The sequence below is a fragment of the Oncorhynchus keta genome, chromosome 29 (genome assembly GCF_023373465.1).
Source record: "Oncorhynchus keta strain PuntledgeMale-10-30-2019 chromosome 29, Oket_V2, whole genome shotgun sequence".
NCBI classification, from domain to species: Eukaryota; Metazoa; Chordata; class Actinopteri; order Salmoniformes; family Salmonidae; genus Oncorhynchus; species Oncorhynchus keta.
In genome coordinates, this window is record NC_068449.1 from 10564883 (window position 1) to 10636971 (window position 72089).

The 72089-nt window shown below is 41.1% G+C and overlaps 1 long non-coding RNA gene and 1 pseudogene across 1 annotated transcript; both read left to right on the top strand.

The window, feature by feature from the left end:
• The first annotated feature begins 22437 nt into the window (after positions 1 to 22437).
• Positions 22438 to 25291, top strand: LOC118373253 (transcription factor Sox-11-like; annotated as a pseudogene).
• Positions 25292 to 25767: 476 nt separating this feature from the next.
• Positions 25768 to 44863, top strand: LOC127913585 (uncharacterized). Its single transcript, XR_008086079.1, has 3 exons — positions 25768 to 25906; positions 26703 to 26831; positions 44817 to 44863. It is a non-coding gene; the product is annotated as an uncharacterized LOC127913585 (long non-coding RNA).
• The last annotated feature ends 27226 nt before the right edge of the window (positions 44864 to 72089 follow it).

Genomic DNA, 72089 nt, shown 5'->3' on the forward strand with positions numbered 1-72089 from the left:
ACAGCTGGCCAGGGTGGAGCTGAGAGGGGGCACACAGGGAGTTGAAGGACATGGATCACTGCCAACGCATTTCATACATAGCACATATCTTACAAGTGCAGCTGAGAACTAGAGATAGGGGGCCCTCGCCCCACCACCACTGCCCACCCATCCATCTACCTGCCTAGGGCTCCCTGTCTCCTCTCTCCTCCTCTCCCCTCTTCTCTTCAGCTTTCTCCTCTCTCCTCCTATATCCTCCTCTCTCCTCCTCTCCCCTCCTCTCCTTTCCTACTCTATCCCCCTTTCTCTGCTCTTCTCCTCTCCCTTCCTCTCTCCTCTGCTCTCCCCCTTTCTCCTCTCTCCTCCTCTCCCCTCCTCTCTCCTCCTCTCCACTCATCTCTTCTCCTCTCCACACCTCTCCTACATCTCTCCTCCTTTTTCCTCATCTCATCCCATTCTCCCCTCCAGCAGGAGTGATCACTTATGGTAAAATGACAGGACAAGGCACAGTGTAGGGATGTCAAAGTAATGAGGGATCACCAGGCTTTTACAATTGTTGAGGGGAAGACATACAGCACCTTCAGGAAGGATTGCACACTGTGTTGTGTTACAGATGGAATTTAAAATGGATTACATTTAGATTTTCTGTCACTGAATATCATAATGTCAAAGTGGAATTGTGTTTTTAGAAATGTTTAAAAATGAATAAAAAATGAAAAGCTGAAATTTCTTGTCATTAAGTATTCGACCCCTTTGTTATGGCAAGCATAAATTTAGGAGTAAAAATGTGCTTAACAAGTCACATAATAAGTTGCATGGACTAACTCTGTGTGAAATAATAGTGTTTAATGTGATTTTTTTAAATGACTACCCCATTTCTGTACCCCACTCATACAATTATCTGTCAGGTCCCTCAGTCGAGCAGTGAATTTCAATTACAGATTCAACAACAAATACCAGTTTTCCAATGCCTCGCAAAGAAGGGCACCTATTGGTAGGTGGGTAAAACAAATTAATTAAGCAGACATTTTAGTATCCCTTTGAGCATGGTGAAGTTATTAATTACACTTTGGATAGTGTATCAATACACCGAGTCACTACAAAGATAGAGGCGTCCTTCCTAACTCAGTTGACGGAGAGGAAGGAAACCACTCAGGGACTTCACCATAAAGCCAGTGGTAACTTTAAAACAGTTACAGAGTTTAATGGTTGTGATAGGAGAAAACGGAGGATGGATCAACAACATTGTAGTTACTCCACAATACTAACCCAAATGACAGTGGAAAGAAGAAAGCCTGTACAGAATAAAAATATTTCAAAACGTGCATTAAGATTACACCAAATTGTTAATCTAGCTCTATGTTGTTTGGCTGTAATGCTACATCTCACAGCTGTAATCATTGCCAAAGGTGATTATAACATGTATTTACTCAAGGAGTTGAATACTTATCCAATCAAAATATATGTTTTATTTTCCATTAATATATATTTTTAAATCCAAATACAGAGTATGTTGTGTAGATTGTTGACAACAAAATTACAATTAAATCCATTTTAATCCCATTTTGTAAAACAACAACATTTTGAAAAAGTCAAGGGGTGTGAAAACTTTCTGAAGGCACTGTATTTTCTTTGGGTGTCTAATTTAGTTCCTGTTCAGAAAGGTAGGAAAAGGACCCAGGAGAGGTCACAGGTCTCACTGTGGTTATAGTTAGTAACTTCCTCTCTGCGTTAGCGTTTACAAGAATACTTAGCTTCCCCTCACTTGTTTTCCTTTGTCGTTTATCTCTGTCTATATTGTAGTGCGTGTGACATGTTTTGGGAGTTAACAACAACTTTGGAATCGGGCGTCAGTCTTAACTCGCCCCTCATTCTACTCTCTGTCCAGTTGGTAAATCATACATCCTGTTTCTTCCCAGCCAAAGCGATGAACAGGAATGCATAAGCAGCGGCCAAAATTAATACAGCGCCATGTTAGCTTCATCGCCTTCTTTAATCTGAACAGGTCTCAATGTAAAAACGAATGTCAGTCCCTGTCAGGTATCACTAAGCCCTGAGGTGATAAGCAATCAGCGAGACTCCTCCTGCTTCCCTTTCATCCTCCTCAAAAGCCACTGTAAATAACACCAGGTTACCACGGATGGGCTGACTGACGACTGACTCATACACACTCTCCGTGCTGCGACTGGCCTCGCTTCCCTTATAGCTGTCGGAAACATCCCCTTTAAATCATTCTAGCGTGCCGCCAGAGAGCTACAGGAGTTACTGCTAAAAACACCCCTAGTCAGTTGCACAGTGATATCGATGATAGCCATGGATCCTGTAAGGGGAAACGGTGGCGGGTCGTGAGTGGTGAGTGTTGTGTGGTGGGTGGTGAACGGAGGGAGGTGATTGGTGGGTGGTGGTTGTTGGTTGGTGATTGGTGAGGGGCGGGTGATGGTTTAGTGGGTGGTGGTTGGTGAGTGGCGGGTGGTGGTTTAGTGGGTGGTGGTTGGTGAGTTGTAGTTGGTGATTGGTGGGTGGTGAGTGGTGGGTGGTGGGGGCTGGTTAGTGGAAGATGAGTTGTAGTTGGTGATTGGTGGGTGGTGGGTGGTAAATGGTGGGTGGTAAGTGGTCATTAGTGAGTGGTGGGTGGTAGTTGGTAGGTGGTGGTTGGTGTGTCGTGGGTGGGTAAGTGGGTGGTGAGTGGTAGGTTGTGGGTAGTGAGTGGTGGTTGGTGAGCAGTGGTTGGTGGGTGCTGGGCAGTGAGTTGTGGGTGGTAGGGAGAGTTCCAAACCTCTCTGACAATAACAGCTAGTTTTCAGTTTTCCCCTCCCCACTCAGATTACTCCAAGACAGTCCTAGCAAAATTCTTGCTTGAGAAGCATTTTTTTATATTTGAATTGAAAACAATCACAGTATGGTACTTAATTGTTAAAGATAAATGATTTGATATTGAGATAAAAACGGCTGTATTAGACCTTTAATACGGCTAATTAAATGTTTTAATGAAATGTTTTAATCAAGGATTGTGTCAGTATTGATCCCTATCTGTGGCTGGGGAGAGAGTTAGCCCTCTGCTGATTATTCCTGCTCCGCAAGAGCTGTCACTCTCCACTCTCTCAACGCAGTCATCCCATCAGCCCCTGCTGCTTCTGCCGCACGCCGCCGGGTGGGAGGACCAGTAAAAATAGTGAGCTGAAGTCATCCTTCGACTTAGTCACTTGCCAACTTCTATTGACACATCCATTCTTTGATTAAAGAATTACCTAAGTGCCATAAACAGCTCTGATTGAGACATTGGCTGTTGAATGCAGTGGTCATCTCCTTGGGTATGATTAGCTCAGTTTTTGCATGCCGGCAGACATGAACTGCTCTCTCTCCATCTGTCTGTTCTGATTTCTTGTTGATCTATATGCCTCCTCTAGATCTGACTTGACTTGGGGGAGGGGGAGGGTTGTGTGTGGTTGCAGACAGACACACACATACACACAAACACACACCCACACACATTCCTGTCACTGGGGTCACATACCCACCCCTTGCACCGAGCCTCCTCTGCCCTCCTGACCCCTTGACAGGTACATGGTGGAACTCAAGAGTGAAAGGAGAGACCGTGAGAGCAGGTCTACATCTCAGAGACGTGGCCTCTCCATACTGTAGGTACCTGTCTACTACTCCTGATTCCTTCTGGTTCCTGGGGACGTCTCCACCTCCAGCCTGCCTCTCCCGGGAAGCCATAACTCTCTTTTTTTTTAGGAAGTGAGGTGTGTCTGGAGAGCTCTCTGCATCTGTCTGGGATGGAAACAGGAGAACAAAAGGTCAAGCTTGGGACCCCTTCTATCATGCATAATGGATGACGGCTGGCATGTGATTGAATATTTACATTTGTCTGAAGGTGATGCAAATAGAGAAAAAAACTCAAGTTGAGACAGAGAGATCTGTGTTTGTCCGTCAAGAAAGGCTCCCTCACAAACAGTTAGGCATCGTGCCAATCCTTAGCATTCAAATAATCGTGATTAGTAGACTAAGTGAACAATTTGCATGGAAGCACTGATTTGATCAAGATCCCAAAATATGTCACAAGTGTGGTAGTTTATCATATTCATGGTTTAATCACAATATTGTTGAACATTCGTTTGAGGACAGATGCCCGACTAAGTATTCTTCTCTATGCATTGTCAATGGGCGCTGATGAAGATTTGATCTAAAGTGCATTATATTGGCTTGGAAACACAATGGCATTTCTAAAGGAAGCAGATAGATGTCGAGATGCTGTTTATAGATGTTTGTTTTATTGTCACATACTCCGGATAGCTGCAGTGAAATGTGTTGTTTTACAGGGTCAACCATAGTAGTATAGCGCCCTTGGAGAAAATTAGGGCTAAGTGCTTTGCTCAAGGGCACAGCTTTTCACCTTGTCGGCCCAGGTATTCGCATCAGTGACCTTTTCTGTTACTGGCCCAATTGTCTAACCGCTAGGCTAATTAATAGGTAGGAAAACCTTTTCACAGGAAAACCTGTGATGTCACCACATTGACATTAGATGCAGTATAATCTTTAATTATTTGTTATTCTCATCTTTTTTCTTTTTTCTTTTATTTTCTTAAAACTGCATTGTCGGTTAAGGGCTTGTAAGTAAGCATTTGACTTTAAGGTCTACACCTGTTATTGATTTTATTTTAATTTTAGCTAGCTAGTGTTAACATTGATAGCTATTTTTGACAAACTTTGCAAGCTAATGGCAACATTAAACTTGACCACATCGTAACATGGCAAAGTTGTTTCCTACTAATTATTTGCCTACTTTGTCAGTGTCATCTTATTTCCAAGCCACTATTGTTTAATTTAGACGAAACAGTCAGCCGCTGTTCAGAGTGACTGGACATCAGTCTACTTTTGGCCATCAATATGACTACGGTGTGTGTAGAATGTTGATAACAATTGCACGGTGGTGCAACTCATGAATACTATGACTACAAACACCAGGATGCTTTGTCCTTCACCATAGTAATACAACCTTTTCAGGCAGATCAACATGTTTTTCTTCTCACCCCTCCCAGATGGATCCTATATGAATCCTAGGCCTAAAGTATACCCCCTCTCCTCTCCAGTGTCTGTTGGAGCTTTGGAGAAGCCCTGAAACAACATGTCATATAGGAATATTAACAATCTGCTCTCACAAAGCAGCGTTTAAAGCTCTGGTGGGCGATCCCCGTGAACTCTCACAACACTTCCAGGTATATCATTAAAAGGTTGTTTCTCATTTCTATGAGAGTAAATTGCTGCGGGTGAATCCATTGTTAAATCACGGCCAGTGGCGTTGCCCCTGGAGATAGAGATGAATTAGAGTGGGTTGGACAGTCACTTGATAATTTTGACAATGGGGTTCAGGCGATCGTCCATCACTCAAGCAACATACATGAAAGTTTTGACAGGTAGAGGTCAAGGCAATGTGGCAGAAGCCAAAGGAGATGGATGCCTTTCATTTGGGTAATGAAGAGTTAACCGTCTTGGGAGTGTTAAGAGGAGCGGTAAATGGACGAGCCATCCCATATTAAAGGAAGTCTGATTTAAATCTTCTGTCTAAATGGGGAGCCATCGGAACACAATTCAGTGATTGACAACGAGGCTCTTCGACATAATTCCCAGCAGACAGTTCACTTAAGTTCCATCCCTTGTTAATCTCAAATATAATGAATTGCAAAACTAAGGTTAAACGTGCCAGCGTGAATTCATTATCGCTAATAGATTAGTCCGTAAGATGATTTACTGTAACTCTTTTTCATTAACGGTGAATGGGCGCTTTGATTTAACGGAGATCCTCCAGGCCTGTCCATTCCAACCATCAATCTCTCGGCTGTGGTCATAGTCCTCCTTTATGTGACCCATCTTCGCTTCATTACAGAGATGAAGAATGAATATATGTTGGAGCCGATGACCCTGCTGGAAAAATTACTATTCTGTTTTGAGTTCGCTGAACAAAAACCTCAGAAAATTATATTCATCCCGGCCTGTCATTCAAGTTCATCCTTGACCCCAGTCTTATTGTTCCGGGCTTAATGGTTAGCCGCAAGCCAAGATAACACTTAATGCCTTCTGTCAACCAGCAAAGAACCTCACTGTCTTTAAACACCAGGGGGATGATATCTGCATACCGTACTGATAGACATACTAACATTTAAATGAATGTACATACCTATACCTTCATACCTTGTTCATTACTGAAAGTATAAGCACCTTGGCGTTTTATTCTTTCAGTAAGAATTCCCCAAAATATAGCTCTGAGTGCTTCGCTGTATAACATTACTGGTACTTTATGGCTGAGGCTTGGAGAGGAATACTTAGAGGAATGTCATACATATGTCAGCCTATTAACCGTATACAGCCCCAAGCACTGTGGCTTATACCCAATTTGCTTGACTGAAAATTGCATATAGAAATTGCATTAACTTATCGCCATTTGCACTCTGTGTGTGTACCAGTGTGCATACAGTATGAATGTGTACGTTGTGCTTATATGTGAGCTTTGTAAGGCTGCCAGCGAAAGGAGACGGCTGCTGTCTCCATGTGATGTGATGATTGACAGTTTGGTCACATGGTCTAATGACAGGTTTTAAAGCTGGAGCTACTACTAATTGGGGTGATGTGTCCATCCCATCCCAAGACGTGACTAGCAGGATTATGCATGATTAAGGTATCGGCTGTCCAATGGCTTAAAGATCTCCCAGCATTTAGTCTCAAAGGCCCAGTGATAGACAGATATAGATCATTTAGATATCTTTAGATATGACAGTTACAAGCTGTTGAAAGCTTTAAATGTAACTACCTCTCTTGCTGTGAGGTGGTTTGTGGTTGAATCCCAAGCACAGTCTTGAAAGTTATAGATCTCCAGACTCTCAGTCGGTGAGGCTGTGTGTTGGGTCTAAGAGAAAATGTCATATTTATGCAATCACTTTGTTATATCAAACAGGTCAGGAACGACTCCTGGGGATATTTTTCATGTTCTTCTGCTCCAATCTGTTTGGATAAGCTTTGTTAAACAGGTGCCAATTATGTGTTCTTCCTCTTCAAGTTTAACAGAAGGTCTAAGTCAAAATGTAATTATTAATTTATTAGCATACAAGTGTTAAATGTCTATATTTCGCCACAGCGGTTTAATTAATCTTCAGGGGATAGGAATTCCTAAGTGTGGGGGTTTGTGTGGCTTGTTTGGGGCTAAGCATCATCAACTGTGATCCATTACACTACTTCACTGGAAAGAGTAATATGTTGAACCCTAGAAAATAATAAACTCAAAATGTGAATATTTATTGAACTCAGATGTTTATTGCTACTTTTCGTGAGGAAATCCCTGAGCACCAACAACGAGCCTCTCGGGACATTACACCATTAAACAGTGCTGTGGTCACATTGAACACATTTGCTAGGAAAACACATTCACATTTAAACATTTTCCGTTGTCATGAGTTGAAATTATCAAAAGCAGACAAAGCTGATCCCCTTTTTTCCCTTGTTAGAAAATATTGGTTCCACAAAACTCTCATGTGTTTTCATTTGTGAAGAGAGAGAGGGAGAAGGAAAGAGAGAGAGAGAGAGAGAGAGAGAGTGAGAGAGATATATATATATTCACTTTGTATGTTGTCTACCTCACTTGCTTTGGCAATGTTAACACATGTTTCCCATGCCAATAAAGCCCTTGAATTGAATTGAATTGAGAGTGAGAGTGAGAGGGAGGGGGGAGTGAGAGAGAGAGAGAGAGAGAGAGAGCTAGGTGAGAAGCTAAAGGAACAAGAAGCAGTATCTTGTTTAACTGAATTGTCATGTCTGCCTGACAGACACATATAATGAGATTAGCAAGCAGATATCAAAGAGAAAGTCTCTGGAATAAGAAAGGTGATAATCCACTCCCACTTTTTTGACAAATCCATCTCTTGGTTTTTCTCAGAAACGGTGCATCCCTTCTTCATTAGCTAACTTTGTAACATTTGTCTTGTAATCTCAAGCATTTTCATTGACACCAAAAGTTTTCTTGTTAAAGTTCCTGAAGTGGGAAGTGGCATTATAAAAGGGGGATTTCTGATTTCAGGTAGAACATTGAAAAGTTATTGCCTTCAAACAGGGATGATGTCACCAGCTAACAACAGCTAGCTAGCGTTTTAGGGTGTGTTATGCTACATTTCGGTGTTATCATAAAACTGTTCACTCGTGACCTACTGCAAATTCACCCTCCACACATCTTTCCCCCCCAGCCAATCTCATCCTCTCAATAAAATGACCAAGAATGAGGTCTTGCAACTGGAGGCATTTCTCTTGTCTGGAACACTCATTACCAAACTCTATAGATGTTTTGTGGTTGATAATTTTGAAATGCTCTCGCACAGAGATAGATTAGCCTTTTCCTTCCTTAGTTCTCTTCCAATGACCTTTACTGTTGTGATAGAGATAGCTGTCATAACATATGTGTGTGGATAGGTGTGTGGATGGATTTGCAAAAGTCTTGAGGCTGCCTGAAAAATCCTTCAGAGACATGAAGTAAAGGGCAGTGGATCCTCCTATGGATATATAAAGGTGAAAAATACCAGTCTATATGTGCATAAGTCATACCAAGTAGAAAGGAACTGACCCTATAACTATTTAAGTTTATTTTTTTAAGTGGTTGTGTTCTCTTTAAAAAAGTGACATATTGCGCATATACAGCGAGCTGCCCAGTGACACGAGCCTACCAGACGAGCTAAATCACATCTATGCTCACTTCGAGGCAAGCAACACTGAGGCATGCATGAGAGCATCAACTGTTCCAGACGACTTTGTCATCACACTCTCCATAGCCGACGTGAGTAAGACCTTTAAACAGGTCAACATTCACAAGGCTGCTGGGCCAGACGGATTACCAGGACGTGTGCTTCAGGCATGTGCTGACCAACTGGCAGGTGTCTTCACTGACATTTTCAACATGTCCATGATTGAGTCTGTAATACCAAAATGCTTCAATCAGACCACCATAGACCATGTGCCCAAGAGCACTAAGGTAACCTGCGTAAATGACTACAGACCCGTAGCACTCACGTCCATAGCTATGAAGTGCTTTGACAGGCTGGTAATGGCTCATATTAACACCATTATCCCAGAAAACCTAGACCCACTACAATTTGCATACTGCTCAAACAGATCCACAGAAGATGCAATCTCCATTGCACTGCCCTTCCCGACCTGGACAAAAGGAACACCTACGTGAGAATGCTATTCATTGACTATAGCTCAGCGTTGAAAACCATAGTGCCCTCAAAGCTCATCACTAAGCTAAGGATTCTGGGACTAAACACCTCCCTCTGCAACTGGATCCTGGACTTCCTGATGAATGGTGAGGGTAGTTAGCAACACATCTGCCACGCTGATCCTCAACACTGGAGCCCCTCATGGGTGCATGCTCAGTCCCCTCCTGTACTCCCTGTTCACCCACGACTGCATGACCAGGTACGACTCCAACACCATCATTAAGTTTGCTGACGACACAACAGTGGTAGGCCTGATAACTGACAACGACGAGACAGCCTATAGGGAGGAGGTCAGAGACCTGGCTGGGTGGTGCCAGAATAACATATCCCTCAACGTAATCAAGACAAAGGAGATCATTGTGGACTACAGGAAAAGGAGGACCGAGAGCGCCCCCCATTCTCATCAATGGGGCTGTAGTGGAGCAGGTTGAGAGCTTCCACATCACCAACAAACTAGAATGGTCCAAACACACCAAGACAGCTGTGAAGAGGGCACGACAAAACCTATTCCCCCTCAGGAAACTGAAAAGATTTGTCATGGGTCCTCAGATCCTCAAAAGGTTCTACAGCTGCAACATCAAGAGCATCCTGACTGGTTGCATCACTGCCTGGTACGGCAACTGCTCGGCCTCCGGCAGCAAGGCACTACAGAGGGTAGTGCGTACGGCCCAGTACATCACTGGGGCTAAGCTGCCTGCCATCCAGGACCTCTACGCCAGACGGTGTCAGAGGAAGGCCCTAAAAATTGTCAAAGACCCCAGCCACCCCAGTCATAGATTGTTCTCTCTACTACCGCATGGCAAGCAGCACCGGAGCGCTAAGTCTAGGACCAAAAGGCTTCACAACAGCTTTTACTCCCAAGCCATAAGATTCCTGAACAGGTAATCAAATGGCTATCTGAACTATTTACATTGTGTTCCATCACTTCCCCCCCTCCACCAACCCCTCTTTTATGCTGCTGATACTCTCTGTTTATCATCTATGCATAGTCACTTTAACTATACATTCACGTACATATTACCTCAATTAGCCCAGCTGACCGGTGCCACTCACATTGACTCTGTACCGGTACAACCTTTATATATCCTTACTACTGTTGTTTTCACTGTCAATTTACTGTTTCTTTTTCTTTTTTCTTTCTTTACTTATCTATTGTTTACCTAATATCTATTTTTTACTTAAAAATTGCACTGTTGGTTAGGGCTTCTAAGTAAGCATTTCACTGCGTGTTGTATTCGGTGCACGTGACAAATAAACTTTGATTTGATTTGTTCCGAAATTATTGACACCCTTGATAAAGATGAGTAAAAATGACTGTATAAAATTAATATTTCAAAATACTGAGCTTTATTTTATGCTAAAACAAATGGGGAAATTATATTAAGCACACATCAAAATCCACAAAGAAATAGTTAATTGGCCACAACAACAACATTTTGCAATGGCCATCTGTCTCCGGACTTAAAACCCATTGAAAACCTGTGTTTTGAATTGAAGACGGCAGTCAATAAGCGCAGATGAAAGATATCAAGGATCTAGAAGTTATCTGTATGGTGCAATGGTCTAAGATCCCTCCCAATGTATTTTCCAAATCATTAAACATTTGAGAAATTGAGGTATTGAAAAGTACTGAAAACAATAACTTTGACCTTTTTGAGGAAAAAAGTATTACATGTTAATTTAACAAACTCTCTTTCTCTGAGCAATTGTATGAGAAGAAAATAATATAATTTCAATATAATTTATGAAATTATTTATTTTACACTGTCATTTTTTCTCATCTTTATCAAAGGTGTCAATCATTTTGGACCCCACTATATCATGGTAAAAAGTGTAGATACTTATTTGACATCAGATGATATCCAGCATTTAAAGCAAATCCACACAGAGAGCCTTAACCAATAGAATTGCACATCCATCTACTATGAAAATATAGCTTTATGCACCCTATTATGTTTATGTTGTTATGTTTAGAATTGAATATCTTTACAGTGTAAAACCAATATAAACTTTTGACTGATATCCTGAAAATCCAGTTATTGGTTTCGCTACACTCACATTAAAATCTGCTAACCATGTGTATGTGAACAATACAATATGATTTGATTTGATTGAACAGGAACCTTTCAGTGACGTCAGGCATTTCAGTTGAGCTGTTGGTGGGTTGTATGTCTTGGCAGGGGCTGGAGGCATTGATTCTCTTATCCTCTCAGCACATTGATGAAACTCTTCTCTGGTGCTCCCCTGGGAATGTATCTTGTGCTGATAACTTTGAACAATCTTATCTGGTCACTGTTTAAACAAGACTGAAGTCTCAGATTGTCCTTTCAGGTGTTTGTCTCTCTTTTAAGTCCATTTTGTTGTTTTTTTTCCTCAAGGTTACAGCCTAAAGCTTTACTGAATTAGGTTCATGTTATTTCCCCTTACATTTTTGGTGTTTTAGGCCTGGATTCAATTGGAAGATCTGCGCTAATGTAAAGTTAATTTCCAATTGAGCAGATATATGCAGTGTTTACTGCGAATACCATTTCCACGAACACGGGAACATTGCCTTTACATTTCAATCGAGCTAAACATGGACCTTCAACGCTATGGATTGAATCTAGCTATTTGTTTTGTTGCAAATCTATATATAAAGATTTGAAGTTGAAGTCGGAAGTTAGCCAAATAAATACATTTAAGCTTCTAAAGCTGTTGAAAGGCACAGTCAACTTAGGGTACGTGAACTCCTGACCCACTGGAATTGTGATACAGAGAATTATAAGTGAAATAATCTGTCTGTAAACAATTGTTGGAAAAATGACTTGTGAAGTCAGAAGTTTACATATACCATACACCGCCAAATACATTCAAACTCAGTTTTTCACAACTCTTGACATTTAATCATAGTAACAAATTCCCTGTCTTAGGTCAGTTAGGATCACCACTTTACTTTAATAATGTGAAATGTCAGAATAACAGTAGAGAGAATTATTTATTTCAGCTTTTATTTCTTTCAATTAGTATTTGGTAGCATTGCCTTTAAATTGTTTAACTTGGGTCAAACATTTCGGGTAGCCTTCCACAAGCTTCTCACAATAAGTTGTGTGAATTTTGGCCCATTCCTCCTGACACAGCTGGTGTAACTGAGTCAGGTTTGTAGGCCTCCTTGCTCGCACACTTTTTTTCAGTTCTGCCCATAGATTTTCTATAGGATTGAGGTCAGGGCTTTGTGATGGCAACTCCAATACCTTGACTGTGTTGTCCTTAAGCCATTTCGCCACAACTTTGGAAGTATGCTTGGGGTCATTGTTCATTTTGAAGACCCATTTGAGACCAAGCTTACACTTCCTGACTGGTATCTTGAGATGTTGCTTCAATATATCCACATAATTTTGCTCCCTCATTATGCCATCTGTTTTGTGAAGTGCACCAGTCCCTCCTGCAGCAAAGCACCACCATAACATGGTGCTGCCACCCCCGTGATTCAAGGTTGGGATGGTGTTCTTCGACTTGCAAGCCTCCCCCTTTTTATTCCAAACATAACGATGGTCATTACGGCCAAACAGTTATATTTTTGTTTCATCAGACCAGAGGACATTCTCCAAAAAGTACGATCTTTGTTCTCATGTGCAGTTGCAAACCGTAGTCTGCCTTTTTTATGGCTGTTTGGAGGCAGTGGCTTCTTCCTTGCTGAGCAGCCTTACAGGTTATGTCGATATAGGACTAGTTTTATTGTGGATATAGATACTTTTGTACCTGTTTCCTCCAGCATATTCACGAGGTCCTTTGCTGTTGTTCTGGGATTGATTTGCACTTCTCACATGAAAGTATGTTCATCTCTAGGAGACAGAATGCATCTCCTTCCTAAGCGGTATGATGGCTGCGTGGTCCCATGGTGTTTATACTTGCATACTATTGTTTGTACAGATGAACGTGGTACCTTCAATGGATTGGAAATTGCTCCCAAGGATGAACCAGACTCGTGGAGGTCTACAATTCTTCTCTGAGGTCTTGGCTGATTTCTTTTGATTTTCTCAAGATGTCAAGCAAAGAGGCACTGAGTTCGAAGGTAGGCCATGAAATACATCCACAGGTACACTTCCAATTGACTTAAATGATGTCAATTAGCCTATCAGAAGCTTCTAAAGCCATGACATAATTTTCTGGAATTTTCCAAGCTGTTTAATGGCACGGACAACTTAGTGTATGTAAACTTCTGACCCACTGGAATTGTGATACAGTGAATTATAAGTGAAATAATCTGTCGGTAAACAATTGTTGTAAAAATGACTTGTGTCATGTACAAAGTAGATGTCCTAACCGACTTGCTAAAACTATAGTTTGTTAACAAGACATTTGTGGAGTGGTTGAAAAACAGGTTTTAATGATTCCAACCTAAGTGGATGTAAACTTCCTGACTTCAACTGTATTTCAACACCATCCATATTGGATTTATTTTTGCCCTATATTTTTCAACTCTGCTGTGATGTTTCACAAAAGTTCTGAACCTTTCTATTCTCATTGTTTCTACAGACTTTAAATTGAAAATAAACATTTTTGCTAAAAGTATTATTATATTATTGATTGAATGACAGGTAAATATTTAATTTCTTCAGCCATTCCTGGACCTGCGACCAAAGACAAGCTACATATTGACAGTACCAAAACAAATGATCCAGTGATTATGTCTCTTCGCAGCAAAATCTGCAGAGCTGGGCAGGTTGTATCCTCCATATAAATAACATTCTATTGATCACATGAATTTTGTATAATATTTCAAATTGCAAAATGTTAAGATTTGAATTGAGTGTTATTTTTTATATCAGTTCATAAACCATGTGCCATGGAATCGGTACGTCAAAAATCTTTTCCCAACTTTTTTGCAATCAATATGGCACGGCTGTCAATTTTTTTATCCTTAACTTATGGATCGGCCCCTTTAAAAAATAATTTGGCCTAAAATGACATACCCAAATCTAACTGTAGCTCAGGCCCCGAAGCAAGGATATGCATATTCTTGATTCAATTTCTTTGGAAATATGAAAGGAATATAGGAATATAGCAGAATATAATAATAATAATAATAATATAACACATTAGATCTGGTAAAAGATAATACAAAGAAAAATATATATATTTTTTTGTATCATCATCTTTGAAATGCCAGAGAAAGGTCATAATGTATTATTCCAACCCAGGCACTCTCCTCAAACAATATGGTATTATTTCACTGTAATAGCTACAGACAAGTTCCTTACTTTTCCCCCCTTCCATTTTTGCAGTAATGCTGCAATTAGTTGGCTGTAATTTTGTCTATAGCAGACATTTCCATATGTTTTTGTTAGCTGCATGTGTGGCATATCTCCAGCAGTCCTATTTATGATATAATTTGTGAAGACTATACCTTTTTGTTTTTTTCTTCTTCTAAAAAGCATGTTTTTTAAAATCAATTAGTATATTTAAGTTTAACCACAATATTTGTAGTATTATTTGTTCTGTCTCTTCTGGTGGATTAAATTGAAATTGCAACCAACTTTCTATGGCTTGCTTTAAAAATAGCGATATTTTGGAGATGATTTCCTTTTCAAATAACTGAAAGTGACAGGTTGTAATCTGAATAAAGGGAAAAGGCCATTCTTGAACAAAGGGTGAGACATTCTTACTAATTTGCTAGAGAACCAGTTTGGATTTATGTATAACTTTTGTATGACTGAAGCATTTAATGAGAGGTCTGCTTAAATATTTAATAATCCCCCCCCCCCCAAAAAAATTAATATTCATTAAATAAATAGGCCCGTTTAATTTTGTCTGGCTTTCCGTTCCAAATATAATTGAATATTCACTAAGTGTAGGCAAGACCATAAGCAAACAGGTAAACTGGGATATGACTAATGAGTTAATCAGGGTGTTTTTTCCACAAATAGACAGGTATTTACCTTTCCATGGTAGCAAGATAATATCTATTTTTGCAAACGTTCTAATAAAATGTTTTGGAATGAGATCATTTCTTTCTTTCTGGATATGTATACAGAGTACATCCCCACCCGACCATTTTATTGGTAAACTACACGGCAATGTAAAAACTGTATTGTTTTGTGATCCAACATGTAATATAGTACAGTAATCAGAATGTGGCTTTACTCAGAGGAAGTTTTGGAGGCTGTGGATGGATACTAATTGTGGATTATAAAGAAAATATGAATCATCAGTGTACAATGACACCTGGATTTCTAATCCCTTGAAATTATTGTTGGATATGATTTGAATAGCTAAAATTTCGCAACCATAATAAATAGATATGTCTATAGTGGACGACCTTGTTTTACTCCTCTTGACAGTTTAAAACATTCTGAGAAGTAGCCATTATTTACTATTTTACACCTAGGGTTACAATACATGATTTTAACCCATTTTATAGGAGATTCTCCAAAACTGAAATGTTCCAGGCATTTGTATATAAACCCCAGTCGTACTTTATCAAAAGCCTTTTCAATGTCAGCTATGAATAGCAGGCCTGGTGTCCCTGATTTTCCACAGTGTCTATTGTTTCCAGTACTTGCCTTATATTATCTTGAATGTATCGTCCATGTAAAAAACCTGTCTGATTAGAATGAATAATGTCCGACAATACCTTTTTAATTATATGTGCCATACATTTTTCTAGAATTTTTGCATCACAACACTGAAGTGTAAGGGGCCTCCAATCTTTATATTTCCCACATGTATCCTTTTTCAGTAATAATGAAATCAGACCTTGTTAATTGTCTGATAATCTACAATTTCCTTAGGAGTGGTTAAAACATGCTGATAACGATCCTCCTCGTATATCAACAAAAGTTTGGTATACCTCCTTAACCCTGTATTTTTCCCGAACTGAAAGGCCTTAATTGTGTCAAGAAGTTCCTCCTCTGTAATTTCACCTTCACATGAGTCTTTGTGTACGGCTGTTAATTTTACCATTTTAATAGAAAACAAATCCATACAATTGGCTTCGGTTAGAGGAGATGGAGGAGACACTAAATGAGGAGAGGAGGAAACTAAAACAAATCCTTAGGGTACTTTGCTTCCACTTTCAAAACATAATTTGGTGAATCATTGGTGACTCCGTCATTTGTAAGTTTCATAAAACACTTTTGTGTAGCATTTATTTCTATGTTAAAGATAAAAAAAAAAAAAGATTTGTCGTATTTTTCTCCATATTCCATCCAGTTTGCTTTATTTAAAACACAAATATTGCACTTGATCTTTCTTGAATAAGTTCCTAGGTCAGGATTTTTAAGCCTCCATATATCCTATTGTTCCAATATGTCCATGACATTCATGATTTCCTTAAGAGCATGAGGGTAATAGTTTGTAGTGTGATTTCCTTTATGGTCCATTGAGGTATTTAAAACAGTATTATAATCTCCCACCATAATAATAGAGTATTGTAATGCTTGTAGGGTTGATAATGTATTATATAGATTTTCAAAGAAGCATGGATCATCATTATTTGGTCCGTAAAGGTTAATGAGCTATATCTGTTCATGGTCCAATAACATAATTTAAACTCATCCATCTTGAATCTAGCTATTAGTTTGTCCATCCTTATTCTAATCCCATGTCATTATTTTGTTTCAATTTTATTTTTCGTTATTGTTAATGACACCAGCTTTAGATGTGCCTCTCTTCTTATGATTATGCATGGCAAGTTAAGTTAAGTCAATCATTAATGTGTGGGGATGTACCTCAAACGCATGATTGTTGCAATCAGTAAAATGTCTCATTAAAGAATTGAATAAATAAGTAAATTGTTTTATAACTGATTACAAGCGACATATCTCATGTTTTTGTGCTGAGTTGAGGGTTTGATCCAATTCCCGTGCGGTAGTTTGTATGTTTCATGCTTTTCATTTTATTGTTTGTTTGGTTTCTACAACAACTCTTATAGCACCAAGCAATAACAACACTATAAAAACTGCATTCAGAACTGTACTTTCTGTTTTTAAGTACAGTGGTCATTGTGGGCTCATATAAAGCATAATCAAATGGTTCACGTACAATGTCAGTACATGGGTGAAATGAAAGACATTGTGGGTGGAACAGAGTGTGTATGCTTGGCCTCAGCTGCAGGCAGCCAAATACCCCATTGCATCGTGGGGGCCAACAGTAGTCATGTGACCTCAATACTTTGTCATTGCTTGTGTGCAAAGCTGAATCAACAGATATAGAGGAACAAGAAATTGAACAATGTCAAACAATGTATGATCCATGACACTTCAAGAACGAGCAGCATCTGCATATAATAACAAAAAAAGTGTGATAAAAACCCAATGTTTGACGTACACCATATAAATAATAATATCCCAACAGAAGAAACATAAATGCATATTGCTACCAAAATCTGAAGTCTAATTTGGGGTTATCTCGAACCGCTAATGACTGGGGGTAGAGGGCCTAACATAGTGTTGCCTGAGCTTACCCTGAAGGCTGTGGATTCTGTGGGGCTGCTTTGAACTGTCACAATTGAGCTTGTGGTGCAAAGATCATAACCCAGTAAAACATCAGAGTACAGGATGTCTGAGAGTCACTAACCACATTGGAGCCCCCCTCTTCTCCTCTCCTCTCCACACTGGCTGGCCTGAATTGAACACAATCTTATCTAACTGAGGAGGACATGCCTGGGCTGGTCAGGCTCATGGCTTGGCTAAAAACAATCCTGCACTTCTTATAAATCATGATTTGCAGCCACCAGGTTAGAATATAATAAACACATTTCAAATCACACTCTCTCAGTATTGGTCAATTAAATCTTACACAACAATCATCTTATAAGCAATTAAAACAAGTTTTTCTAACTGAAAATCAACTAAAACACACGTAAAAAAAAATATATATATATATGTGGTAACATAGTTGTTTTGTGCATACTCTCCACACAAGTGAAAGTTATCCTAAACTTTTCATAGTCTATTCAATGCACAAGTGAAACATTACCTAAACTTTCCTTACTAATCCAAGAGAGAGAGAGAGAACGAGAGAGAGAGAATGAGAGAGAGAGAAAGAGAGAAAGAGAAAGAGAGAGAGAGAATGAGAGAGAGAGAAAGAGAGAAAGAGAGGAGTGTGACCTGCAGTCATATAATCCGTCAACATTTGTCCCAGTCTGTAGACTAAACACGCTATCATTACACACAGCCTTACACAGAGCTTAGGGGCCCTGGAGGGATTCTCAAGACATGTTTATTAGCCCAGGACACAGTGTACACAAGTCGTCGGCTGTACATTACAGTAAACACCATTTTTTAATGCGGATTTATAATTAGGGAACTCAGCAGGCACAGCTTAGGGGGAAGACAACAGGTGACGTGACAATGTACTTAGGACATGACTGCTCTCCGATGATCTTACCACCTCCCACTTCCCTCTGTGGATTCCCTTCCCCTGGCTAGAGCTGAAGGCTGTACAGGAACAGGAACCTCGGTATGTTTTCTTTGTGAATTCCAACAGTGTCTCACTGTACGAGTGGTGATGCAGGCCTACTACTCTAGCGCAATTCCCTCAAGGGTATGGGTGTGTTTAATCTTTGTGATTTTACATTTGACAGTGTAGGTTGCCTCTGGGACATTATATATTAAGAAATATATGGGTGACTCCTGAGTGGCTGGCCTCTGAGCTGAGAGAGTGTTTTGCAAGGACAAGTGAAAACAGGATGCAAGCCAAGCTTGGCCCTTGATTGTGCTTGTGTGCTCTGTGCGACAAACATTCCAGGGAGTGCTTAGCGTCAGCTGTTTACATTCATGACAAGATACTCCAGTCTCAAGTATCTGCTAAGCATCAGGACCTTGAGAGAGGGGCAACATCACGGAGGTCAACAGAGAATCGGACACCCTGGAGATACATTTGCATTGAGTCGAGAATGTTAGACAACAACATGGCAAAAATGAGTCTCTGTTCTTGGGCCAAACCGATCCTTCTAATTGTGATAGGTTCCTCTGTTATTTGGAGTGAGAGGAAAACACTGTCTCATGGTTTGTGAGTAATTCAACCACAGGTAGTGACAAACACTACAATTAATGTTCGGCAGCTGGTATGGCCTGTTTTAGAACCATCTCACATATTGAAATAACTAAATGGGACAAAGTAATGTGAAGAAACCCTTATTTCTGTAAAAGTAAGGGCTTTTGTTTAGTACTTGTGTATACGGAGTCAATTAATAAAATAAAGTGTCACTTGAAAAGGGTCTGAATTGTCTGAACTGAGGCAGCATGGGTAACTTACTACAGTAATAACACTGTCCCTATCGGTGCATATCAGCAGTGTCCATAGGCATGAATACCCTAAGAGAACTATCTCCCTGAGACTCATTCAATCAGATTACCAGTAAATGACTCCACTGTATTGGCCTGAAAACCATTCACAAAACACACAGCAATAAACACTCCGGCCTTTGAATAATATAGGATCATTTGCGCCTGTATGTGCCACCGAAACGACTGTTTTCTCTCCCACCTCCACCCCGTCCATTGTGAATCCATCAGATAGAGGCTGACAGAAGCACCCACCTGTCTGGAGGCTATGCAGAGGAGATGGATCCTGTGCATTTTGAGCAACAGATAACCCCTAGTGAGGGTTCGTATTGATCCAACGCTCCACTGCTTTCTTTGTGAGAGCAGCAGCTCTTTCAGATAAAAATGGGGGAATTATTTTTTTCTCTTGAAAAAAAAGCTTTCACTGTTCCTACACGAAAAACATTCACTTAATTTAACACTCCATTGCTTTTGAATATAAATCATTGTGGTTGTCTCCCTCCTGTACACGAATGCGACATATAAACATTATCATCTGACTTTAGGCATTAGAAATCATGTAGTGAGAAAACAGCTTGATACATTTCTAACTCTAACTATTTTTTTCCTCAACATTTGAAATAATCTATGGAAAAAAACACACTAGCAGCACACTTTAGGATGCATACCTGTCCTTTCCCTATAGCTTTTACTGATCATTATGCTATTTGTCACTGTTGCCAGGTAGAAGTCACTGGCACCAGTCTCCCTGCCTATATAGTATCTCACTGAGCCACGCATGGCGCTGATGGCGCTCCCAGGGATCTAGGATAGCCCCTGCCTGGGCTGACTGACTCTGCATTGTTGGAAAATGACCAGTAAAGTAAGCATCTCACTGTTAGTCAACACCTGTTGTTTATGAAGCATGTGACAAATACAATTTTATTTGATTGATTTCATCTCATTCACAGCCAATAATGAGCCACACTAATGAGCAGGCCGGCCGGCCGCCCTGCATGCTTCCATTAAGCAGTGCTGTGATTCATGCTCGGTTCTGCAGGAAATCATCATGCCCAATGCATTGTGGGTCCAGAGATGAACTGATTAAGTCTTTTTATGGTATCGGGGAGATTGGATCTATCTCTCTCATTGTAAAGTACATGTGGTCTACTTGAATTCATATTGAACATATTATATAATATTTAAAACCTTGTTTTCGTGTGGGTTTTCACAACCTCTGTTATTCATTTATTCAGCTGTATACTAATCAATTGGAAGTGTATCTGCTGATCACTACCAAATACTATTTAATAATGTATACTAATCAATTGGAAGTACATCTGCTGATCACTAACAAATACTACTTAATAATAGGCCTAGCCCACAGATTGCACTGGATAAGGCTGTTTTTATGGCTATACGTCAATTTCATGCTCTTAATGCATTCAAAACATCAGGGTAAGATTCAATGTTGTGTATATAACCAAAAGTTCAAATGAATACATCCTGGAAAGAATACCCGTGATACATCTATGTGCGTCAGCCTCTTGAGGCTCTACCCAGTAGTGTATATCTGATAAGGCTTAATCAGCACAGGGTTGTCATGATAAAGCATTTCATCAGTATCTCTGTCTCAAAGAAGAGCCTCACTGTCTGCTCCAAGGATGGGAAATGAAGACTCTCTCTGTCTCGCTCTCTCTTTCTCAAGTCTGAATCAGTAGACACTTCATAAGTCTCAGGCAAAGGCACGGGTGGGGGAGGGTCTCAAAAGGGTAAGTGATTGCCCTCTAGGGGACAAGGGGAAAAAGCAGTCGAGCCTTATCGTCCCCAGCCTCCAATAGCACTGCTGGCTGCCACCCAGAGCCCAGAGCCCGTCGACGGGGGTGCAGCCTTAGCCGAGCACTAGCAGGGAGGGAGACCCACGCTGTAGTACTGCTGCCTCTTGTCATAGCAAACTCAGCAGGGAGGGAGGGAGGGAGCCCATGAGCTGCACATCCTAATGTTGGTGTCAGAGGATGGGGTTGGTGCATGCATCCTCCTAGACGGGCCTCAAGACAGACCACATCAACAACATGCTGAAGATAAATAGGGTCCACAGGTTACTGTTTATAACACTATAATAGATACAGTTGGTTGATTGAACTATTATCCTAATAAGTAACATTTTTTTAATCAGGGTTATATTGATAAATATGAGATTATGAAACAGTGTTTACAAAAGTATTGTTATTCTAAAATCAACAGAAGGTGCCTGGCTCATCCTATTATAAATTATATGTATTAATGAGATTAAAGGCAATTCATTTAATTTAATAAACAGCTAAATTTAGGCATGCAGACAATTAAGAGACAAGAAACACTTAATACAGACTGTAAAGGTGTGATACTATTGTTGCCATGTAATAACTGCCATGTAACAACTGTGAATTAGCCCATTGCTAATCAAGGCTACTGATATCCATGTGCCACTGAGGACACAATGTATCCAGTCCGCGCGCTGGCTGTAACAGTGTCCAAGCGCCACCTTCAGTGTATCCAATAAAATTAAAATAAATAAACAACCGTAAACTGGTACATTTTTCTAAGCGTGTGTGAGTCAGATACATTATTACTAGGCTACTGCGCGTCTCTCCTAGTCTTTCCATTCTGATACTCTGACTGAATTATTTTAGCACAGCTAAAACATAAAATAAAGAGAGTTTTAAAATTTGCTCTTCTCATTGCTCGTTCATCTTCAGAGGATTGTGAGCTAAATGTATGTTTAATATGCCTGCTTCGCACAGCATGCGTCCGGGCCATAGACATTAAGGTCCAGACAACGTACCACACGACCCACCTCCAAATCCCACCTCCAATGAGAGCTCGGGAGGGCGGAATAACGGGTTAAGGCACTGTATGGAGTCTTTTGGGCGGAGTGGAGGGGACGTGATTGGATACTTATCAATGACGTAATGGACATGAAAAAGCTAATAACTAGTTAAGAAGGCAGTTTGTAACTCTGGAAAAGAGACCAGAGCTTGGGACACGGAGGACGTGGACACATTGGCGAAGCGAATACAGAGATTTGGCAGTGGGCTCTTAGACACTGCAACGTCTGGGGGAAGATAACTTTTTAAACAGGACCATGGTGCAGCACACCGACAACAGCGAGACGGAGGGCACCATGTCCAGGGAAGCTACCGATTCCGAGGAGAGTGAATTTATTGCTTGCAGCCCCGTGCAGATAAACCCAGACTGGTGCAAGACAGCAACCGGTCACATAAAGAGACCAATGAATGCATTCATGGTTTGGTCCAAAATTGAAAGGAGAAAGATCATGGAGCAGTCCCCGGACATGCATAACGCCGAGATTTCCAAAAGGCTGGGGAAAAGATGGAAGATGCTAAAGGACAGTGAAAAGATTCCCTTCATCAGGGAAGCGGAGAGGCTCCGGTTAAAACACATGGCTGATTATCCCGATTACAAGTATAGACCCAAGAAAAAACCAAAGCTCGACAGTTCAAAACCATCAGCACCATCTCCGGAGAAATCTTGCAGCAAAATGGCAAAGACTTCCGGTAAAAAATGCTCCAAAATAAAGACTAAGACCCATTCTAAATTGTCTCACCGCTACGGGGATGACTGTGTGTTCCCAAAAGTTACAAAGACGGTTAAAAGTGAACTCACAGATGATGATGACGATGATGAATACGAGGAGGACTATCGTATGCGGATTAAACAGGAGGACGAGGAGCAGATGAGGCCGTATAATGTAGCAAAAGTTCCCACGAGCCCAACGTTGAGCTCCTCTGCTGAGTCCGAGGGAACCAGCATGTATGAAGACGTACGGAATGCGGCTCCGAACAGACTGTTTTACAATTTCAAAAACAGTACTAAGCAGAGTACAATGTACCCAGCATCCGCCTCACCAGCATCTTCTAGGTCAGTTTCAACATCTTCCAGTTCCAGCGAGGACGCGGACGACTTGCTTTTTGACTTCAGTTTAAATTTCGCCCCGAACGCTCAAGGGCCGGAGGTGGGCAACCCGAATTCAGGAAATCTCTCCCTCTCTCTTGTGGATAAAGATTTGGACTCATTCAGCGAGGGCAGTCTGGGCTCTCACTTTGAATTTCCAGACTATTGCACACCAGAGCTCAGTGAAATGATAGCAGGGGACTGGTTGGAGGCGAACTTTTCTGACTTGGTGTTCACATATTAAATTGAAAAGATCCGACTTATAACAGAGAAGGATAAATGAAATGATGTCCTGTTCAAGTTGTTCCTATAGCCCTGCCTCCTCTGGTTTCTAGAGGTCGGGGGAGGAGGCAAGGTGAGGTTTGAGGAATTAGATGCTTATGAAGCTGGTACTGTAGCAAAAAAAGTCTGCAAATGTTTTTCTGGCAGAATGACAGGGTTTTATGGATTTTTCTGTGGGTCTAAAATTACTGTTCAACTAAAACGGACCACAAAGGGAAAAATCTGTGAACTTCTATGCATCTTATCCTCTTTAAACTGCAGGGAACTGAAAACGTAGGACTGTGGACTGACTCAAAGCAAATCCGTGAACTGACAATGTTCAGGATGTTACTTTACAATGGTTTTATGTCATTTCTATATGCCGCAAACATTTTTGTTTTGTAACTGATTCCGTTTACCTCCTGATTTGAAAATGAAGCAGTCTAAACCTCTTCAGAATACAGGTGCGGAGGAAACATTTTGATACATAACAGACCTCATCTTTTTAAAAGAAAAGTAAAATATTTTCAGGCATATTTTTGTACAGTTAAAAGGGAATGTTCTTACTGTGCTTTCAGTGAGTTTCAGGCACTTCTTCCCTTTATCATTTGTTTTCGCATGCAAGGAAGTCCTGGTTTTAAGGATTAAGTTCAATTAAAACTTGCATCAAAATGCCTTGTGGATTTTAAGATTTTGTACAGTTGTAGAGCAGATTTGTTAAGTATTTGTAGACGATAGGCTACAAGGGCATCATGGGGACAACATACCTCAGTGATGGGATTAGTTTCAAGATTGTATATGTACTGTAATATAGTAAAGTTAGGAGTTTATGTATATCATACTCGTGATATGTGGATGGGTCCCAAATCGCAGGTGTGAAACTGGATTTTGGTATTTTTTATGGCACATACTGTTTTTTTCCCCCCTCATTTTTTGTGCAATATATACTCTTAAAATACAGGCCATCTGCATTTTGTAGCAAGTGATGGAAAAACAGCCTTGTGCACTGTCAATATCATTACCTGTCATGATGCTGAACTCTGCCTCCACAGAATATAGACAAATCAGCTGGAACTGATACAAAATTACTTAATATGGCCATGTGGTGTGATGCATTAAAAAGGCAAAACAAAGATACCAATTTGAGTGTTATTTGACTCAGTTTGGATATTGGGCATATCCAAAACATATCTCAACCAAACTGTGTAAAACTGACCCCGAAATTCTGGGGGAAAAAAGAGAAGTACTGCAAGGGGCATACTTTAATGTGGGTGGTCTGGCATAAGTCAAGCAAGCAAAAAATAACATTCCGGAGTCCTGTTTCATGAAATGAAATGTTTCATTTCAAACTGAAGACGGCCTTCTTTTCTTAAACATTAACCATAAACCTGTATTTTTGTTTCTTGCACTTAAGACAGATATTGTTTATTTTTATGTGGGTCTTACATATGAAGTCTGTTTGAGTACAAGGTTTGGAACATGACCTAATTATATGCCAGGAAAACGTTAAAAGGTTCATGGCAGTAGTTATTTCATATTCCAAGTGTGAATCTCTCTTTGACTCATCTTTTAATAAACAAGTACATACCACCATCAACTGTCCTTTCAGTTTGTGAATAATACAGTATGTATTGTTGATCTTGAAAAGGGGTCATAACAGAAAATGTTGGATGCATATTTTTTGTCAGAACAGACAGCTTTATGGCCATAGAAAAACATCTTAATTGTATTGCATGGGAACACTTTTTCTTATAATGTGCATATTGCATAGGAATAATGATGATGAGTAAATAACATTGCATATTGGCTGAACTCAACTGAAATGGCCTCAAACTGATATGTGAAATCGCATTGAATAAAACCAACAGGTACACATGCAAACTACAGTGTTGAAATATATTGCATATAAAAATGTGTATTCCAGTTCTCCCGTTACTTGCATAATGTGGCTGTAAGGACACCGTAGCTTTAAGAAATTGAAAAGCGCGCTCCAACACGCTGAGCAATGTGATTGGTGAGAATGTGCTTCCTCATAAACGGTGTTGGTAACCAGAGACGCCACTCACAAGCCCCTTTATACATCAGTTCTCTCAGCATGTGTGCCTGCCTACTGGCTCCCCTGTCTATGCCTGATTCGGAATTACCCCTCTGAGCTAAAACACAACATCTCATCCTAGACCTAGAATAGAAATGATTACATTCCAAGAGGTGAGTATGAACTGCGTGTGTCAATTCAACAGGTGTTTATCATTGCTTGTTTACCAGACAAACTGAAATGGGTTCTAGAGCATTGGCGTATCTGTTATAAACTTGTCATGTTATCTTCACAGTTTAATTGGTAAACAGATATAGAAGGATGAGGGAAAGCTGCATATCAGTTATTTATAGGCCTTATGTCGAATATGGATATGGATTTACGAGTGCGTAATAATAGCAACTACATAATAACAAGCCTCACTGATGACTGACTCCCCCTCTGTAAGGAGAGAAGTAACGATATTCAGAAATACACGTGACTTGAGGGTCGAGCAGTATAATCAATAACAGGCCGTTTGTTGGCAGTAACAGAGATTAAGAATAAAGTTCTGATTCAACTAAAACTCCACATGAAATATACTCTGTAGGATTTATTCAATATAACCAGAAACATGTAGTGTCAGTCTGGCATGAAATAGTGTGTGGCTGACAATAAGGGTAGCAAATACATAGCATGATTGCGCTGTCGGTTGATGAATAAGTGATCACAAATAAGAGCGGTACTGTCGTTTAACTGCATAGGTTACTTCAATTGAAACCAAGGGGGAAAAATGCCGAATCTTTCTAAACAGTGTATGCAATGTGTACCTAAACCATAATTCAATGTTATTGGTCACATAAGACAATAAGGCGGTCTTCATTATCCATACACATGATATGAACGGTTAAAGATATTATGATCAATATTTTTGAAATATCAAAACAAATTCGTGATGACATTTGTTGGTTTCTCCCTTTCACAATGTAGACTGGCGTCTGACATGGATGATTGTTAAACCATGGAGATGCTGCCTTTGTCACCACCGAGAACAAGTGGGCACAAGTCGTCACCGGTAACCTATCAGAAGTCAGGATGAGCCCTGCATGGCTAGAAATGGTCTGTGCTCATCACACCAATAGAATTGAATGATTAATATTTGCCATGCGTGACTGCACAGGTTTTTCCCTGCCATTAAGTCAGTTTGCAAATTTGTAATAAAACATTGATCTATTACTTTACCTGACCTATTGGTCAATGTTACTAATGGATTCCGGGACAATTCCCAATAGAATATGAATATTGATTTCGTGTTCCTCTGAAATATCCGCTCTGGGCTAATGCCATTGGTACAAGGTGAAATTAAATTAGTGACTGTTGAAATTTTCCTTCTATTTCCTCCTTAAATAAATACATGGAAATCTACCCTAGTCAAAACATCCTATAGGATCAGTGATTTTTCCCATAGAATCCTTTAGGAAGCTCACAATCCTATAGGGTTTGGTGTCACCTCTATCAGAACCCTATTGGAATCCAATTGGACTAATTTATTCCTATTTTGCTTAATTGAACTAACTCAATTATAGTTTGTTGTCATTTGTTCCAGTACAATACAAAAACATGAATTACAACATTTTCGTTGATCGGAAACAACATTTTGGTTTTATTCACCACCTCAATATGGGAGTGATTCAAGGCTGCACGTTAATTTGCAGTAAGACCACCTGTAAAATATATATATTTTTTTAACATAACAATCACTTTAGTTATTTTATTTTATTCCGATTCATGCAACTTCTTGTCTTTGAAAAATACATTACAATATGACATACAATACTAAAAACAATGTTACAATAAAAACATATTTGGGAGGGTTTCCCAGAATACATACCATCTTTACTTTGCTTATATGCAAATAAAAAGTACTAATCTATATGGAATTGTTTTAAGAAGGTCATACCAAGGATCATATTGCTGTTTGATTTAGAATTTTAAAACCCCTTGAAGTATCAAAAAAACAAACACATTGAATAACAGATTCACTACATGTAACAACAGATAGTCCTTACTGCTATTAGTCCATACAAACACATTGCATAACAGATTCACTACATGGAAAAACAGATAGTCCTTACTGCTATTAGTCCATACAAACACATTGAATAACAGATTCACTACATGGAAAAACAGATAGTCCTTACTGCTATTAGTCCATACAAACACATTGAATAACAGATTCACTACATGGAAAAACAGATAGTCCTTACTGCTATTAGTCCATACAAACACATTGAATAACAGATTCACTACATGGAAAAACAGATAGTCCTTACTGCTATTAGTCCATACAAACACATTGAATAACAGATTCACTACATGGAAAAACAGATAGTCCTTACTGCTATTAGTCCATACAAACACATTGAATAACAGATTCACTACATGGAAAAACAGATAGTCCTTACTGCTATTAGTCCATACAAACACATTGAATAACAGATTCACTACATGGAAAAACAGATAGTCCTTACTGCTATTAGTCCATACAAACACATTGAATAACAGATTCACTACATGGAAAACAGATAGTCCTTACTGCTATTAGTCCATACAAACACATTGAATAACAGATTCACTACATGGAAAAACAGATAGTCCTTACTGTTATTAGTCCATACAAACACATTGAATAACAGATTCACTACATGGAAAAACAGATAGTCCTTACTGCTATTAGTCCATACAAACACATTGAATAACAGATTCACTACATGGAAAAACAGATAGTCCTTACTGCTATTAGTCCATACAAACACATTGAATAACAGATTCACTACATGGAAAAACAGATAGTCCTTACTGCTATTAGTCCATACAAACACATTGAATAACAGATTCACTACATGGAACAACAGATAGTCCTTACTGCTATTAGTCCATACAAACACATTGAATAACAGATTCACTACATGGAAAAACAGATAGTCCTTACTGCTATTAGTCCATACAAACGCATTGAATAACAGATTCACTACATGGAAAAACAGATAGTCCCCCCCCCCAAAAAGTTTAAAATAAGTTTCTAGTGAAGTGTCTGTCCTATATCTGAGAGACATAAGATGAGGGAAAATGTGCTTTTAAAAAAAAAAAAAAATTTTCTTTTACATGTATTGAACCCATTATTTGTGTCACTAAAGAGTCTCTTTATATACTTCCATAAATGTTTTCAACTGGTACAGGGGACCTTCATGCGAGTCATGTGAGTCCTACATGTTCGTGAGAGGCTCACCTTTACACAGAGGGGTCATATTAGTGTGCAGCCCAAACTGTTCTGACGCTACAGACCCGCCACGGCTATTCTATGGCAGATCGGCTGTACCGACTTCAGACGAGTCCCAAGGCGCTTGCTCTTGTGGGGGTCGTGGAACAACACAGAGAACACCATCGTGTTCGTGAGTCTCTATGTTTCCATAGAAGGGTCATAATAGTTCTGTAAGCCAAACGGTTCAGACTTTACAAATGATTTTGTGAGAATACCGATTTTCAGGACATCTCATGGTCTGACAAACACGGTGGATTGAGTAGCATTCAATGCAAAGATAACAGATACTGTATCTGTAGCTTAAATTTACTGATTTTTATGGGAATATTTGTATTATGTTAATTCGATTTCTGGGAGCGTGCGGACATCGACCTTAGAGGGTTATTATAGTATGGTCAGCTATACATATGTTCCTTTTACCCTCTTTATGTTGATATAGGGAGAGGAAAAGAAAAACCTAAAGATAATCAGACCCCCTCGCCCCTAACTCCTTTCCTCCCAGGGGTGTTACCACCCCCTCTCCCTCTCTACCTGCCTCCCTCCCCCTCTCTCCCACAGAGCTGTCCCCCCACCCTCTCTCCATTCCTAGAAGGTGCTCCCTCCCATCTTTCATCTCTCCCTCCTGGATGTAACTACCAGTTCCCATCTAGTGACCTCTTTGCACACCTGATTCTGGTGTTGTAATTTTTTTAAATGACCTGTGGCACATTAAGATTACATCTAATTATTAATCTAGCCCTGTATGGATGAAATGCTACATCTCGCAACTGTAATCGCTGCCAAAAGTGATTCTAACATGTATTGACTCAGGGAGTTGAATACTTATCTAATCAAAATATATTAGTGTTTCATTTTCCATTAATACTTTCTGAAGGAACTGTTGTCACGTCCGTTATAATGATTGGATCAAGGCGCAGCGTGCGTAGAGTTCCACATATTTTAATTAATAGAAACTCAACAAAACAGAACAAACAAGCACAAACGAAACGTGAAGCTACTGGTGTGCACACAGGCAACTATCTGTAGACAAGATCCCACAAATCACAATGGGGAAAATGGCTACCTAAATATGATCCCCAATCAGAGACAATGATAAACAGCTGTCTCTGATTGGGAACCATACCAGGCCAACATAAACAACTAAATCACCTAGATACCCGCCCTAGTCACTATCACGCCCCAACCAACATAGAGAATAAACAGCTCTCTATGGTCAGGGCGTGACAACTGTATACAATTCAAATCAACAAAATGCATAGAAATCCTATAGGATAAAAAATACATTGAAATCCTATAGGATCCTATAGGATTCGAAATACAAGAATCCAATTAGAATCCAACAGAAAAATCCTATCAGATTTTGGAACCAGTCCTATTGGATTATAATCTATATGGTTTTATGTTAGAGGACCCTATAAGATTCCAATACAAGAATCTAATATAAAAATTAAATCAGTGTGCTGGAGTCTAAGCTCCCAATTTAGGACCACATATGACCCTTCAGAGGCAGGGGTTCGGCCCCCGCTCGGCTGACTTAACCACTTTCTATACATTTCCGTCTGTCCCGTCCCCTCTAATCTCCTTGAAAAAAACGTTTTACTAACATGAGTGCTAGTAAATAAAATCCCATAGGATTCCAATTTTTTTTAAAAAATCTAATAGAATCAGATTTTGGAAGCAGTCCTATTGGACTCATATTCGATTCAATCCTATAGCATAGGTTCCAAAATCTGATCGGATTTTCTTTTGGATTCTTAGGATTCTTTTATTAGAATTCTATAGGATTTTTTTTACTAGGGTTGAATGCTCAGGAGACATTGAATGAGATACCATCCAAAGCAAAATCCAGGCAGGGGGAAAAGGTGGTGACTAAATAAAGTAATTTCCAATCCCTTGAGCGCTTAAATCATTCATATAACCTGGGATGTCATGGCCAAACGCTGTATGTGACACCTCTACAAAGGCCTCTGCAAAAGAACTGAGGGGCTGATGGGTGATTTTCCGATTTGCCAAGTTACTTAAAGCGGACATTTGAAAAATGTCATAGCTGTCTCGGCCCCGAGGCTCAGTCAAAGCCTAGGTGGCTGATCTTTGTCATACTCTGTTGCTGTCGAATCCGGTAATTATGAGGTATATTTTATGATTTGCTCAGATCTCAGAGTCTCCTCTCCTTTATGCTGTCCACGATGCTGTAGCAGCAAAGTGCATTACGTCACCTCGCTGGCAGACTAGCTCAGAGAGACCCAGCAGGACCCCTGTTGTGCTGTGGCTTCACATGTCCCCTTGTCTCAGTGGGGAACCTCTAATACAACATGGCTGTGGGAATAGCTAGCATTGCCTCCACAGCTAAATGTCTCAGAACAACACAGCGCTGTTTGCCTACAGATAAACATGTTTGGTGTCGGTAGAATTGACGAGTGGGTAGGATTTATGCCTCCTTCAAATCTGCTGCCTTAATGAGAATGACACCCCTCCAGGCGTCTCTACATTATAATACTGTAGGTAGGCTCACCATGCTCTCGGCTGTGCTTCCCTTTGTAGTCTGTAATGGTTTGCAAGCCCTGCCACATCCGACGAGCGTCGGAGCCGGTGTAGTACGATTCAATCTTAGGCCTGTATTGACGCTTTGCCTGTTTGATGGTTCGTTGGAGGGCATAGCGGGATTTCTTATAGGCTTCCGGGTTAGAGTCCCGCTCCTTGAAAGCAGCAGTTCTACCCTTTAGCTCAGTGCGAATGCCAATAAAACGATTAGCCACTCATCGCCTGATCCTCATAAGGCACCCAGATCTCCCTTCCCGCAGCCTAGCCAGTTCACTGTAATGACACAACAACAACAACAATGGCTACTGATCTCTATTGTTTCAGGTAGTTCATGATTTTGAGCGAGGGAGGGAGAAAGAGAGGAGGGAGGCATTGAGAGAGAGGGCTAGAGGGAGAGAGAGAGATTGAGGGAAGGGCAAGGAAAGAGAGATCATGAGCCCCATCTGTTGCAGGGATATTTACCATCTCTTCACATTTAGAGAGGAGGCTAAGGCCTAAGTACCCCCCCCCAACACAGCATTGTATTCTGCTTGCATCACAGACAGGTTGTTGAAAATGTCACCCACATGATTCCATGGTGCCTTGAGATGTGTATAGGCTGAACTACCTGGTCACTCCCTAGTCACACCAATAGGAAACTGTTTCAAGGTTTGTCACTCCACAAGAGAACATTCTCAAAGACTTGCGTTAATAAGGGATATTGTATTACTTGTCCAGATAATTTTCCTCTGTGGACTGTTGCTTCTAGGACTAAAGTTTAGAAGGCTATTTCTGAGGCCTGTTTATATTTTGTGCTTTTCTTCTGTGGACTACTTTCCTTTGGATTGCTACAGAGATGACTATTCATTACTTCATTACTTGTGGTGGGATTTGTTTCTGTTTCTTGCTGGCATTTTTGGACTTTGAATCAGAGACTGGGCCTATACGTTCAAGTTAATTTGGGGGGAATTTGGGTTTGATTCTGTATGCCAGCGGATTAATTTGTGAATACACATTATTCATTACATGATGTTTGTGTCCTCTCTTGTTCAGAGGTGTTGTGTTTAACTAACTGATTGTTATAAATAAGTAGCAGGAAGGAAATATGCTGTTTGTCATACAGCGCACACCAATAGCAGTTCAATCACAGCTGTAAGAATCCACTTTGACATGTGGTAAAATCTCATTGGTAAAGGTCACTTTCATTTTCGTGGAGGTCATTCATCAGTCATTTTAATTATCCATTGATATGACATGAGCTCACTGTAGTAACTATAACTTCTTCTTCTTCTTCTTCTTCTTCTTCTTCTTCTTCTTCTTCTTCTTCTTCTTCTTCTTCTTCTTCTTCTTCTTCTCTCAGTTAGATTGAATCAAGTCACACACATCATGTCCCTTCACATAGAATTTGGGACTCTGCTATGTTGAAGTTAGCTGCACTTTGTGTGTTAAGAACGTTTTTTTAACTCCCCATAACAAGAAGCATTGGAGTCATTAGTGTTCACTACATACTTATTAACCTCCATGTTTACTATGTAATCTAGTCACAAGCTGGTTGGTTTGATTGTGGTCAGTTTGGGGTTTGTGGAACCTTGTTTGGAATTTATTGTAACACTGTGCTCTATGTTTATTTTTACAGCTTTACTGATACCCCCCACAGCCGTTTGCTCTTTCTAACACAATGCTGTGTATACATGTATCTCCATCATTCGTCCAATATCGGATTGATGATGTTATATGCGGTATATAACTCAGATATAATGTTATATTTTAATCCAGATTACAATTTTAGAGTTACATTTTGGTGGGCCATGTATTGCTTTAGGTATTTCAGCAGTATGTTTACTGTTAATGCTTGAACTAAAAATATACATAAAACTCGACCAAATTAAATCCACAGATAATATTGGCTCTCTCAAATAAAATTGAGTGGAATATTAGTATTTTAGAGCACACTAGTCTTGGATGCGTTGATCTGCTTGCTGAGGGAAAGTTGCCAGATGTATAGATTTAAGACCACATGCCCTGCTTTTGGGTGAGAAGAGAATATGAAGCGTGAGGAGCGAAGGAACTTGTATTACTAAAAGTAACAGACTAGAGCTTTGACAGAATACCTAGCTTCAGTTAGATTCCTGAGTAAATGTTTAAGTGCTTCTTCACAATTCCGTTTCTTCAGCAATGGTGTTGCATGATCACAGCTCCCACTGCCAGGCTTGCGTTTGTAGGCCTGGCAGGCCTTGAAATTCCCCTCTCATGGTATTCCACTACTTTCACCCCTGACTTCCCTGATTCAGATCTCTAACTATTGATAATGACTAAAAACATCTAGGACCCCTCGCTCTTTCCTCTTAATCAGGCTTAAGCCGTGCAGACTGGAACAAAAAGCTAAATGTTATGCAGTTTTTGCCCCAAACCTGTAGCACCACCAGCCAGTTCGCCATTCATATTAATTTGCAATCTAATACTGTGCTATGGTCCCTGGTGGCCCCTTGCAGGGGTGTGGACTCGAGTTACATGACTTGGACTAGAGTCTGACACCAGTCACAAATTGAATGACTTGAGACTCGACAGAAAATAAAATAACTTGAGACTTGACTTGGAATTGGAGCCTCAAGACTGGGGACTCGACTTTGACTTAAGAGATGACTTGAAATTATCCGGTCAGGTTTTGTAACCTTTTTGTCAGTCATTTTGTGGCACTCGGATTAGGCTGCTCTCCACACAGCCCAACCTGGTCTCAAATCATTTTGTATTATTCGCTATATACATCCAAGACACTTCATATGGTATGTATGAACTTGTGGATGTCCATCTTCAATTTCTTATTAATATGTTACAAATAAAAATTGGTATGATATGTTACAAATTGCAATTCATAAAAAATGTTATGAATTTGCTAAATGTACAATATGCTGCTGCCAACGTTAGCATTAACAACCAGGCCACCTAGCTAAGGTTTTCTAGCTTAGTTGTTAAGGTTAGGAGTTAGGATAAAAGGTTAAGGTTAGGGAAGGGTTAGGTAAAATGGTTAATGTTAGATTTAGGGTTAGGAGAGGGTTAGCTAACATGATAATTAGTTGCAAAGTGGCAGAGAAGTAGTAACTATTTGTAAAGTTGCTAAATAGCTACAATTTTAAAATAGTCCTTGATGACATTCTGTCTTATGTAACCATACGAAACGTAACATATCAAACTAATTTACTATGTTACGTCTAGTCTATGAGAGGGGAGAGAGGATTTCCATAAATTCATTTGCAGCTCCAAAAATAGTTTGGTAATCAATAATATGAACCGTTTACTTTGCAAGCTCAACAGCAATGGGGCATCAAGCAACAATTACTAGAATAGGTCTGCTGGTCTTTTGGTATGTCAAAATTACTGGAAATTGATAATTTACTTACAAAGCTTGCATTTGGAATGTAACGGTTGTCTTTGGAGGAAGGAGAGGAGGACCAAAGCGCAGCGTGGTTTGTGTTCATGATATATTTTAATGAAATATCACTGGACACAGAAAACAAAAGGAACAAGAGAAATAAATGAAAACCAACACAGTCCCGTGTGGACCAAACACTGACATGGAAAAATAAACTGGGCTGTGGGTGATCACTGGAGATCTGGTGTATACCACTCGCACCTCTCCCTTAGGCTCAATACCCACATTCACTCGGCACGGGCGGAGCGCAGGCATAGGACGCACTGCACCCTCCCAGCGCCCTGGAGACACAGCACACAGCGCCGGCGCAGGATACCCTGGGCCGAAACGGCGTACTGGAGACCAAACACGCTGGGCTGGCACAACACACCCTGGCTGGATGCCCACTGTCGCTTGGCACTTGCGGGGGGCTGGCCTATAGCCCACAGGGCTATGAGCGCATACTGGCGACACGTGCGCTTGGGTGCCTGACCAGTACTGCACTTCTTTCGGTGAGCACGAGGAGTGGGCTCAGGTCTCCAACCTGACTGCCACACTCCCCGTGTGCCCCCCCCAAAAAGTTTTTTTTGGAGCTGCCTCTCGTGCCTGTCGCTCTGCCGTGCTGTCTCATCATATCGCCGCCGCTCAGCTTTAGCTGCCTCCAGCTCTGCCTTGGGGTGGCGATATTCCCCAGCCTGTGCCCAGGGTCCTTTTCCGTCCAAAATCACCTCCCATGTCCATGAGTCCGGAGATCACTGCTGCCCGAAACCACGCTGCTTGGCCCTTGGTTGGTGGGTGATTCTGTAACGGTTGTCTTCGGTGGAAAGAGAGGAGGACCAAAGCGCAGCGTGGTTTGTGTTCATGATGTATTTTAATGAAATATCACTGGACACAGAAAACAAAAGGAACAAGAGAAATAAATGAAAACCGACACAGTCCCGTGTGGACCAAACACTGACACAGAAAAATAATCTCCCACAAAACACAGGTGGGAAAAGTCTACCTCAGTATGATTCTCAATCAGAGACAACGAACAACACCTGCCGCTGATTGAGAACCATACCAGGCCAAACACAAAACCACAACATAGAAAAAATAACATAGACTACTCACCCCAACTCACACCCTGACCAAACTAACACAAAGACATAACAAAGGAACTCAGGTCAGAACGTGACATGGAATTTGTTGTTAAAATGTATTATTACATAATCAAGATGTGTTTTAGACAAAATAATAAACATGGCTGTCTGGTAGCCTCAATAAATAGATTTAGATTGGTAGTTGAACAAGTCATTGCCTGTATACATTTTTATTAACTTTACTTGAGACTTGATTGAAAAAAGTTGTGACTTGACTTGGTCTTAGAATTAACGACTTGGACTTGACTTATGACTCGACGGGTTCTACTTGGGACTCAACTTGACACTATGACCTTGTGACTTGAGACTTGCTTGTGACTTGAATAATAGTTACTTGGTCCCAACTCTGGCCTTTCCCCTCTGTGTTCACCATCACACAACCCCTCTCTACAGACACCCCTCTCTGCACAGTGAACATTGTAATCTGTCCCTCTTCTTTCTCCTTTAATTCATGTGTTACCCCGTTAGGGCACCCCCTTCACAGTGAGCATCAGCACGGGGCCTCATTGGAAACATCTCTGCTGCTTCAGCAAATAACTAGCACACCAAATCCGCCGGGGCACTTTACAGGAAGCATGGGTTACTAGAGGGGCTGGGTTTTTAATGAATGCAACTCTACAATGTTTTTGATAGCACCCCCCATTTTTCTGGAAAAGCAAACCATGTCCCATCTAGGTCTGTCTGTCTCTGTCTCTCTGTCTCTCTCTTTCGCTCTCTCTTGTTTTCGTTCTCTCTCTCTCTCTCTCTTGTTCTCTCTCTCGTTATCAGTTTATGCTGTCGCTGTGTAAGGCTATTGTTGGTTCAGCAGATTCTCCTCATTATAGGTGTATGCTTCTGATTTCTTGTTGATTTGTACAATTAAAAGGGAGTGGCCTAAAATCTAAATAACTAGCAATATTTCAGTCGTTTGCATAATTTAATTGAGTGAGCCATGCTATTTCAAGTGATGCCACATGTAGATTGTCATTTGTCACCAATTATGCCAACGTGTCCTATTGTTAAAGTAATCCAATTTCCACTAAACCAGTGAAAAGGGCCTCCCCATCTGTCTCTGTGTTATTAGCTAAGGCAAAGCCTTCCACTATGGTAATACCCTCTTTTATTATTGCAGGGTTTCCCAGACTCGATCCTCGGGACACCAAGTGGTGCACGTTTAGTTTTTTTGCCCTAACACTACACAGCTGATTCAAATAATGAATTCATCATCAAGCTTGATCATTTGAATCAGCTGTGTAGTGTTTGGGCAAAAAACTAAACGTGCACCCCTTTGGGTCCCGAGGACCAAGTTTGGGAAACGATGTACCATTGCATCATCAAAGTGACAATGGTTGCCAAAAAGTCCATTAACTGCTTGTATGTGTTAATGTTCTTTGTACATCTAGTGATGCGCGTATAACTTCCCGTGTTCTTTTGAAACGATGAAACACTGCCAATATATAAGTGGCAACTAGACCATCTTCCTCTCCTGTTTCTATCCCTCGATCTCCCCACTCCCTCCTTCAGTTCCAAATACATCCCCAACATTGCGTTTTGGTGGACAATTTAAGAAAATGTATCACTAAATAATACATGGCTGCCGATGAACAATTCATATGCAGTATGGCAAATCTAGATCTATTATGGAAGAAATGTAATATTCATCAAATATACATTTCAGCCCATGAGCTACACCTTTATGATGCACAGGAAAACAAACAAGCAAATCTGTCGGTATTTGGAGTTGAGAGCGCAGTCGGCGGCTCCCATCTCCTCTTAACAGCATTTGCGATATGATTTTATTGGCTCCCCCGAGTTCTCATCACTGCTTGAGCTTTACAGACTAGACTAGAATAACATGCAGTCTGGTCATACTGACAGTAGACAGGACTCTGCAGAGAGTAAACAGAGCACTGGCACAAATGTAGTAGTGTAGTGTGGCAGGGGCAGCTGCAGGCCTGCAGGTGATCTAGGGGGGGGTTTAGATTGTCTCGAGCCGGTTGGGACCGCTGTTCTAGGGCCTGTGGAGTTGGGACATGCTGCATGGACCCAGCTGGTCCGGGTTGTTCATTTGCTTGGTTGAGCACCTCGCTGAGGCTGGTTACAACAACAAAAATACTGTCACATTGTGCCATTACAAATTCCCACAGGCCACCCAGACCCACACTATGGCAAGAAATGGGCGCCGCTGTAAGATAGTGTTTTGAATGGCCTATTTTATCTAACACGTTCCAAAACAGTTTCACATAACATTACCAGAGGGATAAGAATATATCTTCTCATATTGCAGAGTGTTTCTCATATTGTAGCAAGCATATAACCTAGGAATTGTAGGCTTTGGATTGTGTTTCTGACATCAAGCTTAGTGGGAATTGGAATAGTATCCCATCTTTGAGGAGGAAGTGAAAGAGTCCATTTAAAATCTGTTCATAAGGCCAGTGGACTGTCTCCACTTCACGTTATGTGGCCTCAGGTCCCTCACCTCGGTGACAGGATGCTCGGCGGGTATTTTCAGTGCATGGCGAGACGGCGGAGGGAGGCAACTGTGATCAAACGAGGGCCGCTCATTGATTTTCAAACCCAACCACATTATGCCACAAAAATATCAAAGGCAAGGACCCGCATGGCCTCCGTGATAAGCTCAGCGTGACTTTAACATGCTAAAGCTACGTTTAAGACTCCAGTAACACATTTGAACTCAAAAAATTAATAATGAGAAGGTTTGTTCACCGTCGGCCTCGGCCACTGCTCCCTTGGAAGAAGAAAAATGGAAATAAGGGAGAATGTAATATAATGAAAGCAGAGCCTACCACTGTGATTCCATGCATTATTAACATACCCCTTTCAGATTGGTTAATTAGAAAAAGGTAATCTAGTCATTAACATGTGGGCCAACTGGTTAGATATATATATCTAATATATCATTAGGAAACTAATCCCCCTACCACTAACAGAGAGCTCCTTCTTCAACGCGACTCACCATTAATCCCATTACAAAGGTTCATACTACATAAACTATACTTCCCTCATCCTTTAAGCACTGGCCTGGACCATGTAATTGCTATGCATTTAAAGCAATTTGGTCAGTGGCGACAGAAACCTGCTTACTGCTGAAAAGTTAATGACACTGAAAGCCAATACTATACCCCGGGCACTTAGCGAGATGCTCCATTTTGCAAAGTTCCTCCCTCCCCCTGGCCTTACATACCCTCTCGTACAGTTCACCACTCCAAAAAACCTGGCGGTTATTACCTACCACTTTTTCGTTTGGGGAGGAATGTAAGGGTAATGGGGAACCCTCTGTTCAACACAAGGGCCTGAATACAAAGTACAGTATGAGATCTGGTCATCGGTGCACTGTGCCCTAACTTGTACTGTATAGTAGCAGTGACAATACAGAAGGGTAGGGAAGACGTTCAAGGTGTGATGAAGTTGTTGCTTGAATAAAAGACTGAACGCTAGTGAGCTAGAAGTTATATAGAGCATACATATGCCGTATCTTAATTTGATCATCCTGAGGTTGCAGAAATACAAACTTGTAGTGTATTCAAGGTTTAAAAAGGTGGTTAAGGTTTGTAATTTCCACTTTAACATCTCAGACTAGATTTGCCCTTGCAAAAAAAAAATGTTAAACCCCTACACAAATTGTCCGTTAATTATAATCCAAACAATAATTCACATTTCCTGTTTCTGGAGGATTATTTTCCTGCTTGTGAGAAACTTGGTCAAATTAAGGTACGGCATCTGTACACAAAGTTGAAGTCGGAAGTTTACATACACTTAGGTTGGAGTCATTAAAACTAGTTTTTCAACAATTCCACAAATTACTTGTTAACAAAATATAGTTTTGGCAAGTCGGTTAGGACATCTACTTTGTGAATGACTATCACGCCTTGGTCTTAGTATTTTGTGTTTTTGTTATTTATTTGGTCAGGCCAGGGTGTGACATGGGTTTATTTTGTTGTGTTTCATATTGGGGTTTTGTAGGCATTGGGATTGCGGCTGAGTAGGGGTGTCTAGCATAGGCTTGGCTGCCTGAGGCTGTTCTCAATCAGAGTCAGGTGATTCTCGTTGTCTCTGATTGGGAACCATATTTAGGTAGCCTAGGTTTCACTGTGTGGTTTGTGGGTGATTGTTCCTGTCTCTGTGTAGTTGTTTCACCAGACAGGCTGCATAGGTTTTCACGTTCCGTTTGTTGTTTTGTATATATATATAGTTATTTCATGTATCGTTTTATTTCATTAAAGAACATGAGTAACCACCACGCTGCATTTTTGTCCGCTTCTCCTTCAACAGACGAACGCCGTTACAATGACACATAATTTTTCCAACAATTGTTTACAGAAAGATTATTTCAATTAAAATTCACTGTATCACAATTCCAGTGGGTCAGAAGTTTACATAATCTAAGTTGACTGTGCCTTTAAACAGTTTGGAAATTCCAGAAAATGTTGTCATGGTTTTAGAAGCTTCTGATAGGCGAATTGACATCATTTGAGTCAATTGGAGGTGTACCTGTGGATGTATTTCAAGACCTACCTTCAAACTCAGTGCCTCTTTGCTTGACATCATGTGAAAATCAAAAGAAATCAGCCAAGACCTCAGAAATAAAATTGTATACCTTCACAAGTCTGGTTTATCCTAGGGAGCAATTTCCAAATGCCTGAAGGTACCACGTTCATATGTACAAACAATAGTACGCAAGTATAAAACACCATGGGACCACCCAGCCATCATACCGCTCAGGAAGGAGACACGTTCTGTCTCCTGGACATGAACGTACTTTGGTGCGAAAAGTGCAAATCAATCCCAGAACAACAGCAAAGGACCTTGTGAAGATGCTGGAGGAGACAGGTACAGAAGTATCGAAATCCACAGTAAAATGAGTCCTATATCAAATTCAAATTTCACATTTATTTATTTATATAGCCCTTCGTACATCAGCTGATATCTCAAAGTGCTGTACAGAAACCCAGCCTAAAACCCCAAACAGCAAGCAATGCAAGTGTAGAAGCACGGTGGCTAGGAAAAACTCCCTAGAAAGGCCAAAACCTAGGAAGAAACCTAGAGAGGAACCAGGCTATGTGGGGTGGCCAGTCCTCTTCTGGCTGTGCCGGGTGGAGATTATAACAGAACATGACCAAGATGTTCAAATGTTCATAAATGACCAGCATGGTCGAATAATAGTAAGGCAGAACAGTTGAAACTGGAGCAGCAGCACGGTCAGGTGGACTGGGGAGAGCAAGGAGTCATCATGTCAGGTAGTCCTGGGGCATGGTCCAGGGCTCAGGTCAGATGAAACTGGAGCAGCAGCATGGCCAGGTGGACTGGGGAGAGCAAGGAGTCATCATGTCAGGTAGTCCTGGGGCATGGTCCTAGGGCTCAGGTCCTCCGAGAGAAAGAAAGAAGGAGAGAATTAGAGAACGCACACTTAGATTCACACAGGACACCGAATAGGACAGGAGAAGTACACCAGATATAACAAACTGACCCCAGCCCCCCGACACAAACTACTGCAGCATAAATACTGGAGGCTGAGACAGGAGGGGTCAGGAGACACTGTGGCCCCATCCGAGGACACCCCCGGACAGGGCCAAACAGGAAGGATATAACCCCACCCACTTTGCCAAAGCACAGCCCCCACACCACTAGAGGGATATCTTCAACCACCAACTTACCATCCTGAGACAAGGCTGAGTATAGCCCACAAAGATCTCCGTCACGGCACAACCCAAGGGGGGGCGCCAACCCAGACAGGATGACCACAACAGTGAATCAACCCACTCAGGTGACGCACCCCCTCCAGGGACGGCATGAGAGAGCCCCAGTAAGCCAGTGACTCAGCCCCTGTAATAGGGTTAGAGGCAGAGAATCCCAGTGGAAAGAGGGGAACCGGCCAGGCAGAGACAGCAAGGGGCGGTTCGTTGCTCCAGAGCCTTTCCGTTCAACTTGAATCATATGACCCACTGAAGAGGTGAGTCTTCAGTAAAGACTTAAAGGTTGAGACCGAGTTTGCGTCTCTGACATAGGTAGGCAGACCGTTCCATAAAAATGGAGCTCTATAGGAGAAAGCCCTGCCTCCAGTTGTTTGCTTAGAAATTCTAGGGACAATTAGGAGTCCTGCGTCTTGTGACCATAGCGGACGTGTAGGTATGTACGGCAGGACCAAATCAGAGAGATAGGTAGGAGCAAGCCCATGTAATGCTTTGTAGGTTAGCAGTAAAACCTTGAAATCAGCCCTTGCTTTGACAGGAAGCCAGTGTAGAGAGGCTAGCACTGGAGTAATATGATCCATTTTTTTGGTTCTAGTCAGGATTCTAGCAGCCGTATTTAGCACTAACTGGTTTAATTAGTGCTTTATCCGGGTAACCGGAAAGTAGAGCATTGCAGTAGTCTAACCTAGAAGTGACAAAAGCATGGATTAATTTTTCTGCATCATTTTTGGACAGAAAGTTTCTGATTTTTGCAATATTACGTAGATGGAAAAAAGCTGTCCTCGAAATGGTCTTGATATGTTCTTCAAAAGAGAGATCAGGGTCCAGAGTAACGCCGAGGTCCTTCACAGTTTTATTTGAGACGACTGTACAACCATTAAGATTAATTGTCAGATTCAACAGAAGATCTCTTTGTTTCTTGGGACCTAGAACAAGCATCTCTGTTTTGTCCGAGTTTAATAGGAGAAAGTTTGCAGCCATCCGCTTCCTTATGTCTGAAACACATGCTTCTAGCGAGGGCAATTTTGGGGCTTCACCATGTTTCATTGAAATGTACAGCTGTGTGTCATCCGCATAGCAGTGAAAGTTAACATTATGTTTTCGAATAACATCCCCAAGAGGTAAAATATATAGTGAAAACAATAGTGGTCCTAAAACGGAACCTTGAGGAACACCGAAATGTACAGTTGATTTGTCAGAGGACAAACCATTCACAGAGACAAACTGATATCTTTCCGACAGATAAGATCTAAACCAGGCCAGAACATGTCCGTGTAGACCAATTTGGGTTTCCAATCTCTCCAAAAGAATGTGGTGATCGATGGTATCAAAAGCAGCATTAAGGTCTAGGAGCACGAGGACAGATGCAGAGCCTCGGTCCGATGCCATTAAAATGTAATTTACCACGTTCACAAGTGCCGTCTCAGTGCTATGGTGGAGTCTAGAACCAGACTGAAGCATTTCGTATACATTGTTTGTCTTCAGGAAGGCAGTGAGTTGCTGCGCAACAGAATGGAAGATTCGATATAGGCCGATAGTTTTTTATATTTTCTGGGTCAAGGTTTGGCTTTTTCAAGAGAGGCTTTATTACTGCCACTGTTAGTGAGTTTGGTACACATCCAGTGGATAGAGAGCCGTTTATTATGTTCAACATAGGAGGGCCAAGCACAGGAAGCAGCTCTTTCAGTAGTTTAGTTGGAATAGGGTCCAGTATGCAGCTTGATATTGTTTACCACTATATCGATATAACCTGAAAGGCCACTCAGCAAGGAAGAAGCCATTGCTCCAAAACCACCATAAAAAAAGCCAGACTATGGTTTGCAACTGCACATAGGGACAAAGATCATACTTTTTGGAGAAATGTCCTCTGGATTGATGAAACAAAACCAAAACTGTTTGGCCATAAAGACCGTCATTATGTTTGGAGGAAAAAGGGGGAGGCTTGCAAGCCGAAGAACACCATCTCAACCGTGAAGCACAGGGGTGGCAGCATCATGTTGTGGTGGTGCTTTGCTGCAGGAGGGACTGGTGCACTTCACAAAATAGTTGGCATCATGAAGAGGGGAAATTATGTGGACATGTTGAACAAACACCTCAAGACATCAGTAAGGAAGTTAAAGCTTGGTCGCAAATGGGTCTTCCAAATGGACAATGACCCCAAGCATACTTCCAAAGTTGTGGCTTCATGGCTTAAGGACAACAAAGTCAAGCTATTGGTGTGGCCATCACAAAGCCCTGAACTCAATCCTATAGAAAATTTGTGGGCAAAACTGAAAAAGCATGTGCGAGCAAGGAGGCCTACAAACCTGATGCAGTTACACCAGCTCTGTCAGGAGGAATTGGCCAAAATTCACCCAAATTATTGTGGGAAGCTTGTGGAAGGCTACCCAAAACGTTTGACGCAAGTTAAACAATTTAAAGGCAATGCAAACAAATACTAATTGAGTGTTTGTAAACTTCTGACCCACAGGGAATGTGAGGAAAGAAATAAAAGCTGAAATAAATCTCTCTACTATTATTCTGACATTTCACATTCTTAAAATAAAGTGGTGATCCTAACTGACCTAAGACAGGGGATTTTTTTACCAGGATTAAATGTCAGGAATTGTGAAAACCTGAGTTTGAATGTATTTGGCTAAGGTGTATGTAAACTTCAACTGTACCATGGCAGCGTAGCCTAGTGTTTAGAGCGTTGGACTAGTAACCGGAAGGTTGTGAGTTCAAACCCCCGAGCTGAATTTTGGCCAATTCCTCCTGACAGAGCTGGTGTAACTGCATCAGGTTTGTAGGCCTCCTTGCTCGCACATGCTTTTTCAGTTTTGCCCACAAATTTTGTACTTTTTACTCCATACATAAAAAATAATGTACTTTTTACTCCATACATTTTCCCTGACACCCAAAAGTACTCATTACGTTTTGACAGGAAAATGGTCCAAGTCACACACTTATCAAGAGAACATCCCTGGTCATCCCTACCTACTGATCTGGAGAACTAACTAAACACAAATTCTTTGTTTGTAGTGTTGGAGGGCGTAACGGTCGTCATCGGTGGAAGAAGAAGAGGACCACAAGGTGCAGCGTGGTATGTGTCCATATCTTTTAATAAAGAACTTGAACACTGAACAAAAACAATAAACCGACAACCGAAAACAGTTCTGGCTGGTGCAGACACACAACGCACAACACACAACACACAACAGTTCTGGCTGGTGCAGACACACAACGCACAACACACAACAGTTCTGGCTGGTGCAGACACACAACACACAACAGTTCTGGCTGGTGCAGACACACAACACACAACAGTTCTGGCTGGTGCAGACACACAACGCACAACACACAACAGTTCTGGCTGGTGCAGACACACAACACACAACACACAACAGTTCTGGCTGGTGCAGACACACAACACACAACACACAACAGTTCTGGCTGGTGCAGACACACAACACACAACAGTTCTGGCTGGTGCAGACACACAACACACAACAGTTCTGGCTGGTGCAGACACACAACACACAACAGTTCTGGCTGGTGCAGACACACAACACACAACAGTTCTGGCTGGTGCAGACACACAACACACAACAGTTCTGGCTGGTGCAGACACACAACACACAACAGTTCTGGCTGGTGCAGACACACAACACACAACAGTTCTGGCTGGTGCAGACACACAACACACAACAGTTCTGGCTGGTTCAGACACACAGCAGAAAACAGAAAACAATCAACCACAAAACACAATAGAAAACAGGCTACCTAAATATGGTTCTCAATCAGTGACAACGATTGACCACTGCCTCTGATTGCAAACCATACAAGGCCAAACACAGAAATAGCAAATCATAGAAAAACTAACATAGACAACCCACCCAACTCACGCCCTGACCATACTAAAACAAAGACATAACAAAAGAACTAAGGTCAGAACGTGGCAGAGGGTGTCCCTGGCTATCCGTCAATAAAGATGAAAATTGTTCCGTCTGGTTTGCTTAATATAAGGAATTTTAAATTATTTATACTTTTACTTTTGATACTTAATTAAGTACATTACATTTTGAGCAATTCCATTTACTTTTGAAAGTTAAGTATATTTAAAACCAAATACTTTTAGACTTTTACTTAAGTAGTATGTTACTGGGTGACATTCACTTTTACTTGAGTCATTTTCTATTACGGTACCTTTACTTTTACTTAAGTATGACAATTGGGTACTTTTTCCACCACTGCCAGTATCACGTACAGTATCTCAGAGTAGGAGTACTGATCTAGGATCAGGTTCCTCCCTGTTTATGTAATCTTATTCATTGTTAATCTAAGATGTGAAATTGATCCCAGAGCAGCACTCCTACTCTGAGAAGCTTGATGTACACGCCCCTGATCTACAAACGCCTGGGCCATGTAAAAGTGATTTGGTTAGATACCGCTTTTTTGGGGAATTGAGCTTTTACAGTCTGTCCCTGTTTCTCAATTGTATGTTATTAGGTAGTGTTTCTTATCAGACAACATGTATATCATATTTTATGACTTTACCAGCTGTGGATCATTATTATATCGTGCTTCCTGTTGAATGGCAGGATCATATTTTTGTTCATGCTGGAAAGCAGCACCTTGAAATTATGATTAATGACTTATGAAAAATAGCTTTTAATAATTACTATAATTGATTGGACTTATATAGCGCTTTTCTAGACACCGAAAGTGCTTTACATAGTAATGTTTTAGTTAAGTATTGTATGAGGAAAATATTAATATCACAACTTTAGAGTGAGAGAAATTATCTTCTATAGTATTAACTGTCTATTCCCAAATCTCATAGATCAGTTTTATGTTAATCTCCAAGGCACTGAATTGTTGTCACACAGGTCAAATAAAGCTTAGCTGTCCATGGTTATACTATACAGGCCAAGTGTCATCACCATCTAAGTATCTTAGGGAAATTATATTTCTGTTATACCATTCTTAGTGTGCTGAGACTAGATGTCTGGGACATTAAAGTGTAGAAAACATGAGTTTTTACTTAACCAATGTAACAACACAGTGTTGTTAAAGACTTAGTAACTTAGTTGTAGTCACAATCTGGTTACCTATAAGTATGTTCTTGAGTTATTACATATTTACTCATTTATTTCCAGATATCTTCAAAATGACCCACAATGCACTATTTCTCAACGTCATATGGACTATCTAATCTGTGCTACTGAGTTCGTAGGCTGGAGATTAACCAGCCTACATTTCAGGTAGCCTAGTGGTAACTGGAAAGTAACTGGAAAGTCGCCGGTTCAAATACCTGAACTGACAAGGCACTCAACCTTCATTGGCTGACCCTGTAAAACAACAGCTTTCACTGCACCTATCTGATGTATGTGACAATAAAAATAAATTATACATATTCTTCCTATAGTGTACCTTACTTTGACTCACATTGTTGGGATTGATCATGTAGTGGTACAGATGTGTAACCTCACTTCTCCTCACTGTTGTCCCATTCAACCAGTAGATGATTGGAGGGGCTCTGTTGTTTTCACTGCCCTGCTAGGATTAGCAGCTGTCATAACAGCATCAATACTTGAATGGATGGACAGTTTAATCCATTGATTAAACACTGTGTGAATGTGCAAGTACTAACCTTTGCCGAGCCGTCGTCCATACCTAGTAATGCAACACTTGCCGTTTGGTGATTTAGTGTACATTTATGTGTAAGTGGTGTGTTATTCCATACTACACCATTTTGCCTTAGCCCCCTTATCAATATCTTAATCTATATGGAGAATCATGGAGAATCACGCAGCTCGACAGAAGAAATCTCTCATAGTGTTGCATGAGGTCAAACCTATGTTTCTCCTGTTCAAAGTTAAAGCTAAAATAGCCCCATCATTGATGAAGCAATGAAGAATGTGAATTATCCTTTGACAGGTCAGAAATGGCCACTTGGCATATTTCATTAATCAGCTACAGTGTTACACACATGGCACTGAGTGAAAAGTGAGCTGTCTTGACTTTATGGCACAAGAAATATGTTCTTTCAAAGGACAACATCTTTCATCTTTGAATCTTTAATTAATATGTTAGCAGAAATTAACTCGAAATACTGTAAAATGACCATAATTCTTATTTGAGAATTTGGCCTACACACTGTATAAGACTGATAGATTACACTGAGTAAAATCCACATGATCTGTAGGAACAATCAGCCAATGACTGTGCTGGTTGTCTATATAGTCCTCTACATGCGGCGCCAAAGTGGTGCTCTAAAGTGGTAATAAGCCCAGTCATTCAGGACAGAGGCTAACTACTATTTCTTCTAAATTACACAATAGTGCCTGGAAATACAACGACATTGCTAAAGTAGTCAAATAATTTGTAGGAAACTACTTTGCCAGCATTAATATGTCATCAAATTTGATACCTAGCAAAGTCAGTCAGAAATAGCTAGCAATGCTAATATTAGCAATCTAAAATCCGTTGGCCTCCCCTAAATCTTAGCTATCTAAAGTCAATCTGGCAACATCAAAATGAGGGCAAAAGGTTTTCCTACTAATTATTTGCCTCCTTTTAAATGTCATTGTATATCCAAGCCACTGTAATGCACCTTTGATGAAATCTTCATCAGCGCTGATTGACGATAAATTGAGTAGAATGCTCAGTCGGGCATCAGTCCGAAACTAACATTCAAAACAATATTGTGACAGAACTCGCAACCCATGAATAATGTATGTAGGACACTTACTGCATGAGAAGGCAGGAAGTGACTGACATGCAGGCTTCTGTAGTGTCTGGTCAAATGGGACTCATTACTGGAGGAATCCCATTCAGCTGCTCTCTAGGCAATCAGATGAGGATAATCGCCCTGGATCTCCATTATCTCCATGACGACAGAGGCTTAGCTTGCGTCCCAAATGGCACCCTGTTCCCTTTATAGTGCACTACTTTTGACCAGGGCCCATTATTCTTCTGCTGGGCCATTGGCCTTCTAGTCAGAGAGAACAGAGTGGAGCGCCGGGTCTTGCCAGGTGTTTCTCCTATCTCTGATTGCTCATAATTGCACCAGAAGAGATGTCTGCCGTTTTACCTTCCCCTAACCAATTGTGCTATTGTGTGTGTTTTTTCATGTTATTTGTAACTTATTTTGCATATAATGTTTCTGCCACAGTCTCTTATGACCGAAGAGAGCTTCTAGATATTAGGATAGCGATGACTTTTTCTTTAATGAGTCGGACGTGAAAGATTTACTTCAGACACCCGGCAAGGCCCTTATTTTTCTTAAAACTGCATCATTGGTTAAGGGCTTGTACGTAAGCTTTTCACCGTTGTATTCGGCGCATGTGACAAATACAATTTGATTTGATTAATTTGTGCCCAGAAGTAATGTGGTGTGTGTCTGTGGATGAACATTGCATCATATATCGGAAATGCAAACTTGTTCTTAGCAGTATTTCTCATGCACTTGGAAATGGAATAGAGAAGGTATCAGGGATTATTTTCTATCATATTTTATGTGGCTTAATTGTGTCAATGGATAGATATTTATTGCTTACAATCTGATACAAGCCATCAAGGATGTGTTTTTCTGACTTTTATGTGCCATTCACTGTCATTCACATCCATTGAAATAAATTATTAATTAAGCTATATCATATCAAGCTAACCAAGCAAACCTTCCTTAGGAAATTCATGGAATATGCTGTTGTTTTCGTAAGAAGCCATTTTCTTGGTCCTCAACATAGCAAAAAGGCAGGGACGACCATTGTCCAGTCCCCAGCATTAACCATGGTGGTTCCCAAAAGGTTATAACCTGGCTTGATTTAACCTGATTTACAATGGCCAGAGGACACTGACCATTAAAAAGATGTACATTTGGGAGCCGCACAGAGAGGAGCATGGCCCTGCTGACAGAGCACCTACTCTCTCGCCCCAAACACGGCCGCTCCACAAATCAGAGAGAGCTTTCATTTAGGGAAGGTCACCTTTTTATTACCTATTTAAGACACCCTTTGGAGCAATCTCTCATCTTACACAACACGTGTGTGTGTGTGTGTGTGTGTGTGTGTGTGTGTGTGTGTGTGTGTGTGTGTGTGTGTGTGTGTGTGTGTGTGTGTGTGTGTGTGTGTGTGTGTGTGTGTGTGTGTGTGTGTGTGTGTGTGTGTGTGTGTGTGAGAACCACCCACCCCCAGACAACAACACAGTGGGTGTTTGTTTTCTAGATTGAGGAGAATCTCACTTGGATGTGCCTTTCACTTGACGAGAATGAAGGGTCTTGTTTGAGGATTTGTTTTTTTTTCCTACAAATTCACAGATCCCTTTCCTCAAAAGTGAAGTTAAATCATTTCGGGTTGGTTTTATTGGCTCCCCTCTCATGTTTTGAATATTATTGACGTCCACCTTTTGGGTTCTATTTGATAGATGGGTTGGATGTCACACATGCCCTGGGTGTTTGCTTCTCTCAGATGTTTGTGTTGTTTCTGTCTGTCTCCCGGTGCCTTGGCTTTTCCTGCCCTGATGTGCTCTGCTGGATCCTGCGGCATTTGGCACCCTATCAAGTCCCCTGTCGCCCTCCCCCCCTACACCTCCTGTAAACCTCCACCCTCTCCACTACCAGCAGACACGCACACACACACACACACACACACACACACACACACACACACACACACACACACACACACACACACACACACACACACACACACACACACACACACACACACACACACACACACACACACACACACACACACACACACACACACACACACACTTCCTGCTGACACTTCCTCTCCAGATAGGGGGGAACTATTTAAAGGGCCTAGCTACACAGACAGCAGAGTATAATAGACTGTCTTTGGAGGCACCAGGAGGAACTGTCATGCTACAGTATGCTTAGAGTATATCAGTAGTGAATCACGATCTAAGTCTTTTATCACAGCCAGTGGTTAGTGTGGTCACTCACTCATATGTGTTGATGGCATGTTGGAGATGTCTTGCGTTGACAGCCTGTCACAATGCTGACTGACATCTGACTGTGTGTTTGTTGGATGGATGTGTATGATAAGTATGGAAGGCCAGATGAGAACAAGTTCTCATTTACTACTGTGACCTGGCCAAGATAAAGCAAAGCAGTGAGACACAAACAATAACACAAGAGTTACACATGGAATAAACAAACGTACAGTCAATAACACAATAGAAACGTCTATATACAGTGTGTGCAAATGAGGTAAGATTAGGGAGGTAAGGCAATAAATAGGCCATAGTGGCAAAGTAATTACAATTTAGCAATTAAACACTGGAGTGATAGATGTGCAGAAGATGAATGTGCAAGTAGAGATACTGGGGTGCAATGGAGCAAAAATAAATAAATAACAATATGGGGATGAGGTAGTTGATGGGCTATTTACAGGTGGGCTATGTATATGTGCAATGATCTGTAAACTGCTCTGGCAGCTGATGCTTAAAGTTAGTGAGTGAGATATGAGCCTCCAGCTTCAGTGATTTTTGCAATTCGTTCAAGTCATTGGCAGCAGAAAACTGGAAGGAAAGGCGGCCAAAGGAGGAATTGGCTTTGGGGGTGACCAGTGAAATATACCTGCTGGAGAGCGTGCTACGGGTGGGTGCTGCTATGGTGACCTGTGAGCTGAGATAAGGTGGGGCTTTACCTAGCAGAGACTTATAGATTACCTGGAGAAGGTGGGTTTGGCGACGAATATGAAGCAAGGGCCAGCCAACGAGAGCATACAGGTCGCAGTGGTGGGTAGTATATGGGCCTTTGGTGACAAAATGGATGGCACTGTGATAGACTGCATCCAATTTGCTGAGTAGAGTGTTGGAGGCTATTTTGTAAATTACATCGCCAAAGTCAAAGATCGGCAGGATTGTCAGTTTTACAAGGTTATGTTTGGCAGCATGAGTGAAGGATGTTTTGTTTGCGAAATAGAAAGCCGATTCTAGATTTAATTTTGGATTGGAGATGCTTAATGTGAATCTGGAAGGAGAGTTTACAGTCTAGCCAGACACCTAGGTATTTTTAATTGTCCACATATTCTAGGTCAGAACCATCCAGAGTAGTGATGCTAGACAGGCAGGCAGGTGCAGGCAGCGATTGGTTGAAGAGCATGCATTTTTTAAACTTGCATTTTAAGAGCAGGTTGGAGGCCACGGAAGGAGAGTTGTATGGCATTGAAGCTTGTCTGGAGGGTTGTTAACACAGTGTCCGAAGAAGGGCCAGATGTATACAGAATGGTGTCGTCTGCGTGGATCAGAGAATCACCAGCAGCAAGAGCGACATCATTGATGTATACAGAGAAAAGAGTCGTCCCGAGAATTGAATCATGTGGCACCCCCATAGAGACTGCCAGAGGTCTGGTGTGGGCCTGTTCCCTCCGATTTGACACACTGAACTCTGTCTGAGAAGTAGTTGGTAAACCAGGCAAGGCAGTCATTTGAGAAACCAAGGCTGTTGAGTCTGCCGATAAGAATGTGGTGATTTGGCTGCACAGTATTGTCTTTTATAAAACTACATTATTATTAGCAGCAAGGAGATGATTTTGTGTGCGTGCGTGTGAATACCCTGTGTGTGCACATGAGAAACACCTATTTTATCACATACAGTGGGGCAAAAAAGTATTTAGTCAGCCACCAATTGTGCAAGTTCTCCCACCTAAAAAGTTGAGAGAGGCCTGTAATTTTCATCATAGGTACACTTCAACTATGACAGACAAAATGAGAAAAAAAAATCCAGAAAATCACATTGTAGGATTTTTTATTAATTTATTTGCAAATTATGGTGGGGTCAAAATGATCACAAGAACGTTGAGCAAAACTCCCAGAACCACACAGGGGGACCTAGTGAATGACCTGCAGAGAGCTGGGACCAAAGTAACAAAGCCTACCATCAGTAATACACTACGCCATCAGGGACTCAAATCCTGCAGTGCCAGACGTGTCCCCCTGCTTAAGCCAGTACATGTCCAAGCCCCTCTGAAGTTTGCTGGAGAGCATTTGGATGATCCAGAAGAAGATTGGGAGAATGTCATATGGTCAGATGAAACCAAAATTGAACTTTTTGGTAAAAACTCAACTCGTCGTGTTTGGAGGACAAAGAATGCTGAGATGCATCCAAAGAACACCATACCTACTGTGAAGCATGGGGGTGGAAACATCATGCTTTGGGGCTGTTTTTCTGCAAAGGGACCAGGACGACTGATCCGTGTAAAGGAAATAATGAATGGGGCCATGTATCGTGAGATTTTGAGTGAAAACCTCCTTCCATCAGCAAGGGCATTGAAGATGAAACGTGGCTGGGTCTTTCAGCATGACAATGATCCCAAACAGCCCTAAAACATCACTGCTCTAGAGGAGATCTGCATGGAGGAATGGGCCAAAATACCAGCAACAGTGTGTGAAAACCTTGTGAAGACTTACAGAAAATGTTTGATCCCTCTGTCATTGCTAACAAAGGGTATATAACAAAGTATTGAGATAAACTTTTGTTATTGACCAAATACTTATTTTCCACCATAATTTTCAAATAAATTAATAAAAAATCCTACAATGTGATTTTCTGGATTTTTTTTGTCTAATTTTGTCTGTCATAGTTGAAGTGTACCTATAATGAACATTACAGGCCTCTCTCATCTTTTTAAGTGTGAGAACTTGCACAATTGGTGGCTGACTAAATACTTTTTTGCCCCACTGTAGTTATGGGGAATGCTGTTATTTCCAAAAGGAATTTTCCCCTTGTCCTCATCTGGCAACTCAATTGAACAATCTATAACTGCATTCCAGGTGCCCCAAGTTGTTCACTTCCCCTCAGAGAAAGTTATTATCTCCTTGTAGGAAGCACGAGTACTAGGGACTTCTACCTTTTTCTATCGTTAGGCGCTGATTAAAATGAGCTTTTTCAGTCGACCCTTTAAAACCCAGGAGGTGTAGTTCTGTCATGAACTAGCTTGGTCATTATAAAGGGTTATGTTTTTTGTTTTTTTAAGTTATCGTTAAAGCAAATTTTCCACGTGTTGTTGTAATGTATTTTCCACTTCCACAAATTGCTGGGTACACCAACTGCCCTCCTCTTTGGCTTTGTGTTTTCTTTTCAAGACAATGGTTGGATAAGATGAAGCAATCAATCAGACTTAAAGTCAATAACAGGTTGAGTTTTGCCATTTGAAAGCCACAGTGTTGTGTTGCTACCCAGCAGAGTGGAGTTTCAGTTTGTCCCTCTCATACGCACATTACCTCTTCTCCTCGTCTCCCTTATTGCTGCCTGGAGTGCTACAGTATGACAACATAAATGAGAATAGATTTAATCTCTCCAAACCTTCTTATAATTTGTTCAATGGGCTCAGGGCCAAAACATGCACAAAAATCCCTAATCACGTCGAGTAGCATGTGTAAGCCTTTTTCCACACATTCTCCCTCCAGTTCTCAGAACTTTCATCAGTTAGAGAGATACGAATTTGTCCCGAACAAGTGAGCGTTGTCTGCCAGTAGTGTCATCAACACCCAGTGGTGTTAGGTGTGAGGTGGGAGAGAGGATGGGGCTCATAGCACGAGGAATGTGATTGCAAACCCAAGGTTCCTGATACAACCTGTTATTATTTTTGACACAAGCCATTTACAATAGCTATGAAGGTGGCAATGGAAAATGTAATATTGATTGTATGCCCTCAAGGCTCTGCTCTCCTGACTTTCCCAGTTTCATGCCTCTCACACATGTTGTCGTGATGTTTTTTTTTCTTCATTTCTCTCCCCTCACAAATCCTGTTTTTAGGGCTTTCTTGATGGTTTATTTGATGAGGTAATTATGTTGTTAGATTAGGGAGGATAAGGTAGAGTTTTGGAAGAATGATAGAAAGCTATAACAAAGGGAATAGAATGTGAACCACAGATGATGTGACAAGTGTTGATATATCTAACAATATTCTGTGTTGCACTTCTTTTTCCATCAGGGTCAACACATTATTTACCCTCAAAATATTTACAAAAAAATTAAACAAAATAAAAAAATGTAGTTTTTTTTGTCATCATTTAGACACATACTCACACACCAAGACTTGTGGGAAAGTCCCCTCCTAAACACTAATGTGCAACGTCCTCAGACACTGTTAGCCATGTTTGTTCAGGTAAATCTGCACAAAGACAGGCATCAGAATGTAAAGGAAGCAAATCATTCCCTTTTACAAGGCGAGGAAACAAACATGGGGAAGGAGACTGGAGCATTTGGGCTCTGTCTCTATCTACAGTGACAGAGACATGACAGACTATAGACATACATGTTAAACAGGGCCTTCAAAGGGACCACAGCCAATTGGACAAGTCTGGGTGAGGTAGAGCTCAAACGTCAGTAGTATCTGGGTAGATTGCAGGGGTTATCTCCCAATCCAGTAATTAGAGTGTTTCTTTCCGGTGCACGAGCCAACACTTCTGCTCATTTCTCAAATTAATGTGTGACCTGCAGAAAACCCCTCTATGTACCAAACCACTAATTGCTACACTTAAAAGCTGTCCCTGTGAAAAGTAGCCATCTAATGGTCCCTTCCCCCTGTAACACATCGTTAGGGACCTCCATGCTAATTTGCGGTTAGCTTGTCCTGTGAACTCAGACATAAAAAATGACAAGCTAAGCTCAAAACCCTTCGCTAACTTTTTCACACAGAAGAAAATTACTAGTCCGTTTATTTCACTGAATCTCAAGTGGTAAGAACTGGATGTCCTCCGTGATAGTGACTTCGCCAAAGTTTTCATAGATTTGTTTTTTTCAGCCTTCATAACTTAATTACTACAGTGGGATAAATCAGGGTCACCCGGAGTGTTTCTTGGTATTCTTCATACATTTACTTTGAAACACCTCACACACATGGTTATGGGCCTAAGAAAAACAACACAGCTGTACCATGTCACATATATGCTTTATATCCATCACAGAAGACTGAAATATAACAAAACTATTTGACATACAAACAGTGAATTTTGGGCATAATTTAAAAAAAAAGTTTTACATGAAGAAATTATGAAAAATATGAATAACATTCCACCCATGAGGCCACTAGGTCATTTGACTGCAGGAATGTGCTACTTGTCTGACTCAGACCTGGTATTAACCTCTTTCAGCTAGGGGGCACTATTTTTATGTTTGGAAAAATAATGTTCCCAATGTAAACGGCCTATTTCTCAGGACCATATGCTAGAATATGCATATAATTGACAGATTAGGATAGAAAACACTCTAAAGTTTCCGAAACTGTCAAAATATTGTCTGTGAGTATAACAGAACTGATATTGCAGGCGAAACCTGAGGAAAATCAAACCAGGAAGAGGCTTCTATTTTGAAAGCTCCATGTTCCATAGCCTGCCTTCGCTCCATTTAAAGGGATATCAACAAGATTCCTTTTCCTATCGCTTCCTCAAGGTGTCAACAGTCTTTAGACATAGTTTCAGGCTTTTATTTAGAAAAATGAGTGAGAAAGATAACAGAGCTTGCGCAACAGAGCTTGGGCAGCCATCGTCTCTCCCTCTCCTACTAAAAAAGACAGTGCCGGTTGATATATTATCGATTATATATTTTAAAAACAACTTGATTGATTATAAAAAAACGGTTGACATGTTTCCTTGAACATTACAGATAGTATTTGGAATTTTCGTCTGCGTTGTCGTGACCGTTCAAGCCTGTGGATTTCTGAACATAACGCACCAAACAAACTGAGGTATTTTGGATATAGAAATAATCTTTATGGAACAAAAGGAACATTTATTGTGTAACTGGGAGTCTCGTGAGTGAAAACATCCAAAGATCATCATAGATAAGCGATTTAATTGTATTGCTTTTCTGATTTTCGTGACCAAGCTACTTTGATGCTAGGTGTTCATCATTTTTTGTCTAGTGATCGATAAAGTTATACAAACGCTTGGATTGCTTTCGCTGTAAAGCATATTTTCAAAATCTGACACGACAGGTGGATTAACAAAATGCTAAGCTGTGTTTTGCTATATTGCACTTGTGATTTCATGAATATAAATATTTTTAGTAATATTATTTGAATGTGGCGCTCTGCAATTCAGCGGTTGTTGATTACGATTATCCCGCTAATGGGATAGGTAGCGTCAATAATTAACTGAAGATGTTATCTATTCACAGATCGTATCAGTCAAATGTTTGGACACACCTATTCATTCAAGGATTTTCTTTATTTGTACTATTTTATACATTGTAGAATAATAGTGAAGACATAAAAACAATTAAATAACCAAAAAAGTGTTAAACAATCAAAATATATTTTATATTTGAGATTCTTCAAAGTACCCACCCTTTGCCTTGATGACAGATTTGCACACTCTTGGCATTCTCTCAACCAGCTTCATGAGTGCAAAAAGTACAAATAAATAACAAAAACGCTTGAATGAGTAAGTGTGTCCAAACTTTTGACTGGTACTGTTCATTTCCTCGTATATACTCGTATATATGTTAGTAGATTGTCTTGTTATCATGGGGCAGCAGGTAGCCTAGGGGTTAGAGCGTTGGGCCAGTAACCTAAAGATTGCTAGATTAAATCCCAGAGCTGACAAGGTAAAAAATCTATTGTTCTGCCCCCGAAAAAGGCAGTTCACCCACTGTTCCTAGGCCATTATTGTATATAAGTATTTATTCTTAACTGACTTGCCTAGTTAAAAAAAAAATGTAGACACCTTGAATGTATTTCAATTAACAGGTGTGCCTTGTAAAAAGTTCATTTGTGGAATTTCTATGAGTATTAAGCCAATCAGTTCTGTTGTGACAAGGTAGTAGTGGTATACAGATGAGAACCCAATTTGGCAAAAGACCAAGTCCATATTATGACAAGAGCAGCTCAAGTAAGCAAAGAGAAACGACAGTCCATCATTACTTTAAGACATGAAGGTCAGTCAATAAGGAACATTTCAAGAAGTTTGAAAGTGTCTTCAAGTGCAGTAACAAAAACCATCAAGATGTGATGAAACTGGCTCATGAGGACAGCCACAGGGAAGGAAGACCAGGAGTTCATTAGAGTTAACTGCACATCAGATTGCATCCCAAATTTCAGGCAACAAACACATCTCAACATCAACTGTTCAGAGGAGACTGCTTGAATCATGTCTTCATGGTCGAATTGCTGCAACAAAAAAAAACACTACTAAAGGACACCAATATGAAGAAGAGACTTGCTTGGGCCAAGAAACACGAGCAATGGACATTAGACCGGTGGAAATCTGTCCTTTGGTCTGATGAGTCCAAATGTGAGATTTTTGGTTCCAACCATGTTTCTGTGAGACGCAAAGTAGGTGAACGGAGGATCTCCGCATGTGTGGTTCCCACCGTGAAGCATGGAGGGGTAGGTATGATGATGTGGGGGTGCTTTGCTGGTTACACTGTCAGTGATTTATTTAGAATTCACGGCACACTTAACCAGCATGGATACTACACCACTCTGCAGCGGTACACCATCACGTCTGGTTTGCGCTTATTGGGACTATCATTCATTTTTCAACGGGACAATGACAGTCCATCATCGTGATGTCACCAATTCTCTCTTCCTGGGAGACACCCCATTTTTTAACAAAACTATAAACACAACATGCAACAACTGCAAAAACAATTCTGAGTTACAGTTCATATAAGGAAATCAGTCAATTGAAATAAACAGATTACACACTGCTCTATGGACTTCACATTACTGGGAATACAGATGTTGGTCACAGATACCTGGTAAAGGTAAGTGTGTGGATCGAAAAACCAGTCAGTATCTGATGTGACCTCTATTTGCTTCATGCAGCGCAACACATCTCCTTTGCGTAGAGTTGATCAGACTGTTGATTTTGGCCTGTGGAATGTTGTCCCACTCCTCTTCAATGGCTGTGTGAAGTTCCTGGATATTGGCGGGAACTGGAACACGCTGTCGTACAGGTCGATCCGTGCAATATCATGCTGAAACACAAGGCAATGGCGGCGAGTGAATGGCACGACAATGGGCCCCAGGATCTCGTCACAGTATTTCTGTGCATTAAAATTTCCTTTACTAAGGAATTTGTTGAAGCACTTTTAGCGGCGATTACAGTATAAACTCTTCTTGGGTATGACACTACAAGCTTGACACGTGTATTTGGGGGAGTTTCTCCCATTCTTTTCTGTAGATCCTCTCAAACTCTGGGAGCGATGCTGCACAGCAATTTTCAGGTCTCTCCAGAGATGTTCGATCGGGTTCAAGTCCGGGCTCTGGCTGCGCCACTCAAGGGCATTCAGAGACTTGTCTCAAAGTCACTCCTGCATTGTCTTGGCTGTGTGCTTAGGGTCGTTGTCATATAAGAAGGTGAACCTTCGCGCCAGTCTGAGGTTCTGAGTGCTTTGGAGCAGGTTTTCATCAATAATCTCTCTGTACTTTGCTCCGTTCATCTTTGCGTTGATCGTGACTAGTCTCCCAGTCCCTGTCGCTGAAAAACATCCCCACAGCATGATGCTGTCACCACCATGCCTCACTGTGGGGATGGTGCCAGGTTTCCTCCAGATGTGACGTTTGGCATTCAGGCCAAAGAGTTCAATACTGGTTTAATCAGACCTGAGATTTTTGTTTATCATGGTCTGAAAGTCTTTAGGTGCCTTTTGGAAAACTCCAAGCAGGCTGTCATGTGCCTTTACCGAGGAGTGGCTTCTGTCTGGCCACTCTACCATAAAGGCCTGATTGAGGGAGTGATGCAGAGATGGTTGTCCTTCTGAAAGGTTCTCTCATCTACTCAGAGGAACTCTAAAGCTCTGTCAGAGTGACCACCGGGTTTTTGGTCACCTCCCTGACCAAGGCCCTTATCCCCCAATTGCTCAGTTTGGCAGGGCGTCCAGCTCTAGGAAGAGTCTTGGTGGTTCCAAATGTCTTCCATTTCAGAATGATGGAGGCCACTGTTTTCTTCGGGACATTCAATGCTGCAGACAATTTCTGGTACCCTTCCACAGATCTTTGCGTCAGAACAATCCTGTCTTGGAGATCTACGGATAATTTCTTCGACCTCATGGCTTGGTTTTTGCTCTGACATGCACTGTCAACTGTAGGACCTTATATAGACAGGTGTGTGCCTTTCCAAACCATGTCTAATCAATTGAATTTACTAATCAAGTTGTAGAAAAATCTAAAATCATCGAATCAAATTTTATTTGTCACATACACATGGTTAGCAGATGTTAATGCGAGTGTAGCGAAATGCTTGTGCTTCTAGTTATGACCATGCAGTAATATCTAACAAGTAATCTAACCTAACAATTTCACAACAACTACCTTATACACACAAGTGTAAAGGAATAAATGAGAATATGTACATAAAAATATATGAATGAGTGACGGCCGAACGGCATAGGCAAGATGCAATAGATGGTATAGTGTACAGTATATACATATGAGATGAGTAATGTAGGGTATGTAAACATGATATAAAGTGGCATTGTTCAAAGTGGCTAGTGATACATGTATTACATCAAGATGCAAGGATGATCAAATGGGAAATTGGATGCACCTGAACTCAATTTCGAGTCTCATAGCAAGGGGTCTGAATACTTTTCTAAGGCACTGTCTATACACACCATATTCACACTCACTAGACTATATATACCCACCATTTACACACTCACTCACATACAGTACATTGACACTTCCACACAAAATCCACACACATTCATAAAAAATACACACACACACACACACACACACACACACACACACACACACACACACACACACACACACACACACACACACACACACACATGCAGACCGACAAAAGACACACACACACACGCACACACACACACACGGACGCACGCACGCATTCAAAGATACACACACACACACACACACACTCACACGCACACATGCAGACCGACAAAAGACACATACACACATTAATTACACAGACACACACACACACGCACACGCACACATGCAGACCGACAGAACACAAACACACATACATACACATAACACACACATGAATTGATGCTGCTTCTCTCTTCTTTATTTTACTTGTATTATTATCTATCCTGACACCTAGTCACTTTACCCTGCCTTCATGTACATATCTACCTTAAATACCTCTTGCTGTATTTCTGCACATTGATCTGGTACTGGTAATACCTGTATATAGATCCACATTGATCTGGTACTGGTAATACCTGTATATAGATCCACATTGATCTGGTACTGGTAATACCTGTATATAGATCCACATTGATCTGGTACTGGTAATACCTGTATATAGCTCCACATTGATATGGTACTGTTAATACCTGTATATAGATCCACATTTATCTGGTACTGGTAATACCTGGATATAGCTCCACATTGATCTGGTATAGGTTATCCTTGTATATTGCTCCATTCTTGTTAATTCTATTTTATTTTTAAACTCTGCATTGTTGGGAAGGGCCCATAAGCAATAATTTCATGGTAAAGTCTGCACCAGTTGTATTCGGCGCATGTGACACATATGGTTTGTTTTGATTTGATATGACAATGCTTTCTGGAACGTAAAATGATGGTAGATTACCAGGACATGTGGTTCTCAGAACACCACTTCCTCTTTCAACCAAACAAGAATGGCTTTTTGGGGGAAATGCGCTTAAATGCATTGAGGGAAAAGTGTTTGAAACATAACTGAATATATATTTGTATCCTTTCATCCAGCTGAGTTGATGTGACCTTCAAGTGCCAGTTCTCAGTTCAAATCAAATCAAAGCTTTTTTGTCACGTGCGCCGAATACAACAGGTGCCACCTTACAGTGAAATGCTTACGTACAGGCTCTAAACAATAGTGCAAAAAAAGGAATTAGGTAGGTAAAGAAATAAAACAACAGTAAAAAGACAGGCTATATACAGTAGTGAGGCTATAAAAGTAGCGAGGCTACATACAGACACCGGTTAGTCAGGCTGATTGAGGTAGTATGTACATGTAGATATGGTTAAAGTGACTATGCATATATGATGAACAGAGAGTAGCAGTAGCGTAAAAGAGGGGTTGGTGGGTGGCGGGTGGTGGGACACAATGCAGGGGCTCCATTAGGGGCTCAAGTGTTGAGGATCAGCGTGGCAGATGTGTTGCTACCTACCCTCACCACCTGGGGGCAACCCGTCAGGAAGTCCAGGATCCAGTTGGAGAGGTAGGTGTTTAGTCCCAGGATCCTTAGCTTAGTGATGAGCTTTGAGGGTACTATGGTGTTGAACGCTGAGCTGTAGTCAATGAATAGCATTCTCACGTAGGTGTTCCTTTTGTCCAGGTGGGAAAGGGCAGTGTGGAGTGCAATAGAGATTGCATCCTCTGTGGGTCTGTTTGGGCGGTATGCAAATTGGAGTGGGTCTAGGGATTCTGGGATAATGGTGTTGATGTGGGCCATTACCAACCTTTCAAAGCACTTCTTTGCTACGGACGTGAATACTACAGGTCTGTCATTTAGGCAGGTTGCCTTTGTGTTCTTGGGCACTGGGACTATGGTGGTCTGCTTGAAACATGTTGGTATTACAGACTCAATCAGGGACATGTTGAAAATGTCAGTGAAGACACCTGCCAGTTGGTCAGCACACGCCCGGAGCACATGTCCTGGTAATCTATCTTGCCCCGCAGCCTTGCAAATGTTGACCTTTTTTAAGGTCTTACTCACGTCGGCTACGGAGAGCGTGATCACACAGTCATCCGGAACAGCTGATGCTCTCATACATGCCTCAGTGTTGCTTGCCTCAAAGCGAGCATAGAAGTGATTTAGCTCGTCTGGTAGGCTCATGTCACTGGGCAGCTCGCGGCTGGGCTTCCCTTTGTAGTCTGTAATAGTTTACAAGCCCTGCCACGTCCGACGAGCGTCAGAGCCGGTGTAGCATCTTACATTCTTAGCCCAGGATTTCTTTTAAGCTTCCGGGTTAGAGTCCCACAATTTGAAAGCAGCAGCTCTACCATTTAGCTCAGTGCGAATGTTGCCTGTAATCAATGGCTTCTGGTTGGGGTATGTACGTACAGTCACTGTGGGGATGACGTCCTTGATGCACTTATTGATAAAGCCAGTGACTGATGTGGTGTTCTCCTCAATGTCATCGGAAGAATCCCGGAACATGTTCCAGTCTGTGATAGCAAATCAGTCCTGTAGTTTAGCATCTGCTTCATCTGACCACTTTTTTATTGACGAGTCACTGGTGCTTCCTGCTTTAATTTGAGCTTGTAAGCAGGAATCAGGAGGATAGAGTTGTGGTCAGATTTACCAAATGGATGGCGAGGGAGAGCTTTGTACGTGTCTCTGTGTGTGGAGTGTGGCAAGTGTCTGTGTGTCAGTGTGTGGCAAGCAAAATCTAGAGACTTCCTTCGATTTCGTGCACCAGCAGTTGTTTACAAATATGCACAGACTGCCCTCCCCCTCGTCTTACCGGAGTGTGCTGATCTCTCTTGCCGGTACAGCGTATATCCCGCTAGCTGAATATCCATGTCGTCATTCAGCCACGATTTCTTGAAACATAGGATATTACAGTTTTTGATGTCCCGTTTGTAGGATATTCTTGATCGTACCTCGTCTAGTTTATTGGACGTTTGCAAGTGGTATTGACGATAATGGCAGCTTTCCCACTCACCTTTTTCCTTTCCTGATCAGGCATCCGACTCTTTGTTCTCTGTACCTGTGTTGCTTTCTCTTGCAAATAATAGGGATCTTGGCCCTATCGGGTGTTTGGAGAATGTCCTGTGCATCTTGATTGTTGAAGAAAAAATCTTAGTCTAATCCGAGGTGAGTGATCGCTGTCCTGATTTCCAGAAGCTCTTTGTCTAATCCGAGGTGTGTGATCGCTGTCCTGATTTCCAGAAGCTCTTAGTCTAATCCGAGGTGAGTGATTGCTGTCCTGATTTCCAGAAGCTCTTAGTCTAATCCGAGGTGAGTGATCGCTGTCCTGATTTCCAGAAGCTCTTAGTCTAATCCGAGGTGAGTGATCGCTGTCCTGATTTCCAGAAGCTCTTAGTCTAATCCGAGGTGAGTGATCGCTGTCCTGATTTCCAGAAGCTCTTTGTCTAATCCGAGGTGAGTGATCGCTGTCCTGATTTCCAGAAGCTCTTAGTCTAATCCGAGGTGAGTGATCGCTGTCCTGATTTCCAGAAGCTCTTTGTCTAATCCGAGGTGAGTGATCGCTGTCCTGATTTCCAGAAGATCTTTTTTCCGTGAGATACGGTTGCAGAAACATTATGTACAAAATAAGTTACAAATAACGAAAAAAAAAACACATAATAGCATAATTGGTTGGGTGCCCGTAGAGCTGCTACCATTTCTTTTGGCGCCATTTTGTCAATATTTGTAGCCGCGTCTTCATCAGATGCCACTCCCATCATTGATGATGTCTATTTCACAGAAAACATAATTGAGAACATAGAGCTCCCATGGAGTGGCGGCAATGAAGTTTGATAAAAACGCAGGTGAAAAACTCAGGTGAAAGGTAGTGAAAGAACATATGATCAAATCAGTGGGCTCCATTGGCCCTGGTAAGGCCCCCTCAGAGCATGCTCATTGCTCACCACCTCATATAACAGGAGGAGTCTGGGCAGCACTCTGAAAAGGATATGCTTCTCTCTCTTTCTCTCTCTCACTCTCACTTTCACTCTCACTCTCACTCACTCTCTCACTCTCACTCAATTAAATTCAGTTTAAGGGGCTGGGAAACATATGCGTACATTGACAAAGCAAGTGAAATAGATAGTAAACAATAGTGAAATAAACAATCAAAAATGAACAGGAAACATTACACTCAAATGTCAAATGATGTGTATTAACAGTATGCAGTGTGCAAATAGTTCAAGTACAAAAGGGAAAATAGATAAACATAAATATAGGTTGTATTTACAATGGTGTTTGCTCTTCAATGGTTGCCCTTTTCTTGTGGCAACAGGTCAAAAATCTTGCTGCAGTGATGGCACAATGTGGCATTTCACCCAATTGATATGGGAGTTTATCAAAATTGGATTTGTTTTCAAATTCTTTGTGGGTCTGTGTAATCTGAGTGAAATATGTGTCTCTAATATGGTCATACATTTGGCAGGAGGTTAGGATATGTAGCTCAGTTTCCACCTAATTTTGTGGGCAGTGTGCACATAGCCTGTCCTCTCCTGAGAGCCAGGTCCGCCTTTGGAGGCCTTTCTCAGTAGCAAGGCTATGCTCACGGAATCTGTAAATAGTCAAAGCTTTCCCTAAGTTTGGTCAGGTATTCTGCCACTGTGTACTCTCTGTTTAGGGCCAAATAGCATTCTAGTTTGCTCTGTTTTTTTTGTCAATTCTTTCCAATGTGTCAAGTAATTATCTTTTCTCATGATTTGGTTGGGTCTAATTGTGTTGCTGTCCTGGGGCTCTGTGGCATCTTTTTGTGTTTGTGAACAGAGCCCCAGGGCCAGCTTACTTAGGTGTCTCTTCTCCAGGTTCACTCTCTGTAGGCGATGGCTTTGATATGGAAGGTTTTTTTCTGGATTTTGATAATTAGCGGGTATCGGACTGATTCTGCTCAGCTTGCAATATTTGGGGTTTTACACTGAGGACATTTTTGCAGAATTCTGCATGCTGAGTTCCATTTTGTAAATTATTGGTTGTTGATAGGACCCAAGACCTCGCAACCATAAAGGGCAATGTGTTCTATAACTGATTCAAGTATTTTTAGCCAGGTCCTAATTGGTATATCAAGTTTTATATTCCTTTTGATGGCATAGAAGGCCCTTCTTGCCTTGTCTCTCAGATTGTTCACATCTCTCTCTCTCTCTCTCTCTCTCTCTCTCTCTCTCTCTCTCTCTCTCTCTCTTTCTCTCTCTCTTCAATTCAATGGGCTTTATTAGCATGGGGGTGTCTCTCTCAAGTGAGGGAGTGTTGAGTTAAAGGGGATAAAGGAAAGTTTTCTCATATATACAGGTTGAATGTAGGCCTCAGTTGTCAAGCCTATAGAATTGAGTTGAGGGGTGCAGGGAGGCTGAAAAGATTTGGCAAATGCACCGCCCTTGACTGCAAAGCGCTACAGAGGGTGGTGCGGACAGCCCAGTACATCACTGGGGCTGAGCTCCATGCCATCCAGGACGTCTATAACAGGCGGATTCAAAGGAACGCCTAAGAAATTGGCAGACTCCAGCCACCCAAGCCATAGATTGTTCACTCTGCTACCGTCCGGCAAACGGTACCGGAGCATCGGTTCTCGGAAATAAATGCTCTGAGACAGCTTCTACCTCCAAGCTGTAAGACCGCTAAATAGCCAGACTGCTAAATAGTCACATGTGACAAATACAATTTGATTGGGGGGGGGGAGTAGTTACTCTACATGGTCTGGGGACCCCTTAATCCCCTGCTGGTTTTACTATGGGCTCCTGTGTGTGTGTGTGTGTGTGTGTGTGTGTGTGTGTGTGTGTGTGTGTGTGTGTGTGTGTGTGTGTGTGTGTGTGTGTGTGTGTGTGTGTGTGTGTGTGTGTGTGTGTGTGTGTGTGTACAACTAACACCCACTGCATATCATTTACCCAGCAGGCAGGCAGGCAGGCCAGGCCATTTAGCTTAGTTTTTTTTTCTTTCTCAGACTTCTATGTCTCTCAAGGGAACAAATTAGCTGCCTGAAGAACTGTACGCTTGTTGACCATGCTAAATAATCATTGACTTCAAAATGAAGTAGAAAACAAAATGTTTTCTACTTGTGTTGATGTGTAAAGTATGTAGCGAAATCCAAAGTGTTGGATAGTGCTGTAGTATTATGTAGCAGAACCACAGTGTTGGATTGGGCTACCTGAGGCGGGTTTGTGAAATGAAGAGACTTGGTTTAGACTAATGTACTGTATAGCTACTCTTTCAGCATGATGTGGTGTGGGTTTGTTATGGAATGTTACCGTCCAGAGGTAATTCCCTCCAAAAGTCCCAACAGTGAGATAAAACCCAAGGTCAAGACCTGGCCCCACAATGTAGCATTCACCTAGCGCTAACGCTGCTTCTCTGACAGCAGGTTTAAGTGGGGGAAAATGACGTAATAAATGAATAATTTCAGGTCGTATACATTACCTGGCTATAGTGTGTAGAGTATGAATGCATGGAATAAATATGTCTTCGGTTTATGAAGTGAGAAATGGACCAATGCAGATGCTCTGTTGTTGTTGCTATTGCTCAAATTAGGTGACTCCACTTTAATGGCCATTCACACTCCAGGCATCCCGGCATTATGCAAGTCCAATTTATTGGCCCTCTGAAACTTCTAGTTTTCACCAATAAAAATACTCCAGTCATTAGGTAATCCTGATATACCTCTGTTTAGCCCAGATAGAGAGCTTGATGAGGTTAAAGTAGACTCATGCCGAACACAGTTTGTCAGACAGAAAACAGTCTGCCTTGGATATAGAAGATATCTGCTAAATGTTTCTGCTAGCGTCCAAATGAGGCAATTAAAGCATACACTCATAACCTGCAAGGACACTAATGACCAAGCAATCCCAGACAGTCACAAAGTATACCAGGAACTGCAATGAAACTTAACCGTGCCTCATTATTTGGTTTGTAGACTGGCTTCCTACAGTCTTTGTCACCACTGGGATTCTGTGTTGTTACAATCAGACTGGCCCCACAATGTAGCATTCACCTAGCGCTAAAGCTGCTCCAGACAGCAGGTTTAAGTGGGGAAAATGACTAGGAAGGTACAGTGATGCCGAAACGTTGGCGATTTACTCAATAAATTACTGGGATTTTATACATGGAGTGTACGCCAGCTCATGTTTTTTATTCTATGATCAGACAGTGAAACATCACTTGAAGAGTTAACGAGAGTACGTTAGTGGTACAGTAAAGGCAAGCAGTCAGTGGTTTATAGGTCTACGGTATGTATAGCACACGATCAAAAGTATGTGGCAACCTGCTCGTCGAACATCTCATTCCAAAACCATGGGCATTAATATGGAGTTGGTCCCCTCCTTTGCTTCGATAACAGCCTCCACTCTTCTGGGAAGGCTTTCCACTAGATGTTGGAACATTGCTGTGGGGACTTGTTTCCATTCAACAACAAGAGCGTTAGTGAGGTCACCAGTGGTGTAAAGTACTTAAGTAAAAAATACTTTAAAATACAAATTAAGTCGTTTTTTGGGGTACCTACACTTTACTTAACTATTTATATGTTTGACTACTTTTACTTCACTACATTCCTAAAGACAATAATTTACTTTTTACTCCATACATTTTACCTGACATCCAAAAGTACTTGTTACATGTTGAATGCTTAGCAGGACAGGAACATCAAGACAACACATGGTCATCCCTTCTGCCTCTGATCTGGCGGACTCACTAAACACAAATGCATCTTTTGTAAATGATGTCTGAGTGTTGGAGTGTGCCCAGGGCAATCCATACATTTGAAAAACAAGAAAATGGTGCCGCAAGCTTTGCTTAATAGAAGGAATTTAAAATGATTTATACTTTTACTTTTGATACTTAAGTATATTTTAGCAATTCAATTTACTTTTGATACTTAAGTATATTTAGAATCAAGTACTTTTCCTCAAGTAGTATTTTACTGGGTGACTTTTACTTTTACTTGAGTTTCTTTCTATTAATTTATCTATACTTTTACTCAAGTATGACAATTGAGTACTTTTTCCACCACTGGAGGTCGGGCACTGATGTTGGGCAATTAGGCCTGGCTCGCATTCTGCGTTCCAATTCATCCCAAACGTCCTAGGTGGGGTTAAGGTCAAGATCTTCCACACATATCTCGACAAACCATTTCTGTATGGCCCTCGCTTTGTGCTCGGGGGCATTGTTATGCTAAAACAGGAAAGGGCCTTCCCCAAACAAAGTTGGAATCACAGAATTGTCTAGAATACCATTGTATGCTGTAGCTTTAAGATTTCCCTTCACTGGAACTAAGGGGCCTAGTCCGAACCATGAAAAACAGCCCCAGACCATTATTCCTCCTCCACCAAACTTTACAGTTGGCATTCTGCATTAGGGCAGGTAGTGTTCACCTGGAATCCGGCAAACCAAGATTCGTCTGTCGGACAGCCAGATGGTGAAGTGTGATTCATCACTCCAGAGAATGCTTTTTCACTGCGCCAGAGTCCAATGGCGTCAACATTTACACCCCTCCAGCCGACACTTGGTCATGGAAACATCATTTTTTTGTTACTAACATGAAGCTCCCGACAAACAGTTCTTCTGCTACCAGAGGCAGTTTGGAACTCGGTAGTGAGTGTTTGCAACCAAGGACTGACAATATTTCCGCACTATGTGGAAAGTCCGGTTCTGTGAGCTTGTGTGGCCTACCACTTCGTGGCTGAGCCGTTGTTGCTCCTAGATGTTTCCATTGCACAATTACAGCACTTATATTTGACCGGGACAACTCTAGCAGGGCAGACATTTGTCAAACTGACTTGTTGGAAAGGTGCATTCCTATGATGGTGCCATGTGGAAAGTCAGTGAGTTCTTCAGTAAGGCCATTCTACTGCCAATGTTTGTCCATGGAGATTGCATGGCTGTGTGCTCGGTTTTATACACCTGTCAGCAATGTGTGTAGCTGAAATTGCCGACTCCACTAATTTGAAGGGGTGTCCATATACTTTTATCTACTACAATCCTTAATTGTTATTGTGGTCTAACTTTAGCTGTTCATGCATTCACATATTTGATTTACATGTACACCTAATGGTAGAGCAAAGCTTAGGGTGCAAGAGCTCCATATCCTGATGAGATCCCTCTAGCCGTGTTCAGGTACTGTAGGAGTAAGTTGGTGAATCTTTACAGCTAAATTGACATCGTCACACACAACTAGTGACTCGGATGTAGATCATTCTGGCTGCTTTGTGTTTCTCAGTGACTGAAAAAAGTGACTGAAAAACAGCATCCTTCCTCAAAGTATTTAACTGTTGGATCAGTCTTTTCTGCATTTTCCTCTGCAGTTTCCTCTATAGCCTAAGCAGGCTACAGAAGCATTAAGAGCACGTGCTTAGTTGGAGACCTCATGCCTGATGCCAGGTTTTCTATTGACCCTCCTTGGTAACGATTTGTCCAGTTGTGTTCAGGCATTAAGAGCGATGTGGCTAGAGGGCAGGACCTTTGATCCATTGATTGTGAAGATTGTCTAGGCTCAAGTCACTGGTGCCCTTTGACCCTCCAGGTCCATTCTGGCTATGGCCAGTCTGCAATCCAGAGCTGGCATCCCTTACAGGTCAGTGTAACTTTTAGCCCTCACTGTAAATAATTTAACCTCTGCGCACCGAACCCGTTAGCGGAATGAAATTCGACAACATTCGATGATCGCTACATAAATAGTCATATTAAACATGAATGAAAATACAAGTGTCTCACATGTTTCGAAAGCCTAGAATCTTGCTAATCCAACCGCGTTGTCAGATTTAAAAACGGATTTACTGCGAAAGAATATGATGCGATTATCTGAGGATAGAGCCCCATAAAAAACAACTATTTCAACCAGCACAAGCATAACAAAATCACAAACTGCAATAAAATAAATTGTTTATCTTTGACGATCTTCCTCTGTTTGCAATCCCAATGCTCATTGTTACACAATGAATGCTCTTTTGTTTAATAAAATCTATTTTTATAGCCTAACACGAAACATTTTGTGAACCACTTGTGTCGTGAATTCCGTCTCATTCCATTTTCGACTACACATTCGATGTAAATACACAGACTAAATGTGACTTTTCCAGTCATGTTTGGTTTCATTTCAATCAACTGGTTTGTTTATAACACAACCAAACCTGGTGGGTTATTTCACGTGTATTGTATTGACTGAAAGAAACCAATTTGAAGAAAACAAGTAATGACATCATTGTGCACCAATGATATGACCGCTGTTTCGTTGATTGACTGTATTTTAACCCAATAACCACTGATCGTCTTGAAATCTAGCTGGGTAGATAGCCAATGAGCTGAGGTAAATGGCAATATGTAATGTTTATGTGTTGGAAGACCAACCCATGTAGTAAACTCCGGGGTAAAGAGGTTAATTCGCCATTGAAGATTCATACCGGAAGGAGCCATGCATGTTACGCACAGCGTTATTTTGGTAAAGCGCATCTTCAGCTGTTTATATATCAATCAGTATGGCGACTAAGTCAGGGAAAGCTAAATCTAAGTCTAGATATACAGATGTACACACAATTTTAGAAGAAATTGATCGGGAAAGTGAGACAGAGATTGTTGGAGGACGATTAATTTAGCGATTCCCAAATATTAGGAATATTTTTTGAACGGAGAGGACATCGTTTTGGACTGGTAAGTTTTTCTCATGCCAATGCCGTTGTTTGAAATTAATAATATAAAATATTATTTGTGAAATGAAATATCCTATTTGAGGCTGTTGAGGGCAGGGCAGGCCCACAACAATGTCCAAAGTGAAATGGAGACAGTAGATACAGCTGGTCTGTTGTATTATAATAAAGACTGTAGATCTAGCTGGTCTGTCATAATATAATAGAGACAGTAGATCTAGCTGAAATGTCATACTATAAATGAGACAGTAGATCTAGCAGGTCTATACTAATATATTCAACCTTATGTTCCCTGCACTCTATATATATCTGTTTATTATACATGTTGATACAGGGTTCATATGTGAAACTATTCTAACGGAACATTTTCTTTCACAGTGACACTGACTCCGAATGGGAGCCCCCAGTGCCAAGGTGTCCATCCCCCACTGAAGCTGGTTCATCCAGCTCCTGCCACAAGTGGTGTTCATCTGCCCAAATTTATTTCTGCAGGCATGGATGTGCTTCAGGGCCAAAAGGGCACAGCATGGAGGCATCGCTGTGTTCTTTGCAAAATGAAGTACCCCATCACCTGTACCACATGCTTGGTGACCCTCTGCTTTACAGCAGAAAGAGATTGCTATGGCACCTGGCATCAGCAGCACAATATTGTGTAGAGGACTGAGGGTCTTCCAAATATTGAAAGTGTTATTTTGTAAATGTATATATATTTTTTCATGTTTTTTCTCATTTGTTTTTTTTTTTTGGGGGGTGTGTTAGAATACCATTTTGGTATTTTGTATATAGTTATTCCATTCAAAATGTATAACTTCACCAATTTGGCACATTGGGCTACTTGTGTGGGACACCTGGGTGACTTCATGATAAATGTCATGTAGCACACTCATTTTGGAAGTTATCATTCTGAAACTTTGCACAAGTACTGTTGCCCTCTTATGTCTTTCCCTGAAATTGTCCCCATCATCCTATCTGAATGTTTGTTTTGTCTTGTTCATTTTAAAGATGATGATACAACAACAAAAATTAAAAAACATATGTTTTTTTCATTATATTATC